This window comes from Arvicanthis niloticus, chromosome 19, assembly GCF_011762505.2.
Source record: "Arvicanthis niloticus isolate mArvNil1 chromosome 19, mArvNil1.pat.X, whole genome shotgun sequence".
NCBI classification, from domain to species: domain Eukaryota; kingdom Metazoa; phylum Chordata; class Mammalia; order Rodentia; family Muridae; genus Arvicanthis; species Arvicanthis niloticus.
In genome coordinates this window covers 5,626,547-5,698,635 of record NC_047676.1, presented here as the reverse complement: position 1 = coordinate 5,698,635, position 72,089 = coordinate 5,626,547, and the positions used below count along the sequence as shown (strand labels likewise).

At 41.7% G+C, this 72,089-nt stretch overlaps 1 long non-coding RNA gene across 1 annotated transcript; it reads left to right on the top strand.

Annotated features, from left to right (window-relative positions):
• Nucleotides 1-21,350: 21,350 nt before the first annotated feature.
• Nucleotides 21,351-24,014, top strand: LOC143435134 (uncharacterized). The gene is made up of 2 exons (XR_013105139.1): nucleotides 21,351-21,431; nucleotides 23,811-24,014. It is a non-coding gene; the product is annotated as an uncharacterized LOC143435134 (long non-coding RNA).
• The last annotated feature ends 48,075 nt before the right edge of the window (nucleotides 24,015-72,089 follow it).

The window sequence follows — 72,089 nt, the reverse complement described above, 5'->3', positions numbered from 1 at the left end:
CAAGCACTTTTCTCAGTAGCATTTCCAAAGACAGACCTGTTCAGACCAACTGGGATATCCTGATGAAGGCCAGGATACGGAGGGCATAGAGGACAGAAAACAACAATGGCCCCAGGAACGTTGTCAGGCCTCACTTCTAGGATGCTTGCCCTTGGATATCTATGGGGCTTCGTAAACTATATTGTGGGACAAAGGTCATTAGGAACCAGGGATGCTGGAGCAAGATGGTTTCCTGCTGCTGCTATGTTGTTTGCAGTGGAACTGATGGGGGAGGAGCTGATGTGGGAGGAGCAAAGAGAGAGGAAAGGGGAGACGAAGGAGGGATGAGGAGGAGAGAAGATGGCTGGAGACGACCACATGTCTTTAGCAGTATCGGGTAGTATTCATATCTAGGTTAGTTAATTGGGTTGACAAGTCTAATTGTACTGGCATCTTGTTAATTAAGCATTACCAAATATATGTACCAATTGGATAGCCATTATGAGTCTTCGTTCTACTGGCAGCAGGTATTATCTGGACTCAGACAAACATTGTAGACAGCATGGTGGATTGACAGAGCCAGCCACCACGATAGCTTCTTGTGGGTTCCAGGGCTGGTGTTTTCTGGCTGCTGGAGCCACTGTCTTGCGGGTCTAGTTGTGGTGCATGTGGTCTGAGCTAAGCAGAGCCGCTGCAGCTTAGATAGTCAGTCCGCCCAGCGGCGTTTTTTAAATATTAACCACAACAGGATGCCATGGAATGAGATGTAGCACTTCAGAGGAAGTGTATTACCACACACCCAACAGCAGGGGCCATAGGGAAGCATGTCTGTGCAGGTGTAACAGACAGCCTGTGGGTCCAGCCCATGCTCTGCATGGTTCAGCATCTGGGATACAGAGCAAGACAAGCGAGGCAGCAGATCCAGGTAGGGTCAGGATCCCTGACATCACCAAGGCACCACCTAGCTGTGCCCGACAGTTTGAGATATTGATATCCTCCTGTCAAAAAGTTAACTGAAAATTAATATTATGATTACAAAAAATATTTTCATTACAGTTACAAAAGAAAAAGCTCAATTTTATTATATATTTTTTAATTTTTTAAAAACTAAAACAGTGCATGATTGTAAAATAAAATGTGGCCGGGTTTTTTAGGAAAACTTTGGACAGCCAGGTCCAGCAGCATAGATATCTAGGAGCTATGGGGACACTGCAGAGCTGGCAGTGACTGGGCCTGAGCCAGCAGTTTGGGGAAGGACGATGGACTGCCAGCCCAGATGAGACCTTGAGACATCTGTCACTGGATGGAATGGGGCTTCTCTCCTCTATCTTGTTTTGGAGAACACATCTTCCAAGGGAAATTAAAAACCTCAGGCTAGAGTCTCATCTGAGTGAAGATTCTAAATTTAATACGCCACATGAGGTGTGGGAAAGTGTAATTGAGGAATTAATATTAAATCTGGTTCTCAGCCAGTGCTGCTGCTGAGCCATCTGGAAGAATGAAATGAAAAGCGGAATTAAATGGAAGCTATTGCACCCATGGAGACTCTGTGAAGTCGACACATACAAAACACTTAGCACTGCAAAATGAAAAAGCCACCCATGGAATAACCCTGTGGGTGAAACTCTTGGGCTTCAGGTGCCAGGGGAACTTCAAATTAAAATCTAATAACTTCAAAAACTCTTACAGGGAACGGGCTCTAAATGATGGCAGAGGTGAAGACACTACTCTGTCCTGTAAAGCTGCAACTTGGCAAATAAAGGCATAAGGTCCTGACCTTATGGCCAGCCTTGGATACAGAGGTAGGAGGCCAGCCTTGGCTACAGACCCAGACTGTGAAAATGACTGCACGTTATATAAAACTATAAGACTATGTTATATAAACTATATTTAATAAGAAAAGAATGGTGCTACGTTAAAAATAACCTTACAAACAGAAAGAAAACTAAAATTAGACCTCAAACTCGCACAAGAACAACAAAATTTTTAAGTGGAGAGAAGACCTAATTAGAAATATAAAAACTTTCAAAGTTTCAGAATTCTGGTTTTCACTCAAGCTGGAGAAAACTAGGGGCGGGAGAGGGGGATCATTATTCCTATTGTTACAAAATCAGTCTTGGCTTTAACACAAGTCCTTGCTCTCCTGGGCTCTCAGGCCACAAAGTAAACAAAACAGGCCAAGACTGGAGAGAGTGAGCAGCCTTTCAGAAGTGATTTGTCCCCCAGCACCTGCTTACCTGGCCCCATGCATCTGCACCCAGGAAGCTGGTTTGTGCTTTACAGCTTGATGCAGACCTGATACCACAGATTCCACCAGATGCTAGAGGGAAGTCAACTCCCAGGACTGCTCCAGGAGAGCATTAAAACATCAGGAACTCTTCAACCCGAGCTCACAGAACAATAAAGTTCTAATTTTCTGGGAGAGTAGGTATACAGCAAAACTGTCTTGTGTCTGGAAGAGGGAAAGTGGACACAACAGGGTTCCAGGCTGTAGGATATGGAGGCGACTCAGAACTCAGGAAGGACAGAGGCTCCAAGACCCAGAGGTATAGCTCATCTAGGGGTCTGGGCTAATAGAGGCACAGAGTTCTATCCACCAAGGCCTGTGGCACCTTGGGCGTTACGTAATGCTAGGCCACTCCTAGGATGGAGCAAGCAGGAGAGTATTTCAAGGACAAGAGAAGACATGTTAGCATCAGAAAGAAACCTAGACAACTGGCCTACATACAGAGCCCAGGGTGTTTGTTAGCACAGTTCAAAGTCTATATCCCTCTAAAGGTAACCAGAGCAACAGGAAACTTCAGCTTAGTTCTGGGAGCCAGGGCCAATAAACCATGGCTTACAGCCTAACTTAGTACCCCATCTACTTGAACAGCCGCTTTTAACCAGATTTGATCATCCTAAGCTTCCATGAGACAGTGGGGATCTGTGGAGATGGTAGATCACAGAGCTGTGGAGGATGGTCGACCTTTGCGCCTTTCCCTGATGGTCTCCTGGACTGGTGAGAAGCCAAGCGTCAGGGTTGTTTACCCCGACTGCAAGAAGCCAAGCTTAGTGCAGAAACAAAATCGGAGCTTCCTGATTCTGGGACCAGATTGAGAGAGGAATGGGTGAGCGTAAAACTATGAACTGGCCAGCCTGGTCTACAGAGTGAGCTCCAGGACAGCCTGGTCTACAGAGTGAGTGCCAGGACAGCCTGGTCTACAGAGTGAGGTCCAGGACAGCCTGGTCTACAGAGTGAGGTCCAGGACAGCCTGGTCTACAGAGTGAGGTCCAGGACAGCCTGGTCTACAGAGTGAGCTCCAGGACAGCCTGGTCTACAGAGTGAGCTCCAGGACAGCCAGGGCTACACAGAGAAACCCTGTCTAAAAAAAAAACAATTAAAAAAAAAAAAACTATGAACTGAATAGTGTGGCATCTACCAGCAGAAAAAATGACAAGGCAATAAATGCACAAGACTCCAGACAATAAACAGAACCAGCCTCCACTATTGTACCCTGTGACTATCCGAGAACTTGAAATAACTATGACTAATATAGTGAAGTTCATAATAGAAAGGGTGTCACCATAAACGAACAGATGTGACTTGCCACAGTAACCCAGGCCTGTAATACTATGACTCAGAAAGCTGAGGCAGTAGGATTACTCATGAGTTCAAGGACAGCCTTGACTGTACTGTGACTCTCTCTCTCTCTCTCTCTCTCTCTCTCTCTCTCTCTCTCACACACACAAACACACACACACACACACACACACACACAAAGAAGGAAGAGACTGAAAATAAGGGAAAAATAAAAAGAGCTAGTTTTATCAACTGAGATTTGGAAAAATACCAGAACAAATGAGAATGAAGCTCTCCAGATAAAAAAATGGAGAAGGAGATGCAGAATATCCCACATGGCCCAGGAGAGACAGGATGTCAATAGAAATTTCTCTGAGGAAGCACAAATGTTAAGAGTCTGGAAATACAAAGAACTAAGCCTTCAAAAGGTCTAAAATCCGCCAAACAGTCAGATACATACCCTCAAGAGCTAGGAAAGAGAAGGTAGGATGTAGGAAATACTATAGGAAATAATTGATATTTTCTGGAATCACTTACAAACACCCAGATGCAGGCCCATGAAGCTCAGAACATTAGCAAGCTGCATTTTGTAAACAAATACAGCCATACGGAATGGTTCAGACATGGGATCCCAGCATCAGGAAGCTGGAGCAAGAAGGCTGCCGTGAGCCACATACATAGAAAGACCCTGGACACACACACACACAAAAAAAAAAAACCAAAAAAAAAACAAAACAAAAAAAAATCAAGAGCCTAGATATAAGTTCATGTGATTACAGTTCCATGATTTTTGACAAAGTTATCACAAATACACAATGAAAGAAAGACAGCATCTCCAGTAACATGCTGGGACAACTGAACTGGATTCCAACAAGCAGAAAATGAGACTTGAACCTTGTCTCTTGATATACACAAAACTCCAGTCCCATCAAGGCCTTCATTTTTAGACTTAATTGTTTTAGAGAGTTCCTGCTTACTTATCAAAGTCAGAGATGTCTCCTTCTGTTCAGTCTCTGCTTTGTGTATAATTGTTGTGTAAATTATCATTTAATTAATAACTCTTATTAATTAAAGTTTCTTGACAGTGTAACCCATCTGTAATTCTGACTGATCTCACCTTATCCCCTCTCACTCTCTTTCCTCCCCACCAATTTCCCACTTAGCCCACAAGTCCCTTTCTTATGTTTGTATCTTCCTGGGTCATTTTGTTCTCATAAGTTTTGAACTTCATGGTGGGTTCCATTGCTTATCTAGCCAGGATGGCTGCATTACATATTGGTGAAACTGGATGTGTGTTCCAGCAGCACCTGCCTCTTGTGATTTCTGCTTCTAGCAGGCTATTGAACAGTTCTTCCCTTGAAAGGGTTTGGGGTGCCACGGAACAGATTCTGAGTGGGAATTCTCAGAAGCTATGTAAAGCTGGAAGTGTAACATCTCTATACACGATGTCTCATAGGGAAGTGGGAGATGAATCCCAAGAAACTGGGCCAACAAGCTTAGTGTACAAAACCGTGATCCTGTCTCCAACAGGGAGAAGACTGACACCTAAGATTGTTGTCCACATCCGTGCTGCACACATACACATTGACACACATACTGTGCACCCAAACATATGCTCACAGATATACATGCATTAGCACTGCACAGCCATGGAGATAGAAAGAAAAACCCACGATTATAAGCTACTAGACCTGTATATGTGAACTGAAGAACTGTTTAACTAGAAAAGCTAGTGCCACAACCTTCCAGATTATTTAATCAATTAAATAGAATGTTTCCTGAAACAAGACCACACCCTCCTCAGGGCACAGGAGATTAAATGTGCATCAAATCACCATGGTCACTGTCAGCACTGTCAGCGCTGTCCCAGAGTCAGTGTCATACACTCCCACTCATTGCTCTTTCCGCCTCTCTGCTCAGTGCACATCTCTGATTGAGCTGAACTGGAAGGCACCTCTAATTTCTGTTCTGCTAAAATAACAAAAGGGAGCCTGGAGTATTCTGGGGTACATTTGAAGAAAGGGGACCAGGAAAGGAATACTTGAGCTACAAAATGGATTTAAGAATTAGAGAGCCCACATTCTGATGCCTTGTGGTTCTCCGCTATTAATGAGCTATCCTTAACATAATTTAGAGCTTCCCTTTAAACCCCAAATAGCAAAAACTTGGAATCAAAAATAAAACTTAAGATATTCCTTTTATTCTCCATTCCAAGGCTGGAGACTCAAGAGGGATGAGAGCAAAGCATTCTCCTGTGTGTGTCTGCTTCAGCAAAACATCCTCTCATAAAACACCTTCCAGAAAAACCTCACATGACACAACTGATTCTCCAAAGAAGCCAGAAATTTCAACTTCATGCAACTAATAGTTGCTAGACCAGAGAAAGATGAAAGCAAAGCCTTTTTAATGAGCAAATTAAATAAGCTAGCTAAGCTTTTGAGAACGCAGCTTGCCTGCTGTTTTTATAAACCAGCATGCATTTGCATATTTCTAAGAAATAGATGATCTTTTCCAGTGCTTTCTCCAAGTAAACACTGGGATCTGTTTGCTATGAATGAATCTTTCTTGATATCCTATCTACAGTGACAGTGCCAATGCTACTTACCTTGTTGAACTAATATTTTTATTTTAATACATATTTTATAAGTTGGTATTTGTAAGCATGGGACGCTATGACAAAATACTATAGGGTAGGTGACTTAAAAATCACGTGATTAATTTTGTACATCACAGTTCTGGAGAGAAGTCCAAAATTAAGGTTCTGTTTTTATCCAATCCCTGGGGAGAGCTCTTTCTATCTTACAGAGCGTCACTCTCTTCTGTGTTTCATATGGCCTTTTTTTTTTTTTTTTTTTTTTTTTTTTTTTGATGAGATAAAAGGGAGGGAGGGAAGGAGAGAGAGGAAAAAAGGAGAGAGGAGAGAGAAAGGGAAGAGAGAAGGAGGAGGAAGAGGAGGAGGAAGAAGAAGAGGAGGAGGAGGAAGAGGAATAGGAGAAGAAGAGAGGAAAGAGACAGAGGGTGAGAGTCTAACTTCCACTGCAAGTTGGATTAGGATGTCTATATAGTAACTTGAGAAACACAAACATTTAGTTTTTAACATGGCTATTCCATCTTGGAGGAATGGCTCTAAATTCTCCTCATCATTCTTTTCTTAGTAAATAGAAGATCAAACCTGTAGTTCGCGGTCCATATGCTCTTACGTTGGTGGCCCATGCATAATGAACATGGTAACAGCCTCCTGTTGTTGGTAGTCCATATGCTTTTTGCCATGGTAACATCCTCCTGTAGTTGGTGGTCCATATATTAATGGACATGATAACAGCCAGCTTTATTTGGTGGTCCATATGCTCTTTGGCATGGTAATAGCCTCCTATAGTTGGTGGTTCATGTGTTCTTTGCCGTGGTAATAGTCATGTGTAGTTGGTGGTCTGTGTGTTCCTGAAGTTGGTAGGCCATGTGTTTGTCTTTGCCATGGTAACAGCCTCTCTTTGTGGTGCTATCTCCATCCACTTTCTGTTTCTGGAAACCTGTTAGGTACTAACTCTGTTGCCTCAGAATGTCACCACTTCCCAGTACTAGGTGACAGTTTTCTTAACTGCCAAACAAGAAGGTTGCAGTCCACATCTGTAAGACCTTTTATTACTTAAGATTCTAGGACTCTGACAGTAAATATTAAAGTCTTATATACTTAGAATGGCAGTGAAGTCCCACTCATAGCTGAAGAGCTGCTGGCAATTGATGGCTGTGGGAAAGCAGAGACCGTTCACTTCAGAGAGGCAGACTCCGAGAGGCTGCCCATGCTCTGGTAGATGACCCTACATACATGTTCATACAGGCAGTATTAAGTGTACTCTGGGATTTTTTAAGAGTATATAAAGTTGGGAGGGTGAAACAATGGTGGGAGTTGAGAAAAAAATAATTGACATGAAAAGGAGGTGGGTTTGGTCAAAGCACATTACATGAATGTAGAAACCCTCAAACAATACAAAGGTTAAACAAAGTAATAATGAAGACTTAACCTTCCTTACTTATTAATATGTAATCTTATATGTTGATATTTTAATGGATTATTTTTAAACAGTATTAATTTAAAGTAAACAAATGATCATTTTTTTTTTTTACTTTTTATGACTTGTTCCTGGAATACATTTTTTATTTTTATTTTTTTTGCTTTTTTGAGACAGGGTTTTTCTGTGTAGTCCTGGCTGTCCTGGAACTCACTCTGTAGACCAGGCTGGCCACGAACTCAGAAATCTGCCTGCCTTTGCCTCCCAAGTGCTGGGATTAAAGGTGTGCATCACCACTTCCCAGCTCCTGGAATACAATTTTAAAGAAAAACATTCCTTGAAAGAGATGGGAGTATGTCACAGGTCACAGGATCTGAGTTCTCTGGAAACTTCCCTGAAGACTTGCAACCTGATAATGAATTCCACACTGGGTAGAAACCTGTCAAGATGGACAGATGAACTACAGAAAGATGTGAAGGAAGAGTCTGTCCCCTTTGTGCTGTTAAAAACACACAACTAGGTTGATACACTTTAATAAGGATAGAAATGTTCTATTGTGTCTTTCTTAAACATAAAGATTCATGAGCGTTTTGATGGGTATTTAAAAGATGTGGGAAGTTGAGGAATGTTTTGGGATTTTGTGAATGAACAAATTTGTGCCATCCCAAAAGAGGTATGACAACTGGTGTCACAGTAGATTGAATAGTGTTCTCTCAAACTCACAACAGCTTGGGGTTCCAGAACGAAGACTCTTTTGGAAACTGGGTCTTTATAGAGTTGTTGACATTCTACTGCTTAGACTTGGCTCTAAACCAGACGACTGGTGACCATCTAAGAAGGATGAGGCACATAGAGATGTGTCAAGGAAAAAAGCCTAAAAAATGTAAAAAAAAAAAGCTAGAAAATGTAGATGTGAACACATAGCCTCACTGTGACTATGCACTTTATATACGTCACCAATTTAAGTCTAACGTTATAATTATTCTACTCATCCGACAAAAGCGAGTATCACAGACGTTAAGTAATCTGCTTACAATCATGCAGCTGATACTTGGTGGGTACCACTGAGACCCAGATCCAAGTGAAAAAGCATCCACTCCCTCATGTCAGCAAAGGAGGGTCTCAACAAATACTCACATATAGCAAGTGGAGAAAGGCAACCCTGCTTCGGTTACCAAGAAGGGGAAACGTGTATATGTGTTTAACAGAGGGGAAAAAGAAGGCAGCATGAATGCTCATTGGAGGGAAATGGTTTTGACATGTGCTTTCCTGGAGGCAGGGGCATGGTGAGGACATCGCTCATTTGAGCAGGAAGTGATGGTTTGGAACTGATATCAGACTCTGGGTGTTTCAGAGAACTTTAGGATGATAGCCTAACCTCTCATTCTCTGGGAGGGCATCCCAAGGCTGGCTCTGTGGGAAAAAAATCAGTGAATAAAGAAAATGAAGCTGTGCCTAAACAGAACCTAAAAGATGGAGACTTTCTCACACTTGCCTAAGTTACCCGTTGGGTCGTGCTTTCTGTTTACCACTCTTCCTTTCTCTCCTTTAGTATAGTGAATGTGGAGAATGATCCATACATACATACAGACAATACATCATAATAACTATTCCTGACATGCAAAAAACATGGTTGTATGCCAATGTGCCCTCAGCATAGAAAAAAAGAAAAGAAAATACCAATTGTTCTGTATATTAATCATTTATTTTCTCTGTTTACTAGGAGTCAATATTTTGTATCAGAAACAAATGTAAATGGTACCTTGGTCATATTATCTACCCTTTACATGAATAACTTTATAAAATAGAAATCCACTTATGAAATTTGAAAGTGAAGTTCGTATTGGTTAACTGGGTAAATTTTTACCCGATGGCCTAATCAACTCAGAAGACTTCATTTTGAAGTTGAAAATCTTACACTGTTATGGAAGAGGAAAGAGACCTTTTCTGGGCAGCTGTTGAAGCAGTCCTTCTCCTGACCCAGACTTCCTTCAGACCTATGCTTGCCTTTGTTCTGTGGTTCATTCTGTTTTCCAAGTTTTGTGATCTTTGAACACCAAAAGTCAGGATTCTCACTTTCCTGACTCCTGGCGCACAGAAGCCACTGAGAAGAATAAACTGACTGTGCCTGTCTCAATTTCATTTAAACATTACCCAGGGCTGATGGGAAAGAAAAACATTCAAAGATGGACACACCCCCAATGATCAAAATCCAAATCGTACTACCTAGACTTCACCAAAATTCCTATTAAAAACTGCAGATGGTAATGGATTCTGTGTAATTTCTCTGTGAAACTTTCTAGAGTGAAGGGGTTATTTTTGAAACTACCTATATTTATAACTCTGAAATCAATAACAACTATGTAGAGGTTCCTAAAGAAAAACACTTTTCTATGTTCAAGAGAAAAATTATTAGTAACCACTCTTGAAAATGATGATTATTTCCGAAGATTTGTCCTTTGATGGAGCAGTGTGAGATTTTCAGCCACGTTCCCTCACACTGCTTGTTAAAGCATCCCCCACTCCCCCAACTCAAGTGCTTGATAATGGCCTTAATTATGGTACATTTAGGCTGCAAGTGGGAGAAAGGAGGAGAAAACACTGCTTGGTTCCAGCTTACTGTCAAAGCCAATTTTAAGTGATTTATTTTGTCTAAGAAACAGCAGCTCCATGCAATGCATGAAGATCAAACATCTGTTTTTTCAGAGAAAGGACACCAAGTTCCAGAAACCTCATCAGGACCAACAACCCAGGAAGATCAGTAAGCCACTGTCAGACAAGAGAAGGGGATTGGATCAGATTCTGCTCAATAGAATAGGAAAGGGGAGTTCACCAAGGAAACAGACAGAGTCCTGCCTACCTGGCCATAAGATCCTGTAATAAGTAAACAATGTCCAAAATAGGACTGGGAAGAACCCATATCTTTTTTTCTGTTGCCTTTCCACTCCCTTGTTCTCCCTGTGATCACTCATCCTACAAATGCCTCTGTTTTCCTAAGAGGTATGACTTCCTATGGTCTAATCAGCCAAACTAGGTGAGAAAGGCAGAGCGTGTATCAGAGTGTGTATCTTTCCTCTTAAAAGTTGTGGGTCTTCTGTTTGCAGGATAAATGCACATGGATTCTGGGTGGGAAAGTGGCTGGGGCCCACACAAGGACTAACAGCCCCTTCTACAAAAAGATCTTAGTCTGACAACCTTCTTTATCTTGAGTATAAGCAAACCAGAGACCCAGGTCCTCTAAAGTGAGGTAGGTCTACTTTCTTCATGAATCGAAGAGATGTGCTGGATCCACTGCTCTCCTGACTCTACTCACCTCCAGAGCATGCAGAGGTGAGAGGATTCTTCTCAGCTCCTGGACATGTGGAGGTGATTTCTAAAGAAATCTAGAAAAGTTCGAGTTGAGCTCTGTATACTCACCTAACAGGTAGAGGTGAGCCTGACAGACAGCAGTGCTACACAGAGCGCGTGAATTTCCCATCACCACTGCCATAAACCATCCAAGTGGTCAGTCCATAGAAGGACTGATGGGCTCACAGGAATAGCCTCAGGACCTTTACTTTACCTTTGTGTAGCTCATTTGATAAGGTTGGTCTCCCACCAGCATCTCCCTGGTTACTAACCTTATGTGATCCTCCACCAGCATCTCCCTGGCTACTAATCTTACGTGTTCTCCCACCAGCACCTCTCTGGTTACTCATGTTGTGTTCACCCCCCCCTTCCAACTATACCACGACTTTTGTGGCACATTAGCTCCATACTTTTCTGTCTCTGAGAGCTTTTCTAAAGGTCAATGCCATGATTACCAGAAACCAGCCTTTGCCTTAAAAATGTTCCCTTTCAAAACTACTACTCCCATTTCCTCTCTTCTAATCTCACGACTATTTGGTATCTTCTTTGTTCATTGTAGTCTTTGTTATCCTCGGGCTCCACTGAAGTCCATGGTCATCAGCCTGTATCAGAGGCAGCTTCCCCAAGCAGTTGCCCCTCCTTGCTACAGGAATGTACAGTGTGCCCAATCACTTTCCCCTTTCTCTTGGCGATTTCAGCGCACAGCTCTTTAGTCCGATCTTTCTATCATGATTCTTGTTTTCATTCCTCATAGAATCATTTATCAAAATGATTGATAAGCAGCCCTGAGCTTTCAGTTCTTACCCTTCTGTAGTAGTCTTCTCTTGGTCAATCTCCAGGCATTGTTCCTATCTCATTACAAACTCATCCAAACCTCACATCTTGCTTAGAAGTAAGTGGCCAGATGAAATCTAGGATAGTGAGTTAAATTTAAATGTCATAAAAGCAATTCGAATATCATTTAAGGTAAGAAGACATTCACTTGTGACTTGGATTGACTATACACTGATATTTCAGTCACTATAGCTCTGAAATTCAGATATATATGAACATCCAGTATGTTCGCTTAAATCTGGTAAACCCAACCTGGCCCCAACCAACGCCCAAAGACCAGCTTTCTCTGCGAGCTTCATTCTTCCCTTTCCTGGAAACAGGATTTCAAGGTCTTTTATCTACAGGCAAGACTTAAGAACCCTTCTTTCTTAAGAACTCACTGCTTTCTTATTTGTCTTGAAGACACCAGATGTCAACCAAGTTCTATTCTCTGCCTATCCATGTGCCAGAATAGCTTAATATGTACTTAGAAAAAAATTATTTTTGAGTAGTCTTAAAGAAAAAATAATGGTCACAAAATTCAAGGCAAGTCTTAATAATGCCCAATAATCATACTTTTTGTGAATGATTTTCAGGTTCAAAGCCTCTAATTATCCTTAAGCCTCTATGTGACAGGTTTTTGCTACAATGATAGGAGCCCTCTGCTTCCATTCCACTCACCCCTGCCTGCTCTATACAGTTACTATCAAATTGATCAATACATACAGAAGCCAATATGCCTTAATGTTTGCCCTTCAGGGATTTTCTGAGAGATGTTGCTAAGTACTGACCATGCCCACCTTCTAGTCAAGCATGCACGTGTATTGTATGCATTCTCTTTAGCTGTCCTTCGATCATAACGGTGATATTCCCAGATGAGCTACAGTCACACCGGTGATGTGTTTCTTGCTTCTGCAGTAGTTTATCTTCTACAACAAAGCAAATGGTTTTTTTTTTGTTTGTTTGTTTGTTGTTTGTTTTTTTATCCATTAGTGTTTTCTGAGAATAGTCTCAAAGGCTGTTACATGGAAGGATGGATGAAGGAAGGCTGTAACCTGAAAACTGGGCACTCTGTATTTCTTAGTCCACCTTAAAAATGCCAACTGTGTGACCATAAATTCAGAGAAAACCCAATTTTTACCTCATTTTCTAGTCTTGCCTTCACAAATATTTAAGTTATCGAGAATGAGTCAGCTCAAGGTGCTTTGAGCTGTTTATAAGGTTATAAAATTGTCAACATGAATTTACCCACAACTAAGCTTCTTCTTTTAATTTTGCTTAAGAGAGGAGACATTTACAACAGCACATGAAGCCTAGGGCATATGCTTAAATAATCTGTAATACACGTCTGGTTTTTTGTACAGGCTTTGGCATTTTAGAATGATTTAAATGGTCCATATCAATCCCTACACGGTATCTTCAATCATACCTCTTGGGCAAAACCTAAAATATTTACAATTTTTGCCTTTAAAAAATGTTTGATGAACCTTGTGCTAACAATTCCTCAGAGTTTATTTCAAAGGCCAAATCTCCATAGTCTAAAAAAGCAATAATCTAAAGAAAGTTTGTGTATATCTCAGCTCCTCCCTTGTCAAGATAGCTATGGATTACTTTATTTGTGTGTATATGTGCACATATGCGATAAAGCATTCAAATAGAGCTCAGAAGCCAGTGAGAGGGTGTCAGTCCGCTCCCTTCCATCATGTAGGTCCCAGGAATCCAGGCAAGAAGGCTTCGCTGCAAATAACTTTACCCGTTAAACCCATCCCCCATCACAGGGCCAACATGGCTTTTGTTGTTGTAGTTAATGCATCTTTTAGTGTTCTTCAAAGATTTACTCCTGAGGAAAATAAAAAATCAATTGCTGGTCTCTCACTGCCTCACCCGCAGAGAAAGCAGATTTCCTCTACAGTAACACATCTCACCAAGTGCTTTAAAAGCCTTCACCCCATGGAGTCAGTAGAAGGAAGCATTCTGACAGGTACAGGTGATGTAAAGGGACATTTATGGATGGTATACCTGGAGTTAGACAGGCTAATGTTATAGTCAAGAAGAGGAGGAATCTAGGCCTATGCTTAAGCATCCTTAAACTTCAAGTCACTTGTAGCAGAGCAATTAGGAATGTGTGTTTGTGCTCTGGATGGAGTCTCCTCCCTGGAAACTTCAGTGGATATAGTCTGAATTGAGACTCAGAAAGACAGGTTTAGAGATGTTGTCCTGGGTTTCTCAGACCAAAGGCTACCATCAGAAAGTCTCACAAGCAGAGGAGTGTTGGTTTAATTGAGTGCAAAGAAGTGTCTAAGTCTAAACTACTTAGGCAAGTACATCTTCTCTCTAGGGTTAACCAGTGGTAGTCCTTCTCTGCTGACGGCTCACACTTGGCTCCTTTCCCACTGATCCGATCACTAGTAAACCTGCATTATCATAACAGACAAATCATACTTAAATGTGCCATTGATCCAAAATGAACTTTGTGGTGGACCAAAGATGTAGGTTTTGTGCCTAGTCACCGTGCAGCTCATGGTAGGTAGCTAAATCATCTATGACATCGAAACTCTAAAGATAAACATCTTTAATTAGTTAACAGAGAATTAAGGGTCACGTGTTGTGCCATATTAATAAATCATCATGTTGACAGACCATCCTTAAATTTGGAGAACAAGACTGTGATGGTTTGTATATGTTCGGCCCAGGGAATGGCACTATTAGAAGGTGTGGCCCTGTTGGAGTAGATGTGTCACTGTAGCCATGGGCTTTAAAGGCCAACATCCTAGCTGACTGGAAGTGAGTGTTCCACTAGCAGCCTTCAGATGAAGATGTAGAACTCTCAGCTCCTCCTGCACCATGTCTGCCTGGATGCTGCCATTGTTCCCACCTTGATGATAATGGACGGAACCTCTGAACCTGTAAGCCAGCCCCAATTAAATGTTGTTTTTGTAAGAGTTGCCTTGGTCATAGTGTCTGTTCACAGCAGTAAAACCCTGAGACAAAGACTTTATCGTGAGAGGAGGACAATTTCCTTCTTTGCAACTTATACGTCTTTTTCCCTAAAACATACCATTTTGAAATAAAAGTTCTATTTTGTATGTCTTGTTAATCAGATATTACACATGCAACAAAACTTCCCAGAAATTCTAATGTAGTTAACCATCTAAAATGGAGTTTGTTCCTAATGAGAAAGAGAAGCATCCACATCCCTCACACCAGTTGGACCTAAATAACTCAGATGCATCTACTGATACTGGGCTCTTTCCTGTGCAGCTTAGAACATCAGAACAGAGAAAACATTCATTACAGAGCAAAAGAACAGTGATTGTTTCCAAAGGATTCCCAAAAACATTCCAGGCAGAGCCACCATTTGTTTTCACTAAATGAATAGCCAGTTGCCTCTGCTGCATCTGTCTTCTGAAATTGGATGTCAAGCAAAATGCTGCTGTCTTGGCACCAGCAGACACATGGCCAGGGACAGATGAGGCCAGTGGTATCTACAACTTGGCTCTGCCTTTCTGGAGTAGAGGATTGGAGGTGACTCATCACCTATGCATTATATTGTTCATTCTACATGTGTGCTTCCATTTTGCCTGTTCCTCCTCATGTCTTCCACAGACATAATAAATACCATGTAGAACTGTTTGGGAACCTCAACAAAGACATAGTTGTCATGTGTTTACTACATATTAAAGCCATCCTGTAACCTTATATTTTTCTCAACAATAGCTATTCATGTGAAGGTCAGGGCACAACTTATGAGTGTTGACTCACGCCTTCCATCATGTGGGTCTCGGGATTGAACTGAGATCCTAGGACTTGGTGACAAGTGTCTCTTCCCACTGAGCCATCTGGCCTTCCCTCAGGGTTGGGGTCCTTATGTAAATGAAGTTTGGTTTAGAAAAGTATGAGACAAAACCACGAAGTAGAGGGAATTCTGAATATTTAGATTTTTCCATTTTGGACATACTGAGGATTGAACTGTGAGACACCCAGACAGTGGAAGTGAGACTCCAAACCAAGTTTAACTGTTTTTAAAACTGATTCTTTCAACTAACTTCCAATTACTCTGAGAAGTATAAAAGAATATCATTTTAATTAAATTCAATATGAAATTTTAGATTTTTTTTATCATTGTGTATTAGTTAAGTACAGCTTATAGATAAGTGTGCACATGGACATACAAGTAAGTATATTTGTAGCTACAAAAGGGTTGAGGATCTCAGCTCACAATGTGACTATATCAGCATATCCTGCATCTCTTGAAGAAACTGGCAAAGTCCTAAAAAGTAAACAGTTGTGTTTTGAACAAAGAGGCACATATTCTGTCTCAAAGTAAATAAAATCTTTTTCCTCTTAACAATGGGAATAACCGGAGAAGCTATGACCTAGGAAGGTATATACAGAAACACCAGGAGACCACTGGACAGGGCTCACAAAGAAAGGTAATTTGGATTTCTGTCTGCTGCACAATAAGGTATGTGTATGTGATAAAACAATAATTCACAGGTCTGTAAGGATAGAGCTCTATGGAAAAGTTGTGGAGCTTAGAACTCTTGGTAGTGATTCCAAAGGGACAGCTTGGAAATTTCTGGAAAAATATATGTGTATCTCTACTGAAGACCATGGGAGTAACCTTCCCCTTGTGTGCACGCCAGATTTCTAATGCACTTCACTGTTTAAACAAATAGCTTCCCTTTCTGCGGAGTTCAGAACAAGCTCGCACACTGCCTGTTATAATTTGTGTGATATTTCCAACTGTGCTCTGGGGATACCAGGAAACAAGAACATATGGAGGCTGATTATTAAGTGCTGGCTTCTCTAAAGAGAAGGAATCAAGGCTGCCTTTGCCCTTTTCCAGATAGCTAACCTATCAGTTTACTGTGATGCCAGTTGTAACAATTACAACCCCATGTGTTTTGTATGTAACTGCCTGGCCAGCTCAGTAATAATTACCAACACTAATGGAATGTAAATCCAGACAATATGGGTTTTCCTAAGAAAGCAGGAAATGGCTACAGCTTTCAGTTTAGGGCAGGGGAAAAAAAATGGTTCAATTTATAGTTTCAAACATGAAGGATTGGGATTCCCCAAAGCCTTGGGCTGACCTGGAATTGCTTTGAGCTTGTTCACTCAAACTACAGTGACCCAGGGAAGGACCTCTCCCAGTGAAGAGGCACTGAGGGAGCTGACGATTTTCCTTCACAGATATAGAAAATTCCTAAATGTCAAAGCTCTGCATTCAGTGGGTCACCTAAGGCTCCAGAGGGGACAGCTGTTCTGTGGAAGGTAGGTCCGGGTCTCACACTAATGTAGGAAGCTGCACTGCGTCTCAAATCACTTCTATCTAATATCTGATTCCTTAGACTCTATAGCAAGAGGAAATATCTTCACCGAATTTTCTCACGCGTGTTTCCCAGGCAGCTGTCCACTCAGCCCTGTCTGGTGCTTTCCGCCAGGTGTTGTTCTCATCAGATAACTTAGCTCTGGGAAAGTGAGTGCACCACAAGTAGTTTCCCATGGTCACCGTTCATGTGACCAGAGGCATGATATTTCTCTTGAGGACCATTCCCTTCTTTCTTTCTTTATTAATTTTTGGTAGTATTGGAGACTGACCGTTTTGCATGCCTGACAGGCGCTCTCACCACTGGGCTATGTCATCATCCCTCTTGATTCCATGTCCTTCTTAGAATAAAACAGCAGCCACTGCCCTGCAGTTTTCATGAGTAAATAAGTAAAACTTCACGCGGAACTATTGGCTGAGCCTGACCGTGATACAGTGACATCAGTGTTTGACTAGCTTCATCGTTTATTACTTTCAGTATTGTCAATATTATATCATTAGTTGCCCTTTCTCTGTTTAGTTTTGTCGAATTGACTCACCAACATCGGAAACCAACTTTTTATCATACATAAAGTGAGCCTTTTATTTCCAAGTGTATGTGACAACTGTTCACTTAATTTCTTCTCTGCTAACTGTAGAGTCCTACTAAACCTTGAGGTCCAGCAGGATGCAAAGCATATTAGCACTTCTCTAGGCATTTACTTTAGCTCTCTCCGTAGCATGCTCGCCTCTGGAGAGTTAAAAATCTAAATTGCATCATCAGCACTTAAAACTTATGAAGAGCTTCAGACCAAGAGCAAGTGGATATTCCCAGAGCCTTCTCATTTAGTATTTATTCATGAAAGAACACTAGCATTAAAAGTATATTATGATAAAGGGAGCAACATATACGAGTGTTTAACAGTCCAGGAGTGTATCAGAATTAATAGCTGTGAAGAGTTTATTGATGTTTGTTCTTCTGCATATATTACTGTACTAATGTATCCTGAGACAGAAAGGCTGTGGCTCTGAGAATGCCCCTTTCCTTTTGAAATGCATCTTTACGGAGCTAAGGCAACCCACAGTGAGTTGTCTGTGTTTCCAGTGGATCTTTCAATCATTTCCTGCCATCTCTTCGGTGAGTTGCAGTGTGAGTACTGGGAAATTAAAGGTGTGCATTCCATTGTTCAGTGTGATCCTATGTCACATCGATGAAAAAGCATCAGATAGATGCAAACTGAGGGCCATTCAACAAACTACCTGGCAGTTATTATCAAGGTCACTGGAACAAGGGAAGTCTGAAAAACCTGCACTGTTTAGTTCTACATTTTAACTTGCCAGAACCTAGAACCATCTGGGATGAGAGCTACAACTGTCAGAACACTTAGATCAGGCTATCCTGTGGACATGTCTCAAGGGAATCGTCTTGGCTGTTAATCAAAGTGAGAGGACTTAGACCACTGTGGCAGCACCATTCCCTAGACAGGATTCACGAACTGTGTAAGAATGAAAAGGATAGCAAACAGGCAGCACCAATACAGCAGCGTGTTTCCTTCTCTCTGCCCTTCACAGTGGATTTGTGATTAGCTCCTGGAGTCCCACCCTTGACATCCCCAGTATGATAGACTATAACTTGGAATTGTAAGCTGAATAAACACTTTCTTCTCAGTGTTGTTGTTGTTGTTTGTGGGTTTTTTGTTTGTTTTTTGTTTGTTTAGGATATTTTTATCCAGTGACAGAATGAAAGTAGAATATTCATCACAGTTGAGAGGACCTTCAGGCACCATGGAGACATGTGTAAAGTGGAATGCTGGAGAGTTCCAGAACAGAAAGCAAACACAAAGTAGAAATTCTAAAGCTCAGAATAAAATATGGACATGCATGATGCAGTTGTAATTTTCTAGTCTTCCATCTGTTACTGCAAATGTAAAACAAGGTATTCATAATAAAATGAGTATAGTATCTTAGAAATTATATATATATATTTAAGAAATTCCCTGTAAACCTTAAAGATATTGTGAACTAAATGTTTCTGCTTCTAAAATTGTCAAGCATGGGCAGGTGGATACACAGCAGAATTTCAAACACAAAACATGTTTGTGAGCATTTCTGAACACAGGGAATCTCAGAGGTTGTAATGACAGCATTTGTGACTTGGGAAGGACTCTACCTTTGTTTCCATACATGTATGTCTTGTCTTCTGGATCTCATTATGCTCAGCTTTGAAGATGTAAGAATAATGAGGACTACAAGTGTTATCTGAGAGATTTCATTCAATAATTTAAACTTCTGTATATAGATACAGAGTCTGACACAAAGATCTGGCAACCTTACTCTTACCATAGAGATTAATTGCTCTCTTCTTTTGAACATAGAGATTTTGTCAACATTATGAATAGTTTTTGGCCATGTCAAGTACTGATTTCACCACAGAAGATGAACTCTTAAGTGTTTAATCTCCATTTATTTGTGATAATCTGTAATTATCTGTACATGTCTAAAATCAAATACAATGAAAGATAACAAAGAAGGTAGCTGAGATGGTGCTTTTGTTTTAACACTTGGAATAAGATAAACAGAAGGTTTTTGAGATTCAGGAGACATTAGTTTCATGATTAGTTTTTATTTAATTTGACGCGCACACACATCACCTCCAAAGAGGAAACAGCAGCTGAAGAATTGCCTTTGATCCGATTGGCCTTTGGGAATGCCATGGGGTCATCGTCATGATTGATAACAGATGTGGAAGGGCCTGGACCTTTGTGGGGAAGTGTCATCCCTTGAGAGATAGCTCAGGTCTACATAAGAAAACCAGTTCAGCATAAATCCTTGAGTGAGCCAGCAAGCAGTGTTTTCCTCTGTGGCCTCTTCTTGACTTTCTGCCCTGACTTACCCCGAGGACTGTGACCTGGAAGGGTAGATGAAAGGAGCCCTTTGCTTCTCCTAAGATGTGTTGGTCTGGAATTTGTCACAGGCCTGGACAGCAAAGTAGAGCAGTTGCTATTGTTATGACATCAAACTTAAATAGGAAAATGCACTATTTTGGCATCCAGTTCCAGAGGGCACATAGCCCATCATAGTAGCAATGCCTGTGAACAAAAATGTGAAGCCAGCTTGTCTGTCAGGAAGCAGAGACGATCATATTTCATCATCACACAGAAAATAAAAACAGATAACAGGAAATGGAGACAAGTTATAAAAAGCTCAAATCTCAGCTCCTGTGATACATTCTTCCAGAAAGGTCTGTCTCCTAAAGGTTCTAGAATCTTCCCAAACAAGGCCACCAACGGGGGACCAAATGCTTAGACACATTAGCTCTAGGAGGACCTTTCTCACTAAGACTATAGGGGCCATATATTAAAATCTTTCATCACATTTGAGTTGACCTTTGTAAAGACAGTCAGGGATAAACTCCTGTGAGAAAAACATCAATAAGTAATAAGAATAAGAATAAGAATAAGAATAAGAATAAGAATAAGAATAAGAATAAGAATAGTAATAATAATAATTGGTAGGATTTGAAGTCACTATATGCTTATAAGAAATAACTCTAAGAAGCTGGTTTATCTATTGCAGTTACTAGTGCTCTATAGTTGAAAACTGGGTAGAAAATAGAATACATCTATTCTGATAATTCACACGTCAACCCTGAGAGTTTCAGATGGTTCAGATGGATTTTTACAAACATCATTTAAGTAATTGACCTTTAACAACCACTTGGATGTAAAGTTCTGTGCTTGGTGTTGAATATAGAAAAAAAAGATGCTCTCAGCCATTGAAGTGTGCATTATTCAATCTGAATGATTCTTCAGCCTAAGATTTAACCCTTGATCCATGCTGGGTGTCTAGGAAGTACCTTAGAGTATCTTCAGAAAGATAAGAAAACATGGGAGGAGACAGGGCTAGACATAAAGCCTAAGCCCAAACTTTCATTATCAACAATTGTACCTAAGAAAGAAGTAGACCCATGGAAGTGAGGCTGGTAGAAAGTGTGATATGTCAGCCAGTTGGTAACTAGGGCCTCAGCACAGAAGTCCATAGATGGGGAGCTGAGTGGTGAGTTAGCGATCGAGACCCTAACAGCAGACAAACCATTTTTCATATTGTAAAACAGAGGATTAACTTGTTAAACTTAATTGAATTGTTAAATACCTATGGTGTATTTAGTTGTGTCTGTGAGAACCAGTTGCAAAAAGAAATACCACTCTTGACTATAGACAGCAGGTCACATGGGATGGGCTCCCTTAAACTAAACAAGAAGAGAAAGGGGTGATATCCAGCTAACTGTGGCATTCTGCTTCCTCTGTCCCTGTTTGGTACCATGAGGAAGCTGTTTCTGTCGCCATGCCTGCTCCCACAACCCCATGATGGACTGCATCCTCTGACCTGTGAACGAGAACATCTGGATTCCGTAAGTTACTTTTGGTCAGGTATTTGGTCATATCAACGTCCATTTTCAATGCGTGCTGACTGAATGCTGAACTTGAGGATTTGGTAAAACTTCAGGAAATGAACTCCATGAAAAATGGTTTATGAATCTGAAAAAAAAATCTCAAAATCATAAACAAAGATGGCTAGCAAACATTACAACACGTACAGCACGCTCAGTTATTAGGGAAAAGCTGATTAAAACTGCTTCGAGATTCCATCTCACCCAATTATGAATGGCTTGAATGTGGAAGGGGGGAGCTCTCATACAACTTCTGTGGAAACCAATCAGGAGGTTTCCCAAATCACTACAGACAGAGCCACCAGATGACCCAGCTATGCCACACTGCTGGCCATATCCTCAAAGGACTTCATATCCTGCTTCAGAGACACTTGCTCATCCATGTTCACGGCTGCTCTACTCACAATCACTGGGAAATGGCATCAACTTAGGTGCATATTATGTATTTTAAAATGTGGTAAAAACATGGATGGCAATATTAATCGGTTGCAAAGAAAATGAAATCATGAAATTGGATATGAGTTTTAACAATTATCCCTTTCCAGCTATTGACCACTGGCCAACCCAGCAAGGGAAGCTGGGAAAATGTAGTCTTTTCATATAAATGATAATGCATCTGCCTAGTAATGAAGGATCTTATTATAGAAGACAGGCTAGGATGTGTACTGAAGGAAACAATCATGTGTTATCATTGTCCTGAACTGTAAGATTAAGGTGGCTGTGGGGCTGAGAGTTATCTCTGCAAAGTATTTGCTCACCCTAAGCAATACATGGGTTTGATCCCAGAATTACAAAATAGCTCTTTATGCACACACACACACACACACACACACACACTCACTGGCATGTACAGAGAAAGAGAGTGGAGAGAGAGAGGTGAGAGGTGGGGAGTGAGTTCTCTTTTCCAAATAGTGTATATTTAGATCTTTTTATTTATCAAACATTTTTTGGAAGTAACACAAACCTGTAAAGTCAAATTTTGTCTTTATAGATCCTGAACTCTAATGATACATGATTTTAATTTCAATCAGAGCTGAGAGAATAGGATCATCTTCTTTTAAATCTAAATTTTCTGTGGCTAAGTCAAGGAAAGAACGTGTTGTGCTGTGATTGGACAGTTCCAGAAGAAATCAGAATGCCCTGCCTTTTGACATGTTATGTCAAAAATTATGTACAATTTTATGTACATGTTATGTACAATTTTATTGGTAGAATAATATAATAAAACAACATACAGGTATATGTAATGTGAGGTGTGTGTGTGTGGGGGGGGGGTGATTAAGTACCTGCTGCTCACCTGTATGGCACTAAGTGCAAAGACAGCAAGTCTTAGAGGTTCCCTGTTGCCTTCATTGTGATTATCTTTGGTTATCTGTCCCATGAAACATTTGAAGTCTCCACGTACCATGGGCCCATTATCTTGTATACATGTCTCGTGATGGATAGTACATGGCATAATTTTGTATTACTAAGGAAAGTAGAGCTTAACATATGGGTACAGTATCAGAGCCTACCTGCCTCTGTGTCTCTCTCTCTCTCTAATGTCCAGTCACAAGGTAACAACTCTTGGGGTCTTCAGTGTAAGAATGCAGGAAAGGAAACCATTTGTACTATTCAAGTCTTGGCATTCTATTAAAAATTGTCTGTGAGCCAGTTAAGTACATGTCCTAGACAACAGTATTTGGTATCCTATACTAGAAAAATACCTCTTAATTAACACAATAGACGATTTTAAAAGTTAGAATGTCACATAAGCTATTATTCAAATATATGTGTACATTATGTATATATTTTAATCTGTCAAATGACATCAGAAATGTTCTCAGATGACTGATGAAGTGTGGACCCCTAAAGAGGACTGAGTTGTTATATAACCAGTGAACACAGTAATGAGGTTTTTTTTTTTGAAAGATGATCATTCAAAATGTATTTAATTTGTAGACATAAGCATGATGACTTTTTCCCAAATCTTGACAATTAGTCATGAATGGAGATATACTCCCGAAAGGTGAACACATTGACATAGTTTTTTGCCTTAATAAGGCAAACAGGAAACTCAATACTAAACAGAATGCTCTGAAGGTGATTTACCTTGCAAAGGGTGGCAGCCCAAGAAGGCAGCCTTCTCTGTCATGACTGCGATTTGATTTGGCTTGAATCCTTTTAGTTTTCACTAGTGGAAAGAACTGAAGTTGTTGTTCATGGATACATACATATCTCTTAAGCACAAACATTTTTGTTAAACTTTTCACTGGTGGAAGACTTCACAGTTAATGTTAATAACTGTGGCCTCGATGTAAGAGTTAAAGGTTCTGTCTGAGACATTCATTTCTCTTCCAGGAATGCTGCTGGCTCTTAGCACCGTGTGAAGGATGGAATGAGAGAAGAAATGGTGGATGGTAGATGGAAGATCCAGAAGAGAATTGCTGACAGTCCAACGGAGTTTATAACAGGAGGCTGCTCACATGCTGAGGCAAAGGTTTACACTACAGGCCATCGCTAGTTGCTTTCTTTAGTGTTTACTTTTTAAAAGGTTACTCCACATTCTTAGCCTGACTTGTCTTCAATAAGAACTAAGACATCAAGTCCAACAATGACTTTTTCTGGTTCTGCAAGAGGTGAGAGACCTTGGCCCAGGGAACCCTAGCAGATGGAAGAATTTGATATCACAAGACAAGAATTTAGAAATATATTCTCTGAAAAGAACTTACATGCCTACATAACTTGTTAGTTTACTTTGTTCCCTGACACCAAGAAAGATGTCCTAGAAAGACAAGCATAGACACTGGGCATTCTGATGATGTATGATAAGCACTACGGATGGTGGCAAGGAAAGGGCTTTCAGAGCCAGGCTAGGACTCTCCTTACACACCACGTTTGCCTCTCTGTACTCCAGTGCTCTACCAAAACCCTTGGAGACTCCTGCTCCAAAATACTGCCTGTTATTCTATCCCCATAGAAGGCCTCAAGTCCCTAGCCTTCCTATGGTTGGAGTCCCAGCTCTCTTGGCTCCAAGTATATCTTTAGTAAACACTGGAGGAGAGTTTGTATTGGTGAATTGGGTCCTTAGTGTGACTGGAGGCATCTGAGTTTCATTCCACCATTCTCAAATTTCCCACATCTGATGAATCTGCCTTTTCCTTATATTATACATTCTAAAGCCTGAAGACCTCATGTTGCAATAAACATGTCTGTCAGAGAAGAAAATACAATACGCTGGGTCAATTTAGAGGAGTTTATTTGCCTTTGATGTACTAGAAGAAGGCATGGGAGATGGGAAGATGTGGAAGACTAGAAGGATGGGAAGTGTGGAGGTGGGAAAGCATGGAAATAGGAAGCAGGGGGGTGGAAGGAATCTGAGGTTGGGAGGCATGTGAAGTGAGAATAAATGGGAGGACAGAAGGCATGGGGGGGGAATGCACATGAACAGGTGGGAGGGTAGGACAGGTGGGAAGACATAGGAGGTGGGGACACATGAGAGCTAGGAATGCATGGGAGGTAAGAAGGCATGGGAGTAGGGAGGCATTTGTGGGAAGGCATAGGAGGAGAGCAGACCCAAGGTAATTACAAGTGCAGATGGGAAAATGCCCTGGTTTTCCATCTGGGGTGTTTTTTTCCCCCAGAAGACTAGCTCCCTGAGAATGACTGGAGCAAAACTCCATGACTGCTTCTCAGTCATAACCTTGTGTGTTTGCCGTGTTTTGTTGGCTCTGTTAGTACTGCACAGTTCCAAGAAAACAATGAACATGTCCTGTTTGACAATGGCTGCTGATGGTCTTCTATCCAGTTGAGACCATACACTCCAATCCAAGCCATGTGTATCCTCTGAATGATGAAAAGATAGGATTAGTGAATAAGACAAATCTGGCATATATTCAAGTACTTTTTAAAATTTTGTAAGTGTGGTTTTTATTAAATGGATTAAGACTTTAGAATCCCGCCGGGCGGTGGTGGCGCACACCTTTAATCCCAGCACTTGGGAGGCAGAGGCAGGCGGATTTCTGAGTTCGAGGCCAGCCTGGTCTACAGAGTGAGTTCCAGGACAGCCAGGGCTATACAGAGAAACCCTGTCTCGAAAAACAAACAAACAAACAAACAAACAAACACCTTAGAATCCCAAACTATAGGTAGGTTTAATGAAAGCATCCTCCTTAACCAAATGTTCATATCTTAAGGGACAGTGTGGAGCAGTAGAGAGGAAATCATGTGGGAATCAGTCGGGTGCAGCCTTCTGTGGAACCTTGTGTTCTAAGCTTTCTTGGCAAGACTTACTCTTTACTCAGTTAAATACGTCCAGAAGCCCCCAAAAATGATGATTCTCCTGTTTGTGCTGGCGAAGTCCTTGGGAACTCAGTGTCACAATTAAGGATGTCTTATCTAGGAAGCCTGATTCCAGAACCTGTGGGCAAAGCGTGGCCTTTCTTTGCTGGTCCCAAATGTACCTCCTTAATGAAGTATGACTCTTACTAGCACAGAATATTGATTTTTCCATGTCCTGTTTTATCAAGTCCCCAACAAAACACAATTGCTGTAGGCACCTGCCAATGAGTCAGCCAGGAGGACATTGTGTTCCTATTCAATGAACATGAGGTCTTCCTTTTCCAAGCCTAATACTGTATTTGTGTCTTACCAAGCCGCAGATGAGTACTATGCGCAAACAAAAATGAATTGACTCTATCACCATTAATTTCAGAATCCAAAGGCTGGTGCTCTTTGTTCTTTCTGAACAGCAATTATTAATAGTAAGAGAAAGCCAGGAAGCCAGAGTGGATAACCAAATATTTTGCCTGTTGAATTCAAAGCCATTGTAATCAGGAAAATGTTCTCCTGTCCAGCACAGATGCTGCGGTGTCCATCATGCCGTGGTCCGTGACCATACCCCACCTTGCTTCCTATGTGCATCTTGCGTCTCTGTGACAGACGAAGAAAATTCGAGGCAACAATGATCAGCTCCTTTTCCGGTTGGCTTTCTATTCAAATAATCGTGGTAACTCAACAAGAAAATGGGAATCAATAAATATTATTTCAGATCTGCTAATAGAGTAATTTGATTAACTGAATGTTATAATATCACACAAAAGATAAAATTGTAGATACAATGTCAGGAAATGTTTCCTCATAATGGGAAATATTTGACTAATGGAATGGGCCCAGAGAGAATGCCTACAAGTTCCTCTAGTCATGGCATTTCAATTTACACTTGGTCCCTAAAACAGACTACTGTCTGGCTCTGAATATCCCACTGGTCTTCTTCAGCCAGACCACATGACACTAAAAGAAACCATTCTCTTTGACCCTGAGTGATACATGAATAAATTGTTGTTAGCCATGATGTCTTATTTAGACCTTTTTAAATTTGCAAGCAGAGGTTCTCCTTGCAAAAATGCTTCATAGGAAATGGTTCTACAGAATCCCTGGAAAATAGAAGGTTTTAACAAAAATACTGTGCTACCAATGGTTCCTTTTGTTCTTGTGCCCTTGATTTATAGCCTTCACAGCTTTGAAGTTGAAGTATGAGACAAGACTTCTTCCTGAGAGGATGATTAGTAAGCCCCCAGAAAACATACAGTTACTCTTAGTAAACATCAAAACAACAACACCTCCTGGACACACTCAGTGTGTGGTCCAGTGTTGTTATTGGGTGATAGGTAGCTCTTTACATATGAAGGCTCTTGGCTCACATCACAAACGATTCATTCTACGAGGAGAACGTCTTACCTGTTTCACTTTCCATGTTAAGCTGTCTACAAACAATTGAGCATACTCATATGTTTAAAGACATAAACAGCTTAGATGCACACTGGACCAATATCACAGTTTAAAAAGCCATGGTTTCAGAAATATTGGAATGTCCAGAGGGGATCGATCAGTGACACCAAGGAAACAACATTTTCCAGACACAACAGGACTGATGCACATATGAGTTTACACTGTGGCAGCATGCACAGTGTCTGCAAGCTTCAGTCCACACAGGGTCCCATGACCAAAAAGGTGACATGAACATAAGTTTCCAACCCTAGCCAAGAAGCTAGCTTCAACTGGCAACCACCTACAAAAGAAAAAATAATTTCTCTTCAGTGGAATCTCTCTTAAGGGAAGGCTTCACACCCAGAAGTAACTGAAAATACAAAATGAACTTAGGGGTATTTTTACAGATACTTTGTCTTACATGTTGTGTTTGAGTATTATTTTGGTATTGCTTACCAAACTTTTGCTTATATAGTATGGTTTACTACTTTGTGTTTTTATAGGTCGTTGTGTATGTGTGTGCATGTGTGGTTTTTGTGCTTTTTGTTTGGTTTTTATTCTTATTTGTTAGTTATTTCATTGCATGTTTGTTTTCCAAAAAATGAAAGAAAGAAGACATGAAGTAGGAAAGTGGGAAGATGAGGAGGATCCGGGAGGAGTTAAGTGAGAGGAAACACTGATTATCATTGTGATGGTTTGTACATGCTTGGCCCAGGGAATGGCACTATTAGAAAATGTGGCCCTGTTGGAGTAGGTGTGTCACTATGGGTGTGGGCTATAAGACCCTCATCCTAGCTGCCTGGAAGCCAGTATTCTGTTAGCAGCCTTCAGATGAAAATGTAGAACTCTCAGCTTCTCCTGCACCATGCCTGACTGGATGTTTGCCATGTTCCTGCCTTAATGATAATGGACTGAACCTCTGAACCTGCAAGCCAGCCCCCAATTAAACATTGTCCTTATAAGAGTTGCCTTCATCATGGTATCTGTTCACAGCAGTAAAATCTTAACTAAGACAATGACATATTCTATGAAGATAATTTATTCCCAAAATATAAAAAGTAAAATAAAAAATTAAAAGCTATGGTTTAGAGACAGATGCTTCATCATAGTCTAGATGCTTTAAGAAGATCTCACTATCCACTTTCTTCCATTTTCAGCTCAGCAAGCATTGTGCACTTAACTCTCTAATGAAGATAAGCTCTTTGGTAAGACTGCACTGGCCCTTTGATTAAAACAAAAAAAGTTTGTTCAGTATTTTTACCAGTACACCAGTGGCTAGGGGTTTTATTTATTAGACAGCTTTTCCAGAAACTGTGGTGTAGGTATCCTGCATTATCCTGCATTTAATCAAACCTTGAATTATATTGATTAAGGTTTTGAAATAAAAACTCTGAAAGGAGTAAATTCTACCCCACAATGGCAGCCCCTCGGGGAAGATGCAGGCAAGCTGGCTCCCACTGCAGGTAGACATGTCACACCATCAGTGCTTTGCTTGAACCACTGGATCATATGGTAATACGAGACCCTGCAACCAGACTCTCTGGTTGTCAAGAAAGGGAAGAAACTAAGTTTTATGGAAGTACTACTGATGGCTGAATCCTGGTACAAGCATTCTGCAATCACTGGTTAGGTCATCCCTGTCAATTCCTGTTAGGAAGCAGGGCCTAGCCCTTGGAACATTAGATGGCTCCATACTCACCTTGCTGAGTGAGAAGCACTCTTTGCCTAGGCATTATACCTGTGATCTAAAAATAAGCTAGTCTCTTTAACGGGAAATCATGCAGGCGGCCTACTTCTCCAGCTTTCATCTCAGGTAAGTTAGGCAATAGGTGTTATAATCAATAACTATGGTAATTACCCACAATATTTTCTTCACACACAGAATAATTTTTATGACTACTATTCCATGTGTATACATCTGGAGAGTGTGTGTATCCCAAGGAATACAGATAATTCCTCTCCCTTTGCCATTTTGAGTTAGAAATCCTGCAAGGTCTGGGCCATATGCCTATAATCCTAGCAAACAGATGGCTGGGCAGTAGGATTTCTGTGACTTCAAGAAAAGCCTGGGCTACATAGTCAGTACAAGGCCAATTGATATGTGTAGAGATGTCATATCTCAAGAAGAAGAGGAAGAAGAAGAAGAAGAAGAAGAAGAAGAAGAAGGAGGAGGAGGAGGAGGAGGAGGAGGAGGAGGAGGAGGAGGAGGAGGAGGAGGAGGAGGAGGAGGAGGAGGAGGAAGAAGAAGAAGAAGAAGAAGAAGAAGAAGAAGAAGAAGAAGAAGAGAAGAAGAAGAAGAAGAAAGAGGAGGAGGAGGAGGAGGAGGAATCCTAAGTCACAATGAACTGCACTGACTTTTCAAAGACAAATTCTCTCCAGGACATTCCATTAGATCACATTCTTCTAGGCCACCCACAGAGCCACCTTCCTTTAACATAGCTCATAGAAATACAAACACACTCTGTTTGGGGGGGGGGGGGTAGCAGTATTCAGTCTCTTGTGTTCTGTAACCTACAGAGCTTTTCAATGGCCCATCAATACCCCAATGTTGTGTTCTTGCCCATCTATTTGATCTTGAAGTGCCAGTTGTGCCTTCATACATTGGTAAAATCAATCATGGCTCCATCCATGCTCTCTGTCTCATTTGATGTTCAAAACGTTGGGTATAATAAAAGCGTAAACGACAAGCAGCAAGTCTCACATGTTACTAAGGGTACAAAATGGCAGAATAAAGAGATTCACACTTCACTCATAGATTAAGGATGAGTCTCCAAGGCATGACGAAAATCAGCTCATGACGTGCTATTCTTAAGGCCATTCAGATAATCCAGCCAAACCCTAGTCAAATAATTACAGCCTACTAGTGTACAGGGAGGGCATGGTGGAGGGTGGGAACCAGAGGAGAGTGGGGCTCCTCAGGTCTCAGTTTCTTTCGCTCTGCACAGTTGAGAAGGGCAGGAACTACAAAATGAATTTAGCCTATGTTAGTCTTTACCTGTCCCTGCCTAGCAACTTCTTCTGGCTCCTTCATCGTCAGTGATGAGGCTCTTTAGAGGTAAAAACCATTTCCTTGTGTGCAGGTACCACATTTCATTATCTGTTCTTCCTCGGGTGGACATAGAGTAGAATTCTGTCTTAGCTGCTGCAAACAGAGTAAAAAAAACCAAGGAATCGAGCCACCCAAAATTAAAATGTGGGTTATAGAGAAGAACGGAGTTCTCAGAAGAGAAAATCGTTAAGAAATATTTTTTTAAAGTTTTCAACATTCTTAGCCACCAGGGAGATGCAGATTAAAATACTTTGAGATTTCATCTCACCCCGAGATTAAGAAAATATAAAACAATAAGTGCTGTTGAGTATGTGAGGTACGGGGATCCCTCATACACTGTTAGTGGGCATGAAAGCCGGGGGTCACCCCTGTGGAAATCAGTGGGGTGGTTCCTTAAAGAACTAGAAATAGGTCAGCCACGTGACCCAGATATGTCACTCCTGGGTGCTTACCCAGGTACATGACATCCTACTGCAAAGTTGCATATTCACTCCTGTCCATAGTTGCTCTGTTCAGAGCAACCAAGACATGGAATTCCACTGTATGCCCACCAAATGGTGAGTGGACAATGAAATGTGGCACTGGTACACAGTGATGTTAGACATAGAAGTCACAGATTACTCTCTACCTTATTTTTTGAGTCATATCCTTCAGTTATTCAGCTAGGTTGGCTGAGTGATCCCCAGGGATTTCTCCAGAGCTGGGACTTTAGCTGTATGCCATCACAGCCGGCTTTTTGCATGGGTGCTGGATATCCATACTCAGGTCCTCGTGAATACAAGGCAAACACTTTCCTGGCTGAGCATAGCCTCATCCCTGACATTTGTCTTTATATATCTGGTTTATTTTTCTTAACACAATATCTTCCATGTTAATCAATATTGTTGCAAAATAAATTTATTTTTAAGCTGTTATATGAGTATTGGTGTTTCTACAGTATTTGCTCTACCTTGTTTCTCAGAATTTGGGATAGGAACGCTGACTATGACACCTTAATTAAAGAGACTTCCATTGTATTTCTCCACTGAAAAGAGACTGTTTCTCCTCCTGCGTAAGGATCAAACAAACCCATGTAACTTTTACCCCTGAGTATACGATGGCTCTATCAGCAGCTGACTGAGACAGATGCAGATACTTGCAGCCAACCATTGGGCCGAGTTAGAGGACCCCTATGGAAGAGTTAGGGGAAGAACTGAAGAAGCTGAAGGGGATGGCAACCCCATAGGAAGACCAACAGTGTCAACTACCCTAGACCTGTGGGAGCTCCCAGAGACTAAGCCTCCAACCAAAGACCTTACATGGGCTGGTCTACAGTCCCAGCACATATGTAGCTGAGACTGACTTGTCTGGCCTCAGAGGAAGAAGATGGGCCTAATTCTGTGGAAACTTGATACTCTGGGGAAGGTGGATGTGGATGGGGATGGGGTGAGGTGGGGGAATGAGTAGATGAGGAGGGTTGATGGGTGGGAGGGTTAGGGAGCATCCTCCAGAGGCAAAGGGGTTGGGTGATGTGGTCAAGAATTCTGGGAGGGGCCTGGGTTGGGGGTCAACATTTGGAATGTAAATAAATAAAATAATTTTTAAAGAAGAATCTTTTATTCTTCGAAAAGATATGAACTTGTGGTTCAAAAGCCTTTTAAGATTATAAAATAAGATTATAAAAGATATAATCTAGGGAGCATTGATCTGAAGAGGGAGGGGCACACATGCATGAACACACAGAAGCAAACACAGCAGATACAGTACACCCGCCTTCTGCATAGAGATGCATCTTTTAAATCCATTGATAGGCAAACGCCTGCAGCAGCTGAGAAGCTGTTTCTGGCTCTGGGATGTGATCACACTTCTGCATCTGTTTAAATGATTGGAAATGAAGCAGATGGCCAGGCTATTGAAACAGACATGACAGGTGGGGTCGGCGCTCATTGATTAGGCGTTTCTTAGAAAGCCTGCTTGGCTCTGTTTTTAACATTACACAAGTGCTTTCAACCATAGCTTAAATGCTATTTTTCGTTTTAATATTCAGAAGCTAGAGAATCTCTCCCTTTGTCTCTGTCCCTTTCATTCTTTTGGTGCCTACGGATAGTATGATATGGAAGTGGTGGGTGTGGAAGATGGTGTGGGGTGCAGGATGGTGTCTGATGCAGGATGGTGTGGGGTGCAGGGTGGTGTGGGGTGCAGGGTGGTGTGGGGTACAGGGTGGTGTGGGATGCAGGGTGGTGTAGGGTGCAGGGTGGTGTGGGGTACAGGGTATTGTGGGGTGCAGGGTGGTGTAGGGTGCAGGGTGGTGTGGTAGGGGTTGCTAACTCCAAGAGGCTCAGAGTGAGAGTAATGTAGCTTCAGGATATACTCCTTCTTAGGTCATTACTGGTCAAGATAACAAGCAGGAATCTCCCAAGACTTTACAAAGGAATGTTTCTTAATTTAAATAGAAGAGGGATACACGATCAACCCTAGAAGGAGCTAGTTTTTGTTCTAAAGTTTGAGTTTCTAGAGTCTGGACATCCAGTCCCATCTCTAGCATGTAAACCTCATGGATAGCACTGTATGCAGTGATGTTGCCCATGTCAGCTGGCCAGAAAACATCACCCTGCATCTCTCAGTCCTCATCAGAGAAGCTTCTTTTGTCAGTAAATGGCAATTAACATAGAGATATACAACGGTTCCAGGTGCATCAAGTTAGAACCTGGAATGTTCTACCATAAATGAGACATCTAGAGGGCACACTTTCCAGAGCTTGGAGACCATCATGGAAGAGAGGGCAGAAAGAGTGTAAGAGCCAAAGGCAGCAGATGACTACAGGGAAACTTCTCAGACACAACAGGGAAGGTCGACAAATTAACTTATGATGGTTGTGACCTCATGCATAAATCCTGACAAAATGTCAGAAAAAAATGTCAGTGAGGTGGGGAGAGTCGGCTTAAGTCGGACCCTTAGATAAGGAGCTATTGGCAAATATCAGCTGCTGGGAGAGAAGGAATAGGTTTTCTTCATGGGTGTTGTGGTGGTTTGAATATGCTTGGACCGGGAGGGGCAGGATTTGGAGGTGTGGCCTTGTTGGAGTGGGTGTGGCTTTGTTGGAGGAAGTGTCACTGTGGACATGGGCTTTAAGACCCTCATCCTAGCTGTCTGGAAGCCAGTTTTCTCCTGTCTACCTTTGGATAAAGATGTAGAACTCTCAGCTCCTCCAGCCCCACATCTACCTGGATGCTGCCATGTTCCCACCTTGATGATAATGGACTGAACCTCTGAGCCTGTAAGCCAGCTAGAGTTAAATGTTGTCCTTTATAAGAGTTGCTTTGGTCATGGTGTCTGTTCACAGCAGTAAAACCCAAACTAAGGCAGGGGTAGTCCCTGGTGATAAACCATGATCGGGTGGTTGACCATACAGCCAAGTGTACATGAGCAGAACCAATGGGATTTCATGGTTGGTTTTGTTTGTTTGTTTGTTTGTTTGTTTGTTTGTTTTAATGGTGACACTAATTTTGGTGGGTAGGAAAGAAAGGGAGAATCTGGGAGGAGTAAACATACTCAAAATAGAAAGGAAATATGAAAAATACTCAAAAGTAAAGTGTGTAAAGTTTTCAAAGAAATAATAAAAATATTTTAAAGTATGAAAAATTCTGTATTTTGTTTATATGTGTGTGTCATGTGTACGGGGGTTAGAGCTACAGGTAGTTGTAAGGCCTATGTTGTGTGTATTGTTACCTTCTGAACCATCACTTTAATACAAGAAATTCAAGTTACTATGGAAAATTTCCTGGCTATAATGTCTTTGGAAAGCAACACTGTAGCTTAAATATGAAATTTCCCCTCTACCTCACATGCTGAACGGTGATGTGTGAGATGTTCTAGAAATTTCTCCACAAGCTCAAGAATGTGGGTCACTGTGCAAATAATTTTGAAGATTGAAGTGGATCCTCAGCCGCTTCCCGACTCTGCATCCTGTCTACCACGAAGTGAACATCACTTTCCTCCACATCTTCTTCCTATGTCATTCTTCAGCAAGGAACTTGAAACCTTGAGCTGAAGTAACTTTTTCCTCAGGAACATATATTTTGGCCTGTGACTTTTTTATAAAGGAAAATTTACTGTTTCTAATTATCCACAATGGGACAAGGATTTTAAAAAAAAGAAAAGTCATCTAATGTCCACTAATACATAGCTGGTTACGTTAATTCTGTTTGTTCAGTGGAACATCATGCAGCTTCATAATGGAGGAGGGGTGCTGTTTGCTTTCCACTGCTTCATTGTGCGTTGGTAGGCTTAGCTCTATTCACTCTTGTGTGGGCATTTTATTAAAACTGCTACAATAGCAATATCCCTGTGGACATATTTGAGGGATGGAGTGTTTTCTATCTCATAAGGAAACCAGTAGAATCAACCTGAACCCATAATTGCCAATGAAGCCTAACTCAGAACTAGTAATGTGACTGTCCTCAGTTGGTCCTAGCCTGTTTGTCAGAAGTCCACTGGATGACACTGAGTCGAGAGAACTGCTACTGCAACTCAGTGCTGAGGGCCTGTTTTGTATCTACACAAACACACATGCACACACACACGCACACAGGCACACGCACACACACACGCTACACACACACACTACACACACACACACACACACACACTCTCTACACTTGATGAATACACTTGATGAATGAATATAGAGCAGACTCTCACTGGATACACAATACTAGGATTAAAACAGAGACAGAGAGAAAAACCTGCTGTCACTACCATCTTATTTTGACGCATGGTCCCATCATTATGAAGTGAGTATGTCCTTTGGGAAAATAACTCCATTTTAAAAATTGGAAGTATTCATAAAAATAATTTCAATAATAACTAAATAACAAAAACTTTAATAGAATAATTATTATTTCAGTAGTTCAAAAACAGATTTTCTGATGTAGTCATAATTGTACTAATGTGGAGAGGCTGTGACACCCAGGCAGCAAGACAAAGCTCAGTTCACTGTGGGGTGCTTCTGTGTCCAATTTCTTTCCTGAGGCTTTGGCAGCTATTTTCTGTTTTACTTCCTTTTCTTTTTTTTTCTTTTCTGGAAAAAGCATCTAAGCCCAACTAGGTCAAGACAGTTAAAAAGGAAGTCATTTTAGCCACTTAGTGAGAAAATTTGTTGAAAGTGAATTCTCTGCTGTCCAAAAAGAACAAAAATAATAGTTGTATAATACCGCAATTTTTTTTTGAAGTATGGGTTTGTGCATATTTTTTATTCTTCGAGTCCATGAGGAGGGAGGTCTCCACTGCCCTCTTTGTTCCAGCTCCTCTGTTTACCTTCCTGTGTTAGAATGGTCACTTTATTAGTGAGCAGATATCTTAGTGTATCTTTTATGAATGTGAATCCCTATTGACTTAGGGTAAATCGAAAACAATTATTCATCAATAAATTGAGAAAAGGATTCTATCGATATGTACTATGTATGACTTGATCATTTCATTGCTTTAACAAATCTTATAATTATCTAAGGAGAATTGAGAAAAAGAAATGCTTTTATTTTTTTGAAAAATTATAAAAATCTTCAGCCTGGAAGATTCCAAACCATGCAGTTCCTTGTGCCTGTGCTCCTAGAGATTTGTGTTAAGATATATTTTTTTTCAATAAAAAAAAAACAACAAAAAAATGTAATTAGAAAACATCATGAAATCATCATGTATTTGAGCTGACCAGAAGCAACACTTTGTTCATTTTCTCCCTTGCATTCTTGGGTCGTAACCTTCAGAATATTTCCCAGTAGACCTTAAGTCATTGCTTTTACAGAAAAGGCCAGCCCAGCCCCGCCGTGGTGATCTGTCTGTATTTATCACCAGTAGATGCCAGCTGTGGTAGAGCTGAGTGGTAGGCGTTAACTGGAGCACTGAAGACGACGCTGGGAAGGGCGGCCAGGCCATGGGGCTCTTCTGAGGAGCAGAGTTGAAGCTGGCATGTCCTGCCTTGTCCTCCAAATCCATGAAAAGGACTCACAGGAAACACTGTCAGTGGGGGGAGGAGCTTGTTAGACGTGTAATCCTCATGAGAAACCAGAGAGAGGTTTCAACAGGGAACTCACAGAGCCAGGAAACCTGGAGGTAAAACTGGATTAAGTCACCATTATCAGCTTCCTAAAATTTAAGACTCCTTGAGACTGAGCATGTTGCAAATAGGAGGCGAAAACATCTGTCACACAGGAAGCTCCTTCAGACTTAGAAGGTTCTGGAATCTCCTACAGGAGTAGGTTTCAATATGTTTTTTGAAAAGACCTTTTGCTTTATTGAGGAAATTTTGTTTATTTTGATTTCTGTTGGTTTGATGGGGTATTGGGAGCTATTTTGAGAAAAAGAGATGGGGTGGGGAGAAGAATCTGAGAGTAGTTGGAGAAATGATCAAAATGTATATGAAATATTATAATTTAAAAAAACTTGTACATAAAACAAAAAAGGCTTAGGAGGTTATAAAAAGAATGTTCTATAAGACATGCAAGTAAACAACATGGCAGCCTCAGAAGTCCCTGAAACTGACTAGATGCACTAGTCCCCCACACTAAGCTTATATAAGCAGTAAGTAGTACTGAGTGACAGTCAGACCAGTCAAGCTTCGTGTAAGAAGCAGAGACCAGGTAAACCATTTGTGTCACCTGTGAGGGTCCATGAATTTTTTTTTTTTATCTATGCTGCCATTAGCCTCGAGTGATTCCTGCTCCTGTAAGAACCCCTCATTCATACTCCTAAAAATAACCCCAGTAAACTCTTAGCCAGATTGGACACTGGTGGTATCTTTACTTTGAGTTGTCATTAGCTTCTTCCCTGAGAGTAGTAGACTTCATTCATTTACATCTCCCTAGGAATAATCACACAACAAAGTCACTGGGTTATTGGCTTTTATTCTGTTAAATGAATCCAATACCATACACTAGTAAATACATTAATAGTAATTGAAGAGACTCACCCCCACAGAATGAAACTGCCTTTTCCATCAGTCATGCTTATTCTTACCCTGATTCTAATACAAAGAGCATTGATTATCTTTGTCATCACTAAACAACCAGTAGATTCCTGTTGGTGTTTGGTTTTTTTTTTTTGTTTGGTTTTTTTTTTTTGGTTTTTTTTTTTTTTTTTTTTTTTTTTTTGACTCTTTCCACCTTCTTTGACTGTGCGTGATTTATGCACAATGCAGCCTATGACCAACCAAGCTGAATAACAAAATTAGGCAGCATCTTTATAGCTATGCAGACAGTCCAGATATCAGACCTCCACAATTTCAAACACCATTGTCTCTATCCAGCCAATGTGCTTCTAGGATGCACCTGGACCCTGGTACCCCACAGTTGTCACATGACTTTTCTACACTTCCAACCTGTAGGTCTTAGTACCAACCAGAACCATCTCACATGAAAAAAATACCTGCCCATGCTCCCATGCCAGTGACTTTAGAGAAAAAAATAATATTGGGAAACCCATAACTGACTTTCCCATATTGCTTCGTTCGTGTTTCTGTATGTTGACACAGAGTTCTGAGATTAATGAAAAACAAGAACTAAAAACATGGATTTCATATATGAGAAGAAACACTACAAACCAAAACAATATACAACAAATGGATATCTCCTTTGTCCAACTAAATAGAGCAAGTAGTGGTTATATTGTATGCAGCAGAAGTTAGATGCATGCAGTGATGGAGTGTATGTAACAGAGGTGGTTGGATTGCATGCAATAGAGGTTGGATTGCACTAATTAGAGGTCAATTGCATGCAGTAGAGCTTATTTGCATGCACTATAGGCTATTCTATAGTATGCAATTGAGGTTATATTATATACAGCAGAAGTTAGATGCAAGTAATAGAGGTTAGATTGTATGCAATAAAGGTTAGATTGCACGAGGTAAAGGTTATATTGCATGCAGCAGAGGTTAGATTGCATGCATGTAGTATAGCTTATATTGTATGCAGTGGAGTCTGGATTATATGCAAATGTCCTTGTATCAGTCTCTGTGTCAGAGTTTTTTTAATCACTGTTCCACCTGCTTCCACCAAAAGACATATCCATCAAATCTGCCTGATCTGTATAAGCTCCTCCCTCCCACAAGAAATCAGAAATCACTCAATATCAACTTTCCTCCTGCAGCCATTTCAAGAGTCATACCAAGTGCCACAGAGGCTGAAGAAGCCAAAAATAGTCTCTTCTATGGAGCCTTTGTAAACTCCTGGGAATGTGTTTGTTCTGTTTTATCATTGTATATGGAAGAATTTTCCTTGCTTAGTTGATTGTTTTGCTATGAGAGAAGGGGCTGCTTTTGTTTGTTTTGACTGTTATTTTTGTGTGGTGGGTACCAGATAATGAAAGGTTTGGGCATGCAGGCCAAGTAGTCTACCCCTGATCTATACCTCCAGCCTCCAGAGAGCCCTTGGAGGAACTCACTGATGACACCTTCTTTTAATATTTTTGGCTCCAGAATCAGGAACAAATAGACAATTGTCATTTAAGTCATGAACATAACAGAAATTTGTGAGTCAGCCCCAAGGAACTAAAAAATAATCTCATATCTGTATTATTTTACTTTAAGCCAAGCTGCGGTGTTGGAGAGGGGAAAGCTGAGGAGAAAGCATGAATGTAAGAGGAGAAGAGAGAATGGATGTCATGATGACAATCTAATCTGATGCAAGGATTGGGAGTGGAAACCACTCCTCAAAGACACGAGACTGCAAGGAGCTTGGCAGAATCAGATCTCCCAACCCCAATCCCCCTGAGATGCTCGTAAGACAAAACTATACACTGAAGGAAGATGTTCCAGTCTAGTTTCACATCCGGGAACAGAAACCTGTCCCTGAATGCAGCATGGTCCCCAGCATTCCTCCCTAGAGTGGATGTTTCGCCTTATGCAATTCTGAGTTAAGACTCTTTCCCACTCTCCCTATGTGGAGCCCTCTGACCTTTGACTTGCCCTGGGGTACTCCTATGTCACAGGAGTAGATGATGTCAGTGAGAACTATAGCAACTGAAAGAACAGTAATCCTGCATGCCAGAGAGTATTTCTAAATAGTTTAAGTCCTTTGAAATGTACATCTCACACGAATGCCCTGGAGCAGTACAGACATGACAGTCACTGTACTAAAGGAGATTGGGGACTCTAACAGACTTGCTCTAAAACATTCTTTGAGTTGCTGGGGCAGGGTGGGTCTGAGTCAAAGGACACATCCCAAATCAAACATGGCTACCTTTCCAGGTTGGCTTGACTCTCCTAAAACGTATATTGAGGCACTCATCCCTAAGACCATGAAAGTGGCCTCATCTGGAGGTGGAGATCCACCAAGTGGGTCTTCACCTGGTATCACTGTTTTTTTTGTGAGGAGACTGAAATGTGAGGATATGCTGACAAGGTGGCCATGGTGACAGACAGGTATAAAGCCATCCACATGAGACTGAGGAAGACCTTATAGTCCTGTAGGCACCCAACCTCACCACCAGGCTCTGTTGACAGCTGACAAAGGCAGAGTGGATCCCACATAGGCTTCATGGCAAGTACACTGAGCCTTTTGACAGACCTGAATTAACTGTCTTAAATTCTTTAGGAGTAGTAGCCTTTGAACAACTGACACTCGGCTTGTTTCTGCTTGCCTTCTCCTCTTGTTTTTCTGGGGGTTTATCAATTTCCTTGGAGTTTTTCAGGTAAGATCCTTTTCTTTTGTTGACTGTGACTATTGAAAATGAGTTTTCTAGTTCAGTTATTTCTGCTATTCTATCTACCATGTTTTTTTTTCTTCTGTTGCAATGTCTTTGGGAGTACTTTTCAGATCTTTGTGCAGTTATTATAATGGCCATACAGGTCAGTGGTGTTCCTATCATTTTTAAACACAACTAGAAGCCACTCAAACTGACCGGAACAGGAAATGGCCTGTTGGCATGCTTAGGAACATTTTTTTTCTGGCTATATACAAATAGGATAATATCATAATGTAGTTCATAGACATATAGTGACAACATGCCATTATAATTCTAAAGTTGCTCATATGATATATATATACAAAGACCAACATTGTATTTTGTAGGAATTGGGTCTCTAAAGTCAGATGAAAGAGATTCGAACAGCACCAGTTCCCCAGCCCTGGACCAGATGAAAGATGAGACTCCAGCAAACCTGGAGAGTTAACAGTCATAGAGATGCAGGAGTCCACAGGAGTTGCTTAGGAGACACGGTGCTTGCTCATCATCCAGGGACACAGCCACAATATCTTCAAATGAGCTGTGTCATATCTCTGATGAGACTGCAGACTTATCTCTTGAGGAACAATTCTAGCTGGTTTTTTTTCTTCCTTTTTTCCCTTTTTCTTTTCTTTCTTTTTCCTTTTCTTCCTTTGTTTCTTTTACTTTTCTTTCTTTCTTTTTTCTTTTTTTTGCAATAGAAAGAATACTGTGATATCTTCAAAGCTGAAGGTAGACCTGTGTACACTGACCTGATTTTATCTGAAAGCAAAACAAATAAGAGGTCATATCAATTGGCCTTTCTTACTGAATATCAAGTTTATCTTTTGAGCATAATAAGTAAAAACTTTAAAGGCAAAAATAAATTCAGTTCATAATCTATGAAAGCTTTTTACTCAGGCTAAACATCTCCACTGGCTGACTTCATCTCACCACTGGTTTCAGTCCACTGTTGAACAGGCTCTTGGACACTCTGAGATGTTTTTAACTGCTGAAAACTGGGAGTGGAGATCTGTGGAAAAGAAGAGAGTTGAAAGTGTAGATAACAAACTCCTGAAGAAAAATTATTGTGAAATGAGCTGAGAAAATTAAGGATTGAAGAGGTTATCATTGAGAAACTTCTAGAAAGGTGAGAAGGCAGAAACAGTAAGAGATGGCCATTTCTTATACCAACACGCAGTTCTTCTAAGCAGAATTAAGAAGAAATTGGTTTGCGGTGTCTTTCAGTATGTTAGAAGTCGCTTCTCACTTGGGATGTGTGTAAACAAGGAGCAACATTATGTTGTGGGATTATGTTTATTTGCAAAGAAATTGTCAGAATGCACTCTTTAGGCACAGAGGGTCAGATATGCCAACTCTCCATACATCTTACACCTCAGTCAGCATTATGGCTTGACCATACATCTCACGTGTGAGAGTCAATAGAAAAGTCAATAATTTTCACAAATACTCTTATCTCCAGATACTCTTTCTCACTATGAAAGTTACAATGACAGAATAAAATAAAATATACAATAAAATAAAGGCATAGGATGACTTGTGGCAGTCTAAAGCAAGCACAGTATATGGGGAATCTTCTGAAGAAGAACTGTAACAGCTGATGGTCTTCTGATGTCAGCGGAATGAGATCAGATGTTGTCGATGAGTATGGGAGTTGAGATAAGAGGAGTGAAGAGTGGGGAAAGGCAATGACGGAGAAGACTGTGGGGAATGGTCAGTGCACGTGGAGAAGTCAACAGAGCATGCGGTTCCCATCCCAAGACAAATGAAACACAGGGATAAAAAATATTTCACCTAATTAAGCATATTCTGGCTCCCCTATGTCTACTGTACTAACTTCATTGTCTCAGGCTAAGGCATCTTCCCAAAGACATCTCAGCAAACTCTACGCTATACATGACTCAACTGCATGAAAAAAATAGTATCATTTAGCTGTTACTAAACTTTGTAAAAATATAATTGTGCATGAGAGAGAGAGAGTATGTGTGTGTGTGTGTGTGTGTGTAAGACATATATGAAAATGTCATCATCTCTAAATAATAAAATTCTAATTTGAGCAAAGCCCCATGGGTGTTTTCTAGCCAAGAGTCTCGTTTTTAACAAGTCATTTTTTAAAATTTTATTTATTTTATTTTATTTTTTTACAAGTCGTCTTTTTGGCTCACTGTTCCAGGGTGGAATCTGCAATGCTACGCTCTGTGTGTGGGCGTGTAAATTAGTCCATCCGTGTTGAGAGAAAGCTGCAGCAGTCACCAAGGTCCTTCAGTGTTTTCAGCTCTCCTTTCCTGATGAGTGTGTGCCACCATCATCAGTATTTAACATAGGATGACCCAGAGAACCTGTCACCTGCACTTGTGTGCAGTGAAGTTCATCAAATTATTTTAGCTACAGATGAAAGGTTAGACAGGACCCAGGTGCCACACACAGTTGATTACTTGAATAAATGACTCGGGTTATGATCCATTTTTGCCAACCAACCAATTGCCCCTTTTGCCTGCAGGGGGCTAATTTGGAACCAGCTCAGTGTGACAGCTCTCCTAGCACCCTCTAGCCATAGATCACTTAGGTGTTTTTTTAATCTTAATCTTCCCTCCAAATGGCACCGTTCCCCCAAAAAAGTTAGCTAGGGTACCAAAACCATTAGAAAGAAGCAGAGCTCTGAAGGTCCAGCTTCATAGCTCACCCAGGCACAAGCCAACATAATTTCAGAACTGAAGGGATAGACTCTACATCCCTCTGAGAGATGCTCATTCATACCTCCTGCCACATGGAGACCTCTCCTGTCTGGTTCTGTGTCTCTGACCCTCAGGTACCCCCTGTACCTGTGAAACTGCACAGTGGAAAATCTACTGGCATCGCTGGAGGAGAAAGAGGGTAGAATATGTTAATTTACTGAGTTTATTTACCCTATAAGACATACATGGTGAACTTTCTGTCTGGGTACTGGAGAGCACTGTGTCTCACTCCATGGTTGCCAGGAAACAGAGAAAATGCCTGTACTTCTGGGGTATTCCCCTTTATTCACCAAGGCCCTTGCCCTTCCGCATGGTATCACCCTCATCTAGGACAAGTCTTTCCCTGCTAGTCAGTCATTACTGGTTGCTTCCTCACAGAAATCTTTACAGATGTGCTTGAGCAAGGAGCTTCCTAAGCCAATCAAGAATAACCACACCAACATCAAAACATCACACTATGAAGGGACCAGAACATAATGCTTAAGACATGGATTCAACACCTGCATCCCATGTGGAAGAAAGAGAGAACAGACTACTGCAAGTTGTCATCTGACCTCTACCTGCATGCCCCCCTCAGACCAACACACACACAGAGTATGGAATGGAGAGACAGACAGACAGACAGACAGACAGACAGACAGACAGACATAGACAGCTCATATTGTATTCCATAAGTGTATATGATTATAACTTGTTAATTAAAAATACAAATGAAATGTATTCTTTTAAAAATAAACAAATTTGAATCCACACATTTTTACACAAACATGGGAAGTGTGTTAACACCTAAGCTGTTGTGATATATACAGAGTTAATGTCCCTGAAAGTAACAATGATCATGTTTAATGGCCAAGATCATGGCAGATCTTCTGTGGCTCTGGAAGATTCCACTGTGCATATTGTAAGACTCTAGCGAGCCTTAGTTTACTGGAGACCTCCTGAGTGAACAACGCAGAGCCGGGGATGGTTGCAAAAGCAAGAGGAATTTTTACTGTTCCAGCGTGGTGGGGTTATCCTACATCCAAAAGGAGAGGAGACCCTGCGCAGCCTGTTCAATGGACATTTATACAATCTCCCAGGGTGGCATAGAGAAACAGCAGCTAGGCACAATATGATTGGCAGCACAGTGTGACTTTTAAACTGATTGGTCTTTAGGGAATGAGGTGGCAGGGACTTCCCTTGTCTGCGGGTGGCCAATGGTCCATCCTGTAAGATGTGTTCATGTGCTCTGGGCCTCCCACATCCACAGGTTGATCTTCTCCCGTGTTGTCTGAGGAACGTTGACTAGTCTCTCTTGTCCAGGGCCTTTCCTGAGCTGACCAGGACTGTTAATTAGCCTCTCCATTCCTGAGCTGACCGCTTCAAAATCTTTGTGGGTTTTTGTGCATGTGGAAATATATACAGAAAGAGAGAAGGGGTGTGCCATTTCCTCTTCCTCTTTATCTGAGTTGATACACACATTTTGTAGTGGGGCAGGGAACATTTTCAAGTGCGTTACTTTATAAAAGCAGACATCACCTGCTAGGATAGGGAAGGGAAATGCAGTAAATGCACATTACTGACTCCCATCGTGTACCACAAGACCGTTTTTTAAAAAGACTTGCCCACATCTTTAAAAGAGCACACATAATTCAAAGACAATGAAGAAAATAGAGAGAGGTCAGGGTTAACACTGTAGAGTGAAAAATTATAGAGGCCATTTTATGAAATATGTGTAGATTTTTTGCCTTAGACCTGAGCAGGAAAAGTGCAGATTCCAGAACGAGGAACTGAAAATAAGATTTCAGGCCTTCACTTTTCCGGGGCACATTCCGGGTGGAGGACATTATTCCCTGAATCAAAGCTCAGGCAGTAGGCCTGCCTATGGGTGAAAAAGGCCCAAGGCAGGAAGGCATTCCTGACCACAGATAAAAAATACAAGCCATCTAGGTGGGACTGTGACTGGAGGAAGTGAGAAATATTTTGTAATGACGGTACAGGGGACAGTGACTTGGTAAGACTACATTTTTGAGAAAAATGATTGTACTGGGTAATTTCCATGGCTATTAACCTTTCAGGGTGGGTTTCTCTGGAATGTTTCACTATTCTTATGTTATGTATCCTTGGCAACCCCTCACCCCCTCCCCACTCCCCTGGTGTGTGGTTTTCCTCTTTAAAAGACCCCTTAACCCGTCACTGGAGGCCAAACCTTGCTCTTCAGAGAGAGAGCTTGTGGTTTAACCGCCGGCCAATTTCCCTAATAAAGCCTCTGTTGATTGCATCCAGGTATGGTTTCTTGTGATCTTTGGGTGGTCGTGATCTCCTGAGACTTGAGGAAGGGTCTCCCGAGTATGGGGATCTTCAACACAAATGGCAATCACTTCTTCAGCAGACTGAGCTCGGAATGTGAAGTTGAAATGTCCTTCAAGGAGCCCGATGCAGAAAGACCACACTATGCACAGACACCGCAACAGGCCAGTGCAGGGGCACAGGGCTTAAAGTAATATTGAGGGAGGCTAAAGCTTATTTGCAAATACTGCGAAGTGTACTTGTTCATGCTACAGGATCTCCATCACTGGCATATACTAATGGTGGGGAAATTGGATCGCTTTTGGAAGAAGGGGTTTCTAATCCATCTTCATCACAACTGTCCAAAATAAATGTTCTATTTATCTAAAAGCAATCATATGCTTACCAAGAATCAGTTATAATTAGCTAGAGGGTTGTCTTCCTCCAGTCCTGATGGTAGCAGATGTGGCAGACTCTTGGGGATGCTCTTTCAAGACAGATAATTCCAACATCTGGATCCCACCCTCATGGCCTAACCATATGCCAAAGACTTCCACAGCTGATATCATCATGGGTAACGATTGGACATGTGGGTTTGGGGTTAGTGCTGTCCCTCATCCTGTCACAAGAAGGTTCTGAGGAGACACGGACAAACCACTTAGCTTAATGCAAGGTATCAATGTAATGAGCCAAAGCCTTCGGCTTAGGCATTGGGTGAAGTCAACTTTCATTAAAATAAACAATAATTGGGTGTGAGGAGGACATTAAGCATTGTAAAACAGGTGTTGAGTTTACATTTACTGGCGCATATCCACACCAGCTGTCGGATCTGTGTGTACAAGGCACAAACAGAAAAACATTGCTACAGATGAAAGTTTTCCTTCCACAGAAACACATGAAATGAAATTGAATGAGGCCACCTGAAAGCAGAGAACAAACTATAAGACCCACCAAAAGAAAGTTAACTACAAACCTGTGCCTTCTCCAATCTCATCTAAAACTCAGTGTTACTTCAACCAAAACCCTAAACAACAGAGTCACTAGTTCTGTAGAGTGTGCATAGTTACATCAGGACGCATCAGCTGACAAATAGTGTAGACTGAAAAATTATAAAGGCCATTTTATAAAATATGTGTAGATTTTTCGCCTTACAGAACTCGGAACTGAAAATAAGATTTCAGGCCTTCACATTCCAGGTGAAGGACACTTGCTGCATTACATTCCCCAAGCCTCTCCCATGGGTGGGAGAGGCCCAAGGCAGGAAGACATTCCTGACTACAGATAAAGATGCTACCACCTAGGTGGGGCTATAGCCCTATAGCCGGAAAAAGTAAAGATAGTAATCTGAAATGGCAGGATAGGGCACAATGGCATGGTAAAAACCACATTTTTGAGAAGAATGCAGGGCGATTTCCACATGACACTAATCATTTAGAGTGAGTACCTCTGAATTGTTCCACTGTTTTCATGTTTTGTATCCTTGACAACCCCTCGCCCCGCTTCCTACTCCCCTGGTTTGTGGTTTTTCCCTTTAAAACCTTCCAAGGACTGGCAGAGGAGGTCAGACCTTGACTCCAGCGCGAGTACCTGGTCAGACCTCTGGCCAACTCTTTCCCTAATAAACCTCTGCTGATTGCATCCAGGTATGGTTTCTTGTGATCTTTGGGTGGCTGCAATGTCCTGAGGCTTGAGGAAGAGTCTCCAGAGTTTGGAGCTCTTCAATAGTACACTATTTATCGCAGCTCAGGGTAATGAATGCGAGAACTGCTTTAGATGCTGTATTTCACTGACTAAAATCATTTGCACTGTGAGTTTTACTGCAGGGAGCACAGCTTAGAGTAAGCATTGGAGGAACCAGGGTGGTTAAACTGCAGGTCTGTTTTCATAGTGAGGCTTAGGTCATGAGGAAGGAATGTTGGGGTGAAAGTGGTCAAACAACCCAGAAATCCTTTGTTATTCTAATAAAGCCAACCTCTACCTCAATTTCCTCCAAATCCCGAGAATTATTTAGGCTCTAATCCTGGGCTTTGTCTCTCAGTGAATAGACTCATCCTTAGAAAACAAGCCCCATGTACTTGGTTTGCATGCTCCATCAATAGAATCTATCCTTATGCCTATTACATACCCTTCATCTCTAAAGGCTCCAGCCCCGAACTGTTTATCAGCCAGTAGAATTTATTCTTACTGTAAAGATCACAGGTACTTTGCTACTTTGCTCTGGAGTTTCTCTGTAGCTCTGCCTAAAGCTTTGTTGTGATACTTGTCGGGTGGAACCCTTTTCAAACAGATACTTTCTGTGAAAGAAGAGTAAACCACAGGGTCAGGCTCTGCAAGTTTTGACCCAGTGCCTGCAAATGTGATACTTCACCCTCACCTCTCTAAGATCATCTCCCCACCACCCATGATGCTTGCAGGCTCTCCAGAGGGGACCTTCCTCTGAATAGCCATTGCCTCGAACTGCTTCTTTGGACACCATACTGTTGCTGCTGCCCTACTCTTAGTAGAAGGTCAACAGTATCCAGAGGAAGATAGAACACTCTCATTGCCCCTCCATCCCTGCTGCTCCTTCAGGAATCTGTCACCCACCTACCCTTTGCTGGACCTGGTGGCATCCAGGTCCTTCCCTAATGTCTGGATCATAACAAGATCACCAGCTGCCTGTGACACTTGGCGGAGATCCTGTGACATGGGCTGCATGGCAGAAGAGCAGGGAAACAGAGGCTGGCTTGTGTTAGGTGAGTCAGAGTGCCATGGAGAGTGAGTAGAAATCTGAGAAATATGTTCTATATAAAATACCTACAACAGCAAAGGGATATTTGTAAAGAAGATTGATAAAGACAAATTTGTCCTTTTAATTAAAAAATTAAAATCCTGCCTGTAAAAACCAGGTCCTAAGCATGTGTGTAATTGACTGAGAGTGAGCAGATATATCTATTGAAAGGTCCGGGACTCCCCAGAAAGGGGGTCCACTTAAGTCACAGGATAGCACGCACCCAAAGGACACACGAGAGACCGTCTTGCTGTAAAGCACATGAGGTGGTTTATTAAATCAGAGCCCTGGGCCAGCCCATATCCCCATATCTCACATAGGGGATAGAGGGACTGACCTCGTGGCTCAGTGGTCTAGCGCTTATATATGGGCGGGGTGGGAAAAAAGCGAACTTTTGAGCGGGTGCACAGGATTGGTTGTTTTACTTTTTTTTTTTTTTTTTTTTTTGAACACTAGTAGGCCGTACCATGGGGGCAGGGTGTAGTTCCTCTCTTGGCCAGTCAGTTTCTGGGATGTTCTTAACAGGCCTTTGTCCTGTAACTCCCCCTCCTCTGTAACTAATTAGATGGACCCAAACCTGCTGGCAGGTGCTTTTCTGCCCAAGGTCTAAGGTGGAAAAATTTACACATATTTCATAAAATGGCCTTTATAATTTTTCACTCTACACTATGAGAGAAAAGTTCAGAATAGACTTGCGTGTAGAAAAGCTAACCAATAGTGAAGACACAAATGCAACTCCTGGGGGGAGGGCGATTATACGCTGAACTTAACAAAAGCCACCAAGGTCAATTCCAAATACAAATAAGTTCATGATAAAACAATGTGTGCTCGTTCACACAGAAGGAAAAGCATCTGTACAACCCTGCGGAGGGCAAGCATTTGTAAGTAAGCCACTGGACTCCAGCAACCTTAAAGGAAGAAGCTAGACAGCCTTAACACAGGGCTCCCAGAAAAGTTTCAATGACAAAAGACAACACTGCAAATTTAAAGGCCATCTGGGAGAAAGCATTTACACACTTATAGCAGGTGAATTATTGGTCACTTAACTAATGTGTAAAATAATGAAAGAATCTCTCCTGCCTTTTATGTCAAAGGCGTTTTAAAAGAAAATTTTATGGGTCCCATGAAAAACATATATAAAAGAAAAGGGCCCTATAGTCCTTCTCCCTAACCTGAGTAGCTAAAGCCCCCACCTTCAGGGTTTGCCAACCAGAGGCCCAGTTAATCCTTTAACAAAGAATGCAGAGTTACAGGACAAAGGGCTACTGAGTCATCCCAGGAATGAAGATAAGAGATAAACATCCACCTGCAGGAACTGCTCCCCAACCCTATGGACCAGTTTGGCCAGATGTTCAAAAATTGGAAAACAACCAATCATGTGCACCCTTGCGAAAGTTTCTCCTTTTTCCCACCCCCAGCTTATATTAACCCTAAACCCCGGAGCCACGAGGTCGATGCCCCTGTCTCCTACATTGAGACACATGTCGGCCCGGAACGTTCCGCCATTAAACTACTTCGTGTTCTTGCAGCAAGTTGGTTTCTTGTGTGTCCTTTGGGTGCGCACCATCCTGTGACTCGAGTGGGGTCCCCTTTGGGGGCTTCCTGAGCCTTTCAGTTTCTGTTCAGAGAACTTAACGCTCACAGGTGACCCTTTAGGGAGGACTCTGGACAAGATTGCCAGCTGATCAACACCCTTCCCATGCAGAGAACCACAAAGTCAACTGATAGAATGCTGTGACCATCTCCTTACCACTAAGGGGATCAAGCCTGATATCATCCAGAGCCTTCTAGTCAGTTAGCACTCTGGTCTTAGTCAGAGTTTGTGTTCCTGCACAAAACATCATGACGAAGTGAAGAGCTCCAAACTCCGGAGACCCTTCCTCAAGTCTTAGGACATTGTGGCCACCCAAAAATCACAAGAAACCATACCTGGATACAATCAGCAGAGGTTTATTAGGGGAAGAGCCGGTGGTCAAAACGACAAGCTCTTTAGCTCCAAGAGCAGGGTTTTGAGTGGTGGGTTAAAGGGTCTTTTATAGCATGGGGTGGGGGAAGGAAGGCATTTTCACGTGCTTACACATGAATGGTTGCATTACAAATTTTGAACATAGCACTGGGAAGACCAAGGGAGGGGTAACCAAGAACAGTGGAACATTTCAGAGAACCTAGCCCAAATGATCTAGAGTCATGTGGAAATCGTTCTGCACACTCATTCTTCTCAAAAATGTGGTTTTTACCATGCTATTGTGTCCTATCCTGCCATTTCAGATTACTATCTTCTGGCTATAGCCTCACCTAGGTGGCAGCATCTTTATCTGTAGTCAGGAATGCCTTCCTGCCTTGGGGGAGGCTTGGGGAATGTAATCCAGCAAGTGTCCTTCACCTGGAATGTGAAGGCCTGAAATCTTATTTTCAGTTCCACATTCTGTAAGGCGAAAAATCTACACATATTTCATAAAATGACCTTTATAATTTTTCACTCTACAGAAGAAGCAAGCTGGAGAGAAAAGAGTTTATGCAGCTTACACTTCCACACTGCTGTTCATCACCAAAAGAAGTCAGGACTGGAACTCACACAGGGCAGGAAGTTGGGGGTGAAAGATCCCCGAGAGAGGAGTCCCTTACTCAAGTCTTGGGATGTCATGGTCACCCAATAATTCACAAGACACCGATCTAGATGCAATCAGCAAGAGGTGTACTTCGGGATCAACCGGCTGATGGTCAATTCATAACCCATGCAGGAGCAGAGGAATTGACAAGACAGCCTGGTTAGGGATGGTCTTATATAGGTGAACCCACAAACGGGGGGGTGGGGTGAAGGGGTAACCAAGAAAACATAACATAAAAACAGTAGACAGTCCCAAAAAGTCCCAACCCGTAATTCAGCCAGAGTCATGCAGAAACATCTTGTTCACTCATCTTTCGCAAGAAGGTAACCTTGCCCAACCATCCATGCTTTAGGCCTTCCCCACCTATAGGTGGGTTCTCTTCCTTGAGGTCTGAGGAATGTTAATCAGCCTCTCCCTTCCTCTCCTGAATGTTAATCCAGCAAGTGTCCTCTGACTCAGGGATAATGTACCCCTCCCACAATGTAGAATGTATCCCGGGGCAGTGAAGGCCTAAAATCTCACATTTAGCTCTGCTTTCTTGGTGGAACTAGTGAACCGGCTGGCCTGCATTCTTTTGCTCAGGTCTAGGGGTCATAAAAACCTTCTATATTTTTCATAAGTTTTCTATACCTTTCAGGGGCAGGAGCTGATGCAGAGGCCATGGAAGGATGCTGTTACTGGATTGCTCCCCCGGCTTGCTTAGCTTGCTTTCTTATAGAACCCAGGACCACCAGCCCAGAGATGGCACCACCCACAATGGGCCCTCCCCCTTTGATCACTAATTGAGAAAATGCCTTACAGCTGGATCTCATGGAGGCAGTTCCCCAACTGAAGCTCCTATCTCTGTGATAACTCCAGCTTGTGTCAAGTTGAATCACAGAACCAGCCAGTACAACCCCAACTCCTTTATCCTTTCTTCAGAAAACTTCCCTCCACAGAGAAGGGCCCTAGCCTAAGGTCACACAGGGACTCTATTACAGTCCAAGCATCCTGTCCTGTTTTCTTGTAGCAGGATGCCAGTAGTATTCAGGGGTCTGTATGTACAGAGAATGGAGCTCTGTGCTCATGTCAGTGGCTAAACCAGAGAGAGAGAGAGAGAGAGAGAGAGAGAGAGAGAGAGAGAGAGAGAGAGAGAGAGAGACCAAAGGATGAGGGGAGCAGGCCATGAAGAACTGAGGCAAAATTCTTAAAAACAAATTATGTGTGTGTGTGCATGCATGTGTGTGTACATACATGCCTCTGTGTGTGTGTGTGTGTGTGTGTGTGTGTGTGTGTGTGTGTGTGTTTAATCTGAGCACTTAAAAACCTATATAGGAAAAAAGGCATTGCTTTCAAATATGTCTTATTTCTGTTTATCTATTTTAGTCAGGTCTAACACTTTCACTAGGTAGTCAAATCTTCCACAAAATCTCAGCTTGCTGGTTAAATGTCTCTAAATCACCAAAAGATAAACCTTTAAAATCAGAAACCATCATTTTCAGCTCTTGCTCCACAGGTAAAAGCTCAGATCTGGTAAATTTTAAATTAAATTTAAATTGTTCTTAGCCCCAAAGCCCAATCTAGCTGTCCTCATCAGAGAAGTTCAGGGTGTTTTTCTGAGCCCGGGTATCAGACACTGGTAAAGAGATATCTGTCTGGAAAAGTTCTGCCCCAGGCTAGGGAGTCCTTTCAACAGGTAGGCCTTGCCTCTGAAGTACTCTGATCTTCCAGGATCTAAATGGAAGATGAATGGACAGAGTAGTGTGAAGAACCAGGAGACAGAACAGGTATGTCCAGGAGGGCAGACAGAGAAGTGATGGCCAAAGTACCCAAGTAAGGCAGTAGGGTCAAAAGTTACTTCACACTTTGATCTGTCACAGCAAAAGCAACTCAAGAAAAATAATTCACTGACATTTTAAATTGCCGGGAATGAATTTCAAATGTTCTTACCGACAAAAACAAATATTTGAGGAGATTATGGTTAGTTTAACTATTACACACAGAATTCAAACACCATAGCACCACTTTGTAGCCCATATGTATACAACTGTAACCAGTATGTGGAACACACCTGTAATACTAGCACTGGAGAGGCTGGTACAAGGCCGGTGAGAATTGGATGCCACTCTGGGCAACTATTAAGAACCTGTCTTGAAAAAACAGAACAACAAAACTATACACACACATACAGTTTGTCAAATTATTATTTTAATTTAAATGAATTAAAATTGAAATTATAAGACTTTTAGATATTTAATAACTGATACTGTACTTCTTAGTTAACTTTCGTGGCATAAGGCATAGATTGTGCAAGACCTCCTGACCTCAGCATCTTTTCTATTTTGTTTCCTTCTCATCTCCTGGTCCTCCCCACCCTCCCCCTAAGAACTTGTCACTGAAGAATTGCCTGCTGGACCAGGTCAGATGAGCCTGCCCTCTGCAGCTGACTATGAAGCAAGAGTCATTCAGTTCTGCAGTCCTTACTTCTGTCATCCCAACTCCCCCTCCTTCCCCTTCACCTCCACACTCTGCTCTTGTACCTACTAAATAAAATAGCAGTGCTTATGTTGGAGTTTAAACCACAAAATGTTCCCAAAGGTTTTTGTGTTAAACGCTAATTTGCCACCAAATCAGGTTTTTATAGAGGCAATTTGATTGTGAGGGCTCTAACCTAATCAATAGATTAATTCGTTCAGAATTTGTTAGCAGAATGGTCTATTAGAAGTTAGGGCATCGAGGGAGGCAGTACCTGGGAGGAGGGGACCTTTGGTCATCCTTAGACTTCTTTTCTGTTCCTCAAGGCCAGCAACTCTGCTTTGTCACAGGAACCCTTTGTACACGATGGCCTGCCTCACCTCAGCCCTAAAGGATGCAGCCAACTGACTACAGACTGAAAACTCCAAGCACAAGTGCTTCCTCTCCTAAGCTGTTGGTCTTAGATGTTTCGTCATGGCTAGAAATAGGCTGAGTAGCACAGCTCAAATCTTTTTTTTTTTTTTTTTTTTCCAGGTTCCATCATTAAAGGGATCTGGTCACATTATTGCATTTGCCAGACTAGCCAGTGATAAGCTGGGACTGATTTGGATGGTGTCTTAGTTAGGGTTTTACTGCTGTGAACAGACACCATGACAAAGGCAGGTCTTATAAAGAACAACATTTAATTGGGGCTGGCTTACAGGTTCAGAGGTTCAGTCCATTATCATCAAGGCAGGGAACATGACAACATCCAGGCAGGCATGGTGCAGGAGGAGCTGAGAGTTCTACATCTTCATCTGAAGGCTGCTAGTGAAAGACTCACTCCCAGTCAGCTATGACTTGGGTCTTAAAGCCCATGACCACAGCGACAACACCTACTCCAACAGGGCCACACCCACTAAAACAGGGTCACACCTTCTAATAGTGTCACTTTTTGGGCTGAGCATATACAAACCATCACAGATGGTGAATGGCATTTCTGCAGGAGCTGCCTACGTCCTTTCGGTTTAGACTGTTCTCTTATGTCTGTTCTTAACTGCTGTCTTCGGCAGTTTCACATGTCTATATGTGTCTATACAACACATAGCCGAATTCTCACTCTTCCCGATTCTCCACTGCCCCATCAACTCCTTTTCTTCCTCATAAGTTCCTCATACATTATGACCCACCAGAATTAACCAGGGCTGTCTGTGTAACCCTTGGGTTTGGAGTCAATCTGTTGGGCCTGCTGGGTTCAGCAATAGTTATACAACTAGAGAAAGGTTCCTCTTCCTTCAAAGTCCAACTCTTCAGAGGCAAGGGGTAGGACCTCAGAGTCCCTCCCCTTTCCTTGACTTGTTGTTGATAGGAACAATCTAGAAAATGGTCTTTATAGCCCTTCATCTTATCTTCCTGAGTCCTCTTCTACAATGTTCCTTGAGCCGCAGCTGGAGTGGCATAAATGTCTTCTGTAGAGCTGGGGGTCACAGCTGCCACATTCTCTCTGCATCTTGGGCAGCCAGGAGTCTCTATGTTCACCGCCATTCTTTGCAAGAAGTTCCTCTTATTAAGGCTCGGAGCAGCTGTTGTCTGTGTAAGTTTATATTATTTATATTATATTATTTAGAAGGCAGTTTGACACTTTGTCAGTTTTGCTAAACATCATTGATGAGTTCCCTAATTGGGTCTACAACCTTTCTAGATTTGAAGTCCTAGCCCAGCTTACAATAGCAGGCATAGCTTGTATCAATCTCCAGCCTCCTATCCATGGAGCCAGCCCCAAATCCAATCAAAGGGCACATAGTTACCTCTACCACAGCCAAGCTGCTATTGTATAAACACATATATCTTCCCTGGTCAGTTAGATTTTAGGTGCATAAAGTTCATAGCTGGGCAATATCTCAACACCCTCTGGTGGGTTGAATGCTATCTAGCATTGAGATAGTTTCTCCGTCAGTGATTTAAACATTTTTAATACAATTTAGGGTAGAGGGATTGGTTGCTTTTTGTTTTGTTTTGTTTTGTTTTGTTTTGTTTTGTTTGGGTTTTTTTGAGACAGGGTTTCTCTGTGTAGCTCTGGCTGTCCTAGAACTCACTCTGTAGACCAGGCTGGCCTTGAACTCAGAAATCCACGTGCCTCTGCCTCCCAAGTGCTGGGATTAAAGGTGTGCGCCACCACTCCCCGGCAAGGGATTGGTTGCTAATCATAAAGTAATATGACAGATTGTTTCTGGACTGTTGTATAATATAACAGCTTCATAGGTATTGATAACTGCAACTTACTTACTTGTTTAAAAAACAAGACTCTAGTGCCCAAGCTGTACACACAAATAGAATAATTCGAAGAATGCTGCCCACTGGGAGATTGCCCTTTCTTTGGTGAGTTAAACATCACAGTAGAACCACCAGAAAGCATAAAGCTAGCAAGAGAAATCATTCCCACTTCTGAGTTCAGTTTATTGAGCTTGGCAGCTCCAGACTGCCTTACTAAATCAGATAGATTTGTGGTCCGACCGTTAGACACAAGGTAGTTAGTTGGAAAGTGCCTACTGGGAGATTTTGTGTTCTCTGGCAAAGAGAGAAATGAGGCTGTTATCTTGGGTCTGGTAGTCTGGCTTTACAGTCTTCAAGTGCTCCCTTAGATCAGAGGAAAGCTGTTGTGTGGGTCAAGGTCAGCTAAATAAAGACTGGCCCTTCCTTACCTCTTAGAAACACAGATGGTGGCACCAAGACGCAAGCCAAAGGGAAGCAAGGAGATGAGCCAAGCTTTCCCTCTAACCAAACAAAAAGTTACCAACTTCTTTATAATACTCTTAATTTCAGTTGTTTTTCTATTGCCCCCCACCCCCACCCCCACCCTGCAGCCTGGATGGAAAATCAAATATCACCTCTTTCCTGAGCTAAATAAATGAAGAAATAGAATTGTTATACAACTTAAGCCCATTTTCAGGAAGTGACTCAGCGAATGTGTCTGTGGCCTATAAAACACACACACACACACACACACATACACACATACACACATACACACATACACACATACACACATACACACATACACACAGCACAGGCAATGACATCACAAGTCCTACCAAATGCAGAGAATGCCATGCCCACTCCACAGCTTCCTCTTCAGGCTTCTCTACTGGGCTAGTTTGGGAGACAAGATGTTTGTCTTTCCAGATCTGCTCATATAGAGGAAGGAACAGCTATCTCATTCGGCAAATGGGCTTTCATTGCCCAACCTTAGCATCTCCTTCCCAGTATTTGACAACTTCCCTCCCCACCCAAAGAGCTCAGGGCTGGACTCTACTCTGAAAGAAGAATGATACAAGCACTGCCCATTGGAAATCACCAGCCAACGATGGTCTGTCGCCCTTAACCAGAGGCCTTTGGGGTGGCCCTTCTCTTGACGCTGGGCTACCCTTAAGTATCTCACAAGCTTTCAAATGGAATTCCAGGGGTATTTTTCTCTTTGTCTGTGGAATTCTCCAGAAGTCAGCCCATCCAGATCTTTGCACAATCCAGTTCTTCCTGGCAGTTAACTCAGTAAGGAGAAACTGTCTACATAAGCAAATGTGAAGTAAACACTTCCCACAATCCTATCCTTCTCTTGATGCTCCAGAGATCAAGTTCACAAGATTGAATCTGGAAAGATCTACTCTATATTATCCAAAACATGGGACATAGCTCAAGGCTCTTGGGAAAAAAAAATGGTTTCTTTAAAGGAAGTTTTGAATCAGGAATCTGAGGTTTTTTTCTTATTAGATTATTTTCATGTCAGTCAAGGTGTCTCCAGAGTGAGAAATGTCCAGATTACCATGAGTCATGTCAGCATGTGTTGCTTTTTGACTCCAGTCTCCCTATATATGACATAGAAACTATATCTGATCATTTTAAAAAGCTTCACCTTTTACACATCCATACGAGATAACAGGGAAACTCAGGTCTCTCTGGCAGTCCCGGAATGATTCGACGGCTTCATAATCTTGAAAGCTGAGGAGAAAGGTCAGAAGACTGAGAAGAAGAGACTTCTGTTCTCAAAAGGATCCTAAAATAAACCATGAAATAAAATGTGAAATTACAAATTCTGAACAAATCATTCTATAATTGTCTTACAGTAAAGATTCCTTTAAAGTCACAAAGATGGTATTGAAGGAGAGCTGTGCAGAAGAGTCTTGCATCATAGTGAGAGTAGAAGCAACAGAGTCCTTGGGACAGCAGAGAGGATGGGGCACCCTAGTGTGCATGTGTCAGTGTCTATAACCCCTAGTGTGCATGTGTCAGTGTCTATAACCCCTAGTGTGCATGTGTCAGTGTCTATAGCCCCTAGTGTGCATGTGTCAGTGTCTATAGCCCCTAGTGTGCATGTGTCAGTGTCTATAGCCCCTAGTGTGCATGTGTCAGTGTCTATAGCCCCTAGTGTGCATGTGTCAGTGTCTATAGCCCCTAGTGTGCATGTGTCAGTAGCTTTAAGGGAAGTGATCATAGGCAAGAAACATGGCCTGACGTTAATAGCAGCAGATAGTGGGACCATTTCAGATATAGCTTCTCCAGGCCAGGCCTCATCTTCAGATGTTTGCAGTGTCACACTGAATTTCATTTTTAATTTCTTAATAGTGCCTGAGCTACGACTGTGGCCATGAAAGTCAGAATCCCCTAATGAATGTGTGATAGCTTACCAGTATCCTCAGCCATTCTGAAACCAGATGGCCTTGGAGCATTGGACTCATACCTAGTGATGAACACAAGGGGATTCAGGAAGGTCATGCCACCCCAGATGCATTTCTAGATTTACACACACACACACACACACACACAGAGAGAGAGAGAGAGAGAGAGAGAGAGAGAGAGAGAGAGAGAGAGAGAGAGAGAGGAACTAAACTCCATTCTCACATCACAAATTGAAAAATTGTATACCAGGACTATAACACAGCTACAAGGAAACAGAAGTACCACTGCATCAGCCTCAGCGATGATGCTGTGAATATGGGACCAAAGCATGGGCAGTCAAAAAAGAAATAGATTAATGGGTGTCATTAAATTGAAAAGATTCTGTGCAGCAAAGCCAGCAATCCACAGAGCAGAACAACAGCATTGCAAATGGGAGAAAGCGTTTGCAAGCCAAATAGCTAATGAAAGATCAGCCTCCAGGATGCATAAGGAATGCAGATTGTTCAACCAGAAGGAGTCAAACAGCATAAGGAGAAGCTAGGGGTGGACCCTGCTTACAGAAGACTCCAGGTGTTAAAAATATTCAACTTCAGGAATTATCAGAAATATTCAAGTTAAAAACACAATAAAAGTATCTCCGGTGACTAGCTGGAGGCCTGCCATGGGAAACAATACAGGGAGTCTATGGGGTGGCCCTAGCTTAGATTCCTACCAGGAAGAGATATAGAGACTGAAGTGGCCACCTCCTGTATGCAGGCAGGACTTCCAGAGGAGGGAGGGGACATCAATCCATTCACAAAACCTTCAACCCAAAATTTGTGCAGGGATAAAGATGGAGCAAAGACTGAGGGAACAGCCAACCAATGACTACCCCAACATGAGACCCATTCTATGGGAGAGAGCCAAACCTTGACACTATTAATGACACTCTGCTACACCTGCAGACAGGAGCCTAGCATAACTGTCTCCTGAGACGCTTCATCCAGCAGCCAAACATCAGGCAGAGCCTGGGGAGTCTTGTAGAAGAGTGAGGGATAGAATCAAGCAAGTGGGAGGGGTCAAGGACACCACAAGAAGACACACAGAGTCAACTAACCTGGGACCATGGGGGCTCACAGAGCCTGGACCACCAACCAGTGAGCAGCAGCTGGACCTAGATGTTTGCTTTTTTTTTTATTTATTTATTTATTTATTTATTTATTTATTTATTTTTGGTTTTTCTAGACAGGGTTTCTCTGTGTAGTCCTGGCTGTCCTGGAACTCACTCTGTAGACCAGGCTGGCCCAAACTCAGAAATCTGCCTACCTCTGCCTCCCAAGTGCTGGGATTAAAGGCGTGCGCCACCACCGCCTGGCTTTGCTACTTATTTATAGCAAATGTGCAGCTTGGTCTGCATGTAGGTCTGCTAACAAGTGGAGAGAGGGCTATCTCAGTCTCTGTTCCCAGCCATTGGATCTCCTTCCCCCTACTTGGACTGCCTGGTTGGACCTTTGTCTGGGAGGATGTGCCTAGACCTGCTGGGACTAGATGCACCAGGGTTGGGTGGTACCCAAGTGGAGCTTTCCCTGAGGAAAGTGGAAGGGGGCAATGGGGTGAGGGACTTGTAAGGGTGGGACTGGGAAGAGAGAAGGGAAGGGGGCTGTGATAAAGGAAATAAAAGATAAAGAAAAGAACAGGTTTGTCAAAGATTAAAAATAATAATAAAACAACCCCACAGTGATATAAATTAAAAAAACACAGTAAAAGATTATTTCACATATATTAAAATGGTTAATATGAAAAACAACGAGTGTCCGTAGCCATGTGGAATAAGGGGACCCGTGCATACTGCTGGGGTGGGGGGGTGTAAATTAATAAAGTTGCTACGGAAAATTCCTAAGGAAACCAAAAGCAACACTACTATAGGCTCCACCAACACTGCCACTGTTACGTATCAAACTGATTCAGCAAATGGATGCCGAAAGGAATCTGATCTGGCCCATTCAGCATCATTCAAATCAGTCAAGACAAGGTAGCAGCCTAAGGGACCAACAGCAGACACATGGAAGAATACGGCGTTTACCCACGTACTTTTCTATCTCATAATACTCAACCCTAAGTTGAGTAACTAAGAAATTATACATGTATAACTTCTGTCATTTAAAAGATCTTCACAATGTTATTTTGTGCCTGAGTACTGTGTGGCTTTGTTCCCAGGAAGCTGACTGTGTCTTGTTATGCTAATTAGTCACTGACGTCATAAATACTTATCATGGGTGCTTAAGGGATCAAGTTCACAACTACCTTCATCTGATAAAGGAGAGATAGAAATAGTGAACACGGCACAAAATGAGGAAATTAGGTTTACATTGTACATGCAGAAGATACTTTTTAAGATATAAATTCAAAACTGGCTAAGGGGGAACAACGAGTTTGGAAAATTTAAGCGTACTTCATTAGAGACTAGGAAAGTCTCTAGGAAAACAATTTCAACTGCCAGAAGTTCTCAAAACTTTTTGGGAATTTCCGTGGAAATTATTGTACATCCCATAATATTCTGTGGGGTGTAAACCATTGAACGTGCATCTCCACCTTTCTAGATGTATTTCTGTTTTCATCTCCGCATAAAGAACTGTTGTCCTTCCCCTTAGACAACAGGGCGTGTGAAGAATGAATGGCTCTACTGAAAACAACTGACTGTCACAGCCACCTACTGAGCTGAGACACAACAGCGGTGCCAAGCCTTCCTAAGGCCGCCACCCCTTGATGCAGTTCCTCATGTGTGGTGACCCCAACCACAACATTGTTTTTGTTACTATTTCATAACTGTAACTTTGCTACCATTATGAATTGTAAATATCTGATATGCAGCTGGTTTTTAGGAATCCCCTATGAAGGGGCTATTCAATCTCACCCCACCCCAAATGGGTTGTGACCCTCAGGTCGAGAATCACTGAATTGGAACAAGCTGTATATTGCATTGCTCAAAAAAGAAAAAAGTTTAAGTGAGAAGATAGGAAAGAAGTAATTACACACACACAAATATGTATATTAAACACACAGAATCTATAGTCACATAATAAATGTGAACCATGTTTCCTGTTTATGGTAGCCAATTTGAATTGTTAATTTGATTATAGTAAGAAACACACAGGGAATTCATGGGATACCATTCTGGATGTGCCTTCGGATGTGGATCAAAAGGAGTCAGCTGAGCAAGATCTTGACTGGATGTTGAACAAGTCTTCACCAAGTCTTCCCAAGCACTATGTCTTCCCTACCAGGACTCCTCTGTGCTGTAATCTGGTATTTGTTTACAGTCATGAGAAAAGAAATAAATATATAATATTCAAAAAAAATGTGCTGTGTACTAGTTTGGAGAAGTACAACTACTTTAGGATTTAATCCAAATTATTTTTAATTCAAGATTTATAGATATAAGAAATGAGAAAAATATAATTTTGGAAGTATAGTTGTTGCTTAAAATTTAACTATAAAATATTAATCAGTAGAAAATGTTCATACAATAGATGGATATGCTGAATGAAGTAAGACCCTGATAGAGATGTGTAAAATAAATGAAAATTAGAAATGAAAGTTTGTGTAAGATATAAAACATTTTAAAGGGTGAAGCATGTAAGTATGGTATTTCTCCATGAAATAACATAACCCTTCTATTTAGTTCATTTTTATCTTTTGAAATTTTGATCTGTTCTTTGTGGCTATCACTGTAAAAGTCATCTCACCCCTCCCTAAACACAAAAGCCATCTTCATCTTTTGCTCTCTGAATTAATTAATGCTGAAAAGCCAGAAAGAAGAAGCCAGGAGAAGGAAATAATGTCAGACAAATATACAAACAACTGTATTTTTGATCCTTGGTTCCCTTGAGTGTAGGATGCCTCTTGCTTTGTTGAACTTACTACTTGTGTGAAATGTGTAATAAATTCTACTGGACGTCATTTGAGCTCAGTACCTATGAAATGCCAAATTTTTGCCAGGAGATGATTCACTCAACAATAGTCATGGGGAAAGCACCTCTAAGTTTCTAAAAAAAGACACCAGCAAGAAAGGTTTGCTATTTAATGACTCAGAAAAATTGATCTTTCAAGCAGCAATATATCAAAGTCCTGGTGTGAACCCTTTGTCTAATTTTAAACTTTCTTTCCATGGATGAATCAGTGAGGACGGCTGGCTGTCAGATCACAGATCTTGTCCTTCTAAGTAAATGTCTTGTTTGCTTTCTTACAGGCTACTGCACAAAAATGAAATAACAAAGAATGCAGCCCATACCAAGTCCACTACACTGTGACCATGTCATTCCACTGAGCCACGGATTTAACCACGAACAGTTTTGTGGTTTGTTTTCCATATAGCTTTTACTTGTTTTTTGTTTGTTTGTTTGTTGTTGTTTGGTTTGTTTTTTAATACACATAAACACACAATTGGGCTTTTGTCAACTTTATGAGTGTGTTTAATAATTTTAAAAAATGATATTCTTTATTTTACATTTTCCAAATAACTTTTTAATTAAAGTATAATTACACCATTTCTCCCCTCTCTCCTTCCTCCTTTCCCTCTTGTACCTCACAAATTCACAACATTATCTTCTTTAATCATGGTTGTTACAGATACATATAAAAGAAGAAATAAAAATACAACCTCCTGAATCCGGTCAGTGTTGCCTACATGTGCATAGTTTTAGTGCTGACCAAGTGGTCTGGAAAACAGACCAGGGGGCTCCTTCCTGGGGAAGACTATTCCCCCCACCCCCCAGCTGTTAATTGCCTTCAGCTCTTGGTCTGTTGGGTGGGCCCTGTGAGATTCCTCCCATTTATATTGGGATGCTAACTGTTGTTGCAACTGCTAAAGTAGATGTTTATGAAACAGAAAACTTAAAGTAGAGAGATAAGAAATGCAGCTGAAGTGCAGTGATGCTGTCCTAATTAACTAAACACAAGGACTACTGTGTATCACCTCAAGACACCTGCTGGACACATCCATAGAGTCTGAAGAAGTGACCTTTAAAAAAAAAAAATCCTTCAATAGCCTTATTTATAATAGCCAGAAGCTGGAAAGAACCCAGATGTCCTTCAACAAAGGGATGGATACAGAAAATGTGGTACATTTACACAATGGAGTATTACTCAGCTATTAAAAACAACAAATTAGAGAAATTCTTAGGCAAATGGATGGAACTAGAAAATATCATCCTGAGTGAGGTAACCCAGTCACAAAAGAACACACATGGTATGTACTCACTGATAATTGGATATTAGCCCAAAGGCTCGAAATATCCAAAATACAACTCACAGACCACATGAAGCTCATGAAGAAGGAAGACCAAGTGTGGGTGCTTTGGCCCTTCTTAGAAGGAGTAACAAAATACTCATGGGAGCAAATATGGAGACAAAGTGTGGGACAGAAACTGAAGAAGAGGCCGTCTGGAGACTGCTCCACCTGGGTATCCATCCCATGTGCAGTCACCAAAGGCAGACACTGATGTGGATGTCAGGAAGTGCATGCTGACAGGAGCCTGATACAGCTGTCTTCTTAGAGGTCTGCCAGAGTCTGACATATACAGAGGCGGATGCTCACAGCTAACCATTGAACTGATCATGGGGTTCCCAATGGAGAAGTTAGAGAGAAGACTGAAGGAGCTGAAAGGGTTTGTGGCCCCATGGGGAGAGCAACAATACCAACCAACCAGATCTCCCAGGGTCTAAACCACCAGCCTGGGAGCACATATGGAGGGACCCATAGCCCCAGCTGTATATGTAGGGGGAGGATGGCATTGTCAGGCATAAGTGGGTGAGGAAATCCTTGGTCCAGTGAAGGCTGGACTCCGAGTGTGGGGGAAATTGTGGGTGGGGAGGTGGGAGTGGAAGGGTGGGTGGGGGCATATCCTCATAGAAGCAGGAGGAGGGGTAAATGGGATGGGGCTTCTTGGGTGGGAGGAAAATGGGGAAAGGGGATTACATCTGAAATTTAAATAAAATATCCAATAAAAAAAAAAAGTTCCTCCAATAGAATAGAATGTTACATTCGCTGACTTTTTCTTTAAGATATTTGAGTTTATGAGAGAATACTGCTTAATACAGACAGCTTATTTTAACTGATAACCATGTTTACTAGAAGAAAAACTTTGTAGACATTTCTGAAGTTGTTTAAAGTACAGCAGTTGAAAAGTTATCAAAAAATAATGCATGATGGGAAAAATAAAATCAATGCATTTGAAATAATAGGATAATTAAAAAAACCAAAGCAGTAAACATCAAAATACGATGTGACACCCCTACATGCATATGTGTATTTGGTGTTTAGTTGATATTGAAGTTGCTATCCATGGACGTTCTTAGTACCAGTGGAGTGTCCTGGCCCAGAAGAGTTGAAAGTTGGAATTTGGGAGTCTACAGAGTTGCTTTTCATCCAAGATTATCATCAGGGCTATAGAGTGCATGAAATGTGATACAAAGCAATGCACACAGACCTCCATGGAAGAAAAGCAAAATGTTGGCAAGCTTGATGCCATGGATGTGATTTCTGCCATCAAGCCGTCTGAGGACAGACTGCTCAGTATGGAAGCCACCCTGCCCCATAGACACTTCCTGCTCAGTAACCAGTTTCTCACAGGCATGGTGGCCAGGCTAGACTCACATCCACAATGGTATCTGACAAAGGAACCATTTCTGTTGACACTGCCTGGCCCTCTAGAGAAACACTGATTGTGGCTGTTCTGATGGTATGCTTCCTGCAGTGTCTTACGGGTAATCTAAAGTTAGTGTTCCTCAAATTACAAATAAGGGTTCTCTCAGGTCCGCATCGTAACAATGTGCTCAAGGAATAGAATTCTGTCTCTAGAATTGACTTACTAATTATTATGTCATTTGCAAAGCCCAAAGAGAACACGATGTTTTATGTGTTGCTCCATCAAAACCTGGAATGTTCTTCTAAGTATTTCTGCACAGTGTCATTTTTGTAATATTATGATAGAGACTATGGGATCAAGTTCAGGCTCAAATCAAGCCTCATGAACTGCAAAAAAAAAAAAAAAAAAAAAAAAAAAAAAAAAAAAAAATGTAGAAATGACTTCTTCAGGAAACCAAATGATTATAGTTCCGAAGAAGCCAATCAATCCCTGTATCTCCAGACACTGAGAATATGAGGAAAATAAGGAGACTCTGTTTTCTGGTTCTGAACTGGCAATCAATAACAAATGAAGGACAGAAAGTCCCGGAGCCAGAACCACCCAGTAAAGCCATTTCCAAATTCTCCATTCATGGAAATTCAAGATGGTGACTGTGAATTGTTCTAAGCCCCTAAGTATGGTGACTTGTTTTTGTTTTTGTTTTGTTTTTTGTTTGTTTGTTTGTTTTGTTTTTTGAGACAGGGTTTCTCTGTGTAGTCCTGGCTGTCCTGGAACTCGCTTTGTAGACCAGGCTGGCCTACGAACTCAGAAATCAGCCTGCCTCTGCCTCCCAAACGCTGGGATTAAAGGCATGCGCCACCACCAAGTGGCCCCATGGCGACTTGTTAATAGTAGCTAAACACTGACACAGAGAGTCCCCAGCACCAGTGGGTCAGAATAAACAGGAAGACTGTGATGGTTTGTATATGCTTGGCCCAGGGAGTAGCACTATTTTGAGGCGTGGTCTTGTTGGAGTAGGTGTGGCCTTGTGGGTGTGGGCTTTAATATCTTTGTCCTAGCTTCCTGGGAGCCAGTATTCTGCTAGCAGCCTTCAGATGAAGATGTAGAACACTAAGACAAAGACTCATCAAGGGCAGGCAAACGCTGGTCTATGAACATACCAGCAATTGTAAGACTCTGTGCACCCCCAGAACTGCAAGTGCTGTCCCAGATTCTAACCCACAATGGCCAGGGCTATAAGAACCCTCCCTCATGGCAGCAGTTGGTACTCTTCACAGACAGCACAGCAGATCACTAGGAGCCTGGTCCCTGTGTAGTTTTCAAAGGCCATGGAAAAGACTCCCATTTCAAATGCAACTGAGCTCTTTCAGTGTGTTGGGCAATATGTTATGTATTACATGAGTGTCATCTTAATCCTTTCAAAATTCTAGGAAGCGGATTATATTACCGTTTGATTTTATAATTAAGAGGTAGTGGCCTAGAAGAGTCACATAGCTTTCTTGGGAGGAACTTTCATGAATCAGCCTACTTGAAGTCCTGACTTTGGCAAGTTGATCTGTTCCTATGCTGAAGATGAGTCTTCCTAGGACAAAAGGGATTCCTCACGAATCTCTGTAGATTCCCTACTGCTTAGTTATAGATACTCCATGATCTTCCCATGGCTTACCAATGCCAAACTTATCCATCTTGATTCCACAAGACCTACGTAAGCTTCATAACCTGCTCAAAGAGGACTCAGAAACACTCCACCACATCCTCTTTTCTACTTCAATGGCATTCCCCAGTGGTAGTCCAGCAGACGCTGATACGTTTTCCTGCTTCAGTTTGCTGGGAGCATCACAGCCATTGCGTCTTGTATGGGAGCTGACAGGGCACAATTCACCTGCCTGCTTAAGGTTCATTTGCTCCTATATCCTTGAGCTCCTCCCCCCTCTCCCCCACATTACTCCACCCCACCCCCAACCCCACAACATTAGTGTCTTTGAAGTAATGACAGCACAACCGATTTCTATAAACCCAGTGTGCTCACTAAGCACATGAATGTTGACAGGAACTGCTTTACATGGAAAATGTGAATGCTGACAAAGATCTAGGCTCCCTGTAGTCTCACTTTTTTTCCAGCTCAGAGGCCCCATAGATTTAAATATGTTGGATTTCAACTTCAAGAAGAACATTGGAATCACACAGTGTAATTGTTCTCCTTATTTATGAATGGCTTTTATTACTGTAAGAGTTATTTTGATTACCTTTATTTGGTCACCTTTAGCCATCTCAGGTCTTTTTATTGGTGGAATTATCTGGCCCAGCCTGGGGTCACATCCTCACTGTTTATTTTTTATTATTTCAATGTGGATGCTTTATCCTCCAATGTGTTTTCCTGGGCACAGCACCACCTTCTCATCCCCCTGTCTTGTTGGCTCATTTGACTTGGAAAGACTTTTCTTTTGAACACATGTGTCGTAACTTGTCACATAATACAATAGGACTGTGACAGCTTGTCTGATGTTCCTTGAATTTTGCTTTCCTGTCACCTTCTCTGCCTGCCATTTATGTGACATGCTTCGCTCTCACAAATGCTTTAGCAGAGACTTCCCATGGGATCCCCTCTTCCTGCTCTCAATTCCATATGGAACCAACGTCCTAGTGCGATATGAGGCTGTGACCTTTGCTAGCTCGACTCTCAGGATAGATTTGTTTTTCTATTTGAGCAAGTGTAAGGTTTATACATTAGAATATATATACATATATACATATACACATATACACATATACACATATACACACATATACACACATATACACATATAGGCATGTATGTAATACACACACACACACATATATATAGAGACATACAACAGGAAGGAGGAGGGTTTGATTAATATGATGATGTCATTTTCACTTATCCAATTGTTGTTAGTGTTAAGTAACAAGGCCCAGCTGGGGTTTAAAGGTAGCTCATTCTAACCAAGAGACGCCCTAAAGCTTCAAACCTCCTGGACCCTTTGCTATAGTTCCCTACAAATGTCTTTTCAGGAAATCTTCCTCACACCCCTCACACAGCAGGTATGTGTGTGTGGTGGGGAGGCTCCCTCTTAGCTTTGGGGAGATAGACAGATCACATGTCTTACTAACTTGACACATTGTTGTAGAAATGGTGAGGAGGGGTGATGCGCAGAACTGAACCAAGCTTTACTCAGGATCGTTTCTCTTCCTTTGTGTTCAAGTTTGAGGTGTTACTTTGGGTTTTCTTCTACGGTTTTCATCATCCATTTACAAAGGGAAAGAAAATCACCAGTCTCTACGCTTCCAACCTTAGCTGTGCCACAAACTCCCAGTGTATTTGTTTCAAATCCTTGTTTCTGCTGTGTGTTGGCAGGCTTCCTGTGACTTCGTCACCTAGTCAAATGACCCCATGCCATCATTGGTAGTCAAATTGTCTTCCCAGTGTAAGCAGCTAGTTTTATTTACATTTATTACATTCCTTTTACTATTACTATAAATATAACCAGTGTACATTGGAGTTGAGAACAACATGAAGATACTTCAGTTGCTGAAGTTTGTTTACATGTTACTGCTGTAACTGAGGAAGCCCAGCCTGACTGACCTTCCCTCCGCTGTCCTTACTGAAGCTCTGGAACAGCTCTAGGATCACGCCCTCTGCCCAGTGGGAAGAAGAGACAAGGTGCAGGAGAAAGCAGGCTGCTTCTGCTTTCCTGGTTCTTGGTACATAGCCCTGGCTCCTGTCAGCCCCGATAATGTTAGAGTCACATAGAAAGAACACTGGGAGCAAGCACATCTAGAGTCTACTGTGTCCTAACTTCATGTCCCACAGCCTCTGTGTCATAGCTGATCTTAAAGCTCTCTGCCCCTCAATACTGCCATCACCCCTCTGTCTTCACACAGTTCTGTCCCTGGTCCTTCTGTGTCTTCTGCTCTTCTGTCAGGTAGGAGCACCGCCACCGCCAGCTCTGAGGGCCACACCTACGACCTTCTGCAGTTACTGCCCTGCTGATGGACATATCTGAGCCCTCCGGTGTTTGAGACCTGCCTTGCTGTGCCACATTTGTAACTTAGACTTCATAACATGAAGTGAACTTCTGAAACACCATCACCCACGAGCAGCAGACTGCTGTTTCTGCCTCAACTTCCTGCCTGGCATCCAAGTTACATTTAGTGCTAAGCCCTCTCCCAACCTCACCTCTTGCATGGGACTCTTTCAGTTCTTGAGGACACCTCTCTGGCCCCACACAACTATTCTAACAGCCATCCCAGATGGAGATGGTCATCCTGCTGACTCTGCATCCCTGCCTGCCTCGCCAACCCACTATGAGATCTACGGAGCTTATCCATAAAGCCATGATGAACTCTGAACCCATTAAGACAATGGTTGGAGATTAATGAGCGCATGGCTGGTCAGTGCAGCTCCCTGTGCTGATTTTAGCTCAGCCCAGAAAGTACTCCTGATTACTCTGGAATGAAGTGGGTGGTCTGAATTTGACTCACTGAAAGTTGTGTGGACAGAGGGCAGTTTGTTCACAGCACGACAATGGTCCCATGTGGCATATGTATACTACTTTTACCCACGCTGAAGGAATACAAATAGCCATCATCTTTAAATGTGCTTTACACGCGTCTCCAAATGTTCTTAGAACAAGAGCTCTGGGAACAAAATGTAAGTTGTTTTTCACCTAACCCTTAGCTTTTCTTTGCAGGAGAATTAGCTGCTCTATGGAAAGAAAACATCTTGATAGCTTTGTTGCTGTTGTGTGGGCTACTGAAACTGTATCCTTTGTGTTGCAATACAGGGTGGACCTCCCTTTCCTCAGATAGAGCCTGCAGAGGTGATGGGAGGTCTTGGGGAACTAACTGGCTTGTGGTATTGGGCAGTGGAAGCTAGTGCTGGGAAGCATCTGAAAAGCTGGGGCGATTTTGCCCCTGAATAGCAACCCCAAGGGAAGTTGAAGGTTGAAGGACCCCTCCTTTTCCCCCTTGCCTGCAATCTAGTTTGCAAATCTCCTCCTAGGGAGTTGGCTGCCTCACATCTCTGCTTGTTGCCAAGAGCTCAGAGGAAACTGTTCTTTGCCCACATGTTTGAATCTGTGAACCTGTGTTTACCTGCCAGCAGGAAATCAACTTCAGAGTGGGAATTTGGTTGGAAAGTGTGGTATCAGGTACAGACGACATGACAGGAGAGCCCCGGGGGCCTTTCCTGTTCTGTTTATGAGTCTAGTTCTGAAGGAAGGAACTTTTAATGTCTGCTACAATGTGGGGATGCATAGTATCTGACATGATCCTCTGTATGATAGCCAGGGATGTCTGGTTTCTGTAGCTGTTGTCCAAGCAAAAGCTTGCTCTAGCACTACGGGAAGCTCACATCTGATGAACACTTTGTACTGTGCGGGCTGGAGTCAGGGATGCACAACCCAGAGCTCACAGCATCATCCTGTTCTGAGGCCATAGTCTGGGCAGCCATACAGAAATGCCTTGTCCTTCCCTGGGGACGGGTGGCAGCCAGTAATGGTGACAGCAATTGACAAACAGGAGATTTCAGCCTGAGGAGCTCTGTTAACAGAAAACTGAATGTCAAAATTCTGCTCTGTCTACTTAGAATATTTTATACTGTTGCTATGAAACCTTGCTACTTATTATTTGAAATACTGTAACAGATAAAGATTCTATATGAGCTATTGAAATTATCAAGTCTGTCTCAAACTAAAAAATTGATTAACCAGATCATAAATAAATGCCTTTTAAACTACAGTTATCCTTAGCAATATACAAACAAAAATACATAAGATCTAAGCAACTGAACGGGGAACAAGCAAACTGGAGGCTCACTTGGAGGCATTGGGCTTAGTTCAGCATGGTGGCACATGCCTGTAATCTCAGACTCAGGAGGCAGAGACGGAAGGATGAAAATTTGATATCAGCCTGGGCTATATGCCAAGAACTTGCTTTAAAAATCCAAGAACTAGGGGCCAGAGAGATTACTCTGTTAATTAAGGTGTCAATGCTGAAATAAACATATAAGTAACACTATACAGAGAAAATTGTATTTATGTATTTATATATATATATATATATATATATATATATATATATATCAGTAATTAATGAAAATTGAAGTCACTGATTTGAAACAAAGCAAAGAGGGGTATATGGGGAAGAAAGGGGAGAAGGCAATGGTATAATTTTATATTATAATCTAAAAATTAATTTAAAAATGAAGAGTGAAAGTTTTGTAAATCCTTCTTGTTTCTCCCAACAGTGGGAACATACACGTGTGCCAAAAATATCAAGGTCAGAAACTTCACCTTGGTGTCATTCTGCTGAATAGACTATACATGACCCCTTGTTTCCAACAGTTTTACAAGCAATAATGACCGTGTGTGCATATGTAAGCATGCATATGTGTGTGTATATGTTTAAGTATAATTGCGTGCACTCATGAGTATGTGGGTAGGTAAACACATTTGTATGTTTGTGAATATGTGTGTTTGTAGTACAAGTATGTCCGTCTGCTACTCTATGTAAGTTAATCTGTGTATTTGTATGTATGTGCTTGCATATGCATGCATGTGTTTGTGGGTGTGTTTCACACAGGCATCACATGTATACTTATGTGTGGTAATGTACACACATGCATGTATGTGTATGCACTAATGTGTGTGCATATGGATTTATGTTATATCTGCTTATCTGTGCAGTTCTTGGTCTTTCCTGTGTGTGACCATTACCGAAATCCAAGTGCGGGGTCATTCTGCCATCAGAAAAGTGGCGTCATGTTTGTCTGATCTCTGCCCCTTGGCAAGCACTGCTGTGTAGGAAGCCGCTGTTAGCAGTGGCTATACGTTTGCATTTCCAAGATGGCGCTGGCCGCGTGTCTTCCCAATTGTAAACAATTATCTGCGCAGCTGCTAGGCAGAAAGGCGTGCCAAAGTCACTGCCAATCCCGAGGCATAATATTGGGTGGTGAGCGAACAGCCAATCAGAAGTGAATATGTCACTCTAGGCTGTATTTAAGCTAGGCCCCTTCCGCGTCTCAGCCCTTCCGCCCTTCCGCGTCCTTCCGCGTTTTCCACGTGTGTGTTACAGAAGTAAAAAGTTCTCGTTTTGTAGTAACTACCCGAATTGCGTCTCACGTGTTTTCTCGTCCACGGGCGTGGGGCAACGCGGGAGGCGCGCGTTATACTGCTGTTCTTCTCAGATCTTATTTTGATATCTGCTTGGCCCACCATACTGACAAAAAGTCTCAACCAAGTTTTGCTTGGCATCAAGTCACATTAAACATTAAGGATAAATCGAAGAGGGGCACGGTGACCTTCCAGCAAACTGAAGAAAGTAACTCATTGTTTCTGCTGCTCTTTTTCTGTAATAAATCTGGGCTTCACCTTCCTGTAAGTTCAATAGGTGAGAACACTTCAAAGGATATAAAATAAAAACTCAATATATAGAAAAAAGTAACATGATGACTTCATTTAAATCGCAAGTGAGCAACCCCTCAAATTTAGCTAAACATCTTTCAAGGGTGATGGCCAAGTCACTTCCCAAATGACCATTATAAAGTCGTAAACCTGTTAGTTATTAACCTAGACTTTAACACCCATCACGACCCTCATGCCCTTTCATCCAAGTCAGGGTAATATTTGTTCAAAGATGAAAAAAAAAAAAAAAAAAAAAAAAAAAAAAAAAAAAAAGGAAGCCATTCAACATCTGAATATTTGCTAAAAATAAAATTGACACTTTAAAAGTGTCTTCACCTACATGTTTATCAAACTTACATTGCTGAAATTAGGCTATTTTATATGTATTGAACATAGTACATAATACTATAACAACAATATAACTGTACATTATAGTTGGTATAATGTACACTGCAGTATTATTATATATTTTGTAATGTAATAATACATCTCTTTGTTAGTACAGGCATATATTTGGTTGTTATTTTCATCATTTATTATTCACTGCTACTGTGTTCCACATTATAGCAGCCACCTGGGAAGAAATGAAC